This window comes from Nothoprocta perdicaria, unplaced genomic scaffold (assembly GCF_003342845.1).
Source record: "Nothoprocta perdicaria isolate Ctin4 unplaced genomic scaffold, notPer1 scaffold_2, whole genome shotgun sequence".
In the NCBI taxonomy this organism is placed as follows: Eukaryota; Metazoa; Chordata; class Aves; order Tinamiformes; family Tinamidae; genus Nothoprocta; species Nothoprocta perdicaria.
Genome location: NW_020455204.1, coordinates 5,433,914 through 5,506,002, shown reverse-complemented (window position 1 = coordinate 5,506,002; position 72,089 = coordinate 5,433,914). Strand labels below are relative to the sequence as shown.

General features: G+C 37.4%; 1 protein-coding gene across 3 annotated transcripts; it reads left to right on the top strand.

Annotated features, from left to right (window-relative positions):
• The first annotated feature begins 20,753 nt into the window (after nucleotides 1-20,753).
• SFSWAP (splicing factor SWAP) lies at nucleotides 20,754-62,504 on the top strand. Of its 3 annotated transcripts, XM_026037773.1 has the most exons (19): nucleotides 20,754-21,146; nucleotides 23,689-23,858; nucleotides 24,397-24,534; nucleotides 25,959-26,044; nucleotides 28,812-29,037; nucleotides 29,497-29,612; nucleotides 30,289-30,424; nucleotides 35,215-35,452; nucleotides 35,747-35,878; nucleotides 36,116-36,209; nucleotides 38,017-38,194; nucleotides 40,882-41,154; nucleotides 42,149-42,339; nucleotides 50,659-50,924; nucleotides 55,979-56,134; nucleotides 57,382-57,507; nucleotides 59,521-59,691; nucleotides 60,514-60,586; nucleotides 62,141-62,504. In XM_026037773.1, exons 1-19 carry the CDS (start codon nucleotides 20,884-20,886, stop codon nucleotides 62,204-62,206), a joined length of 3,099 nt encoding a protein of 1,032 aa, XP_025893558.1. In that variant the 5' UTR covers nucleotides 20,754-20,883; the 3' UTR covers nucleotides 62,207-62,504. The 3 variants fall into 3 exon arrangements, with proteins under 3 accessions (XP_025893558.1, XP_025893559.1, XP_025893560.1); XM_026037774.1 differs by lacking the exon at nucleotides 55,979-56,134; XM_026037775.1 differs by lacking the exon at nucleotides 20,754-21,146 and having other exon boundaries at nucleotides 21,153-23,811.
• The last annotated feature ends 9,585 nt before the right edge of the window (nucleotides 62,505-72,089 follow it).

Here is a 72,089-nt window from a genome sequence, read left to right as displayed (position 1 = left end):
GCCAAGAGATGAATGAAATTGTTCTGGAAGAGAATCATAAGAGGGTACATTAAACACAGCTATTACTGCTATTTTTAAGGGGTTCTGTAGTACTATAATAAAAATCTGCTACCTAAAATATTTGTACAACAGACGGATGAAAAGTTTTAGCTCATTATCTCACAGCAAAATGATGTTCTTCTTTTAATTTAAATTTCTGCATATAAAAGTGGRAATGTTACCACTCCCGCAAAATTAAAATAGGAACTGATATTGGACAAGGTCGGAACAGTATGGAAGCAGCATTGTGCTAGAAATGAATGGAGAGGAGGGGGTCTGCAGGCAATATTCCTAAAAAAGTCCGAGGAGCCTCAGAATAAAATAGGGGAGCAAGTTCATTCAGAAAGCTCTGCCCCATCAGTACTTTCTCACATTCTTCCCATTTACATTTATGCAAACTACTCCATCAGCAACAAACTTCAACCGCAAATTATTACTTTTCTGTCTTGGTTGAAAGGACTGAAAGTATAACATGAGCAGAGCTAGACTGTTCATTATTTTAGCCTGAAATCTAAAAAGACTTCATTCATATCACTAAGAAGATTCCAGCAAACTTCCATGGACATCAGGATATGCCCTTAGCACCCAACAGCTATTTTCAGATCAATTGCATTTATCTTTTACTGTTATTTTCCAAACGACATGTTTTTCAGAGTTGCATTATGTCTCAGTCCCTTACCTTACGCTCTCATTTCCTAATGCCCCTCTTTTGCTTCTTTTACTGTGCTGTTTTAACTGAGCAGAGTCATTCTTCCTGCTCTTGGTTCTTCCCATTCTTGCTTTTTTTTTTTTTTTTTTTTTTCTTTTTTTTCTCCCTCTCCTGATTGTAGGCTGATTCTCATAATGAGTGTCCCTCTCAGAATCACTTACTGCACTTCTGCTTTTCTTGAAAAATTGCTCTCAAAGCCAGGCAGATTAAGGAGTGATTTACCTTACTTCAGAAAGACATTGCTCCTAGTCTTCTGAAAAGGTATCTGTCTCCTATTCAGCAACAGCTGTTCACCAAAATGCATTTTCATAGGAAGACTGACTTAAGAACCAACTCCATTCTTATCAACACCTAGCAAAATCTTTACGCTAATTGCTGTGTAAAAGTTTTGCTCATGAYTTAAAACAGGGGAGACATTGCACCAAGCTTTTAAGAACATTTTTCCCCTTTTTATTCTTGATCACAGTACTTTCAAGTACACAGTACTTGATCACAGTACTTGATCACGTGTCTTTCCTTTGTATCTCTGTCCTTTCAGAGATGCMTCAGAACAAATGCTTTTACATTGACTGGTCGGAAATAAGGGAGCTGAACTTCATGCACCACAGCATCAAATTAACAGAGATGGGTCATGAATTATACAGATAGTTTGTCATTCATTTCCTTTAGATTGTACAGCTAATTAAAAGCTGTACTTTTCAYACAAATTTTGTAATTACTCTGACATATGCTAACCAAGCATTCCATCCCTGGCTGGTATGCTCCATTAGAGTGAAAGTTAATGGTGGTCTGCAATTCTGACATTAGTCTGAACCATAAAAACTAATAGCTGAAACTTTATGTTGTTGGTGATCCGCTTCTGTGACCTCTTGGCTATGTTTACTAAAGACACATATCCTCCTCCATGAAAAGGAATGAGTCTGTTTGAAAGGCTCATCCCATCCTAGGCCATTTCATAAAAAAAAAAAAAAAAACCCTCTGTCTAGAAAAAAAATGAAGAGAAATTGCTGAAAMAAAGCTACCCATCTGAGACTTTGAACAGTTCACCTCCCCTCATGTCTAAGCATCTCACAGTGTCATCGGGGAAATTAAAAGTATGTTCACTCCATTACAGACAGAGCATCCCAAAAAACATGCTGGATAACTTAATTCCCCAAGGTATTTATTTTGTATACATAAGAAGGAAGCACATTAGATACATGGGCAGGCTTCAAAAGATCACCAGGAAAAAAACACAGCCCAATGTGAATAGTAATCACCATTTTGGGTTCCTATATGGGCTCCTAACTAACAGCAGAACCTGTAAAACACCTGAGGAGCTTGGGAGGCAGCAGCAATCTGTTCATGATTCATTTGACCAGTACAAGACATGCAAGGCGACTGATGGCCTGACYTTTCTTCACTGAAATCAGATGGAGCCCGTCTCTTCATTTGAAATAATTCCCTAGAAAAGCAGAATTGATAGTCCATCTTTAACTAGGTATTTCTTATCAAGGAGCTGCACCTTTTACTCTTAACAAAGATTAGAGAAACAGAAGAGGTGCTACTTCAGTAATTGGAAYAGAAGCTCTTAAGGTGTCTTCGCATCCTCTATCACTCATTAATAAAAGCTTTAGTTAACAACTGGGTCTATCCGTTGTTCCAAGGGCAAAAGTGCAGTCATTTTCTGCTGTGTAGATAGCGATGAATTTTGGAAAGTTCTTATAAATAAACTTTTTTCAGTYTTTGCAGTATTCTGCTTCTTAGATTTTCCTTGGCTCCTTTCTTTCCTCCTTTATCTTTTCAAGATAAAAATCTTTGATAGATAGCAGAGAAGCACAAAGACTTTCAGGGCGTCTGTTCGATACCASGTACCAACCCAGAGACATCTCAGGAAAAAGAGTTTTACAGATTATACGGCCTACACTTTCACAGTACATGGCACTTGAGCACCACCGATTTAATAGTCGTAATTGAAAGTCTTATGTAAAGTACTTGATTTTCCTATGTTTCTGACCCTTTATTTCATCATTTAYCACATTTTGATGTGTTATTAAAATAACCATGGTTAGGAACGCCCCAACACCTCAGGGCTCACGATCATTCCAACTAGAATATAGAAACTTGTGCACAAAGCTAAGCAAAGAAGAAAGTAAAATAGATGAGGCTGGATTCAGTACGGTCCTCTAAAGAACTGCTCCCTGTGAGACATTCTTTGCAGAAGAAGAAAGCGGCTGCACCTAATCTTTCCTTGGAATATTTCTCTCTTCACAAGATTCATATCACCGACTCCTATTATCTATCAGGCATAACTTATATTATGGATCAAAGATGAGCTTTCTCCCATGAACACAGAAAACCACTGCAGGTTTTAGCCTTTTTCACCTTCTTTGCGTTGCTCAGAAGACAAAACCAAATAGGAGAGAGCAGTAAGAGGATAAAATTTCAAAATCTGTCTTTGTTCTACTGTATCTCAGGTTATTTTCTGAGCAGATACTTAAGGACTGAAAAGTTCTTACCGAGTTCTTAACCTTTTAGTAGTTAACAGTGATTCTACAATCACTGGCATAAGAGGCATATACCACAAAAACACTGACAAAACCACAAGAGAGTTGGCAAAAAGAGCCTAAATTTTAAGTGTGTTGCTCTCAGGAGTCAACAAGCCAACAGACACTTGAATTGCCATCTGAATGGGCATCCCAACACTGGCATGGTATATTGCCAAAGAAATGACCATGGTATCCATAAGAATGGTTTACCCAGAATGTTCTCTTTAATCCCTGTAGACAGCTTTGCATCACAATGGCTCTTCAGAGTAATTCCTGAATCCCAGGCCAGTGCACTCTTCACTGACATTAGCATCGCAGTGCCTTCTCCTCAGGGTCTCTTTGAGCATGCAGCTCCCAGTTTTAGTCCTGTAGATTATTTAAATGTGTGTTTTGATGCACTAGCAAAATAGTTGACCTTCATTGTAAGGCTGTTCAAGTAAAGGGTGAGATTTCTTGTGTTTTAAAGAACGTCATGTTGTAAAATTTCATTGACTTTTCCTTGCAATAACTGAGAAAAAACAGAGAGAGAGAGAGAGAGAGAGAGAGAGAGAGAGAGAGAGAGAGAGAGAGAGAGAGAGAGAGAGAGAGAATTCTTCCTCTGAACCACTAAGATTTTACATAACTTCAAAACACTTCAGTGTATTATGGACATATATCGACATGGATTTTCTCCTGTATAGACCACCCAAGCCTTAGCCACAAGTGAGATTATCTACAAGACTAAAAACCTATGTTCCCAACATATCCTCATCACGTCAGCAGCAAACCAAACAAGAACAAGAATCCYTTCCTGCATCAGGACAGTACATAATTTATCATCTCTCTCATGGCAAGCTAATCTTCAAAACTCAGTTTTAAAAAGTTGATGAGGCTTGTTAGCCCCAGGGAGATCTAAGCTCTCATGGAAGAGTAGACACATTTGGTAGCACTTCAGATATACTCTACAGTTCCTCAGTGTATGTTTTCAGAATGATGTGCCATTTGTCAAAGTCATTTAGGGGAATGTTACCAAAGACTGATTCCTTCACCGCATTTTGGAGAGGTTGTCTCGTGATTTGAGCAAACTGTTAACAGAAAAGAAGCCAGGTGGGATACTGAGTTATTCATTCTGAAATCTATGATCTGTGTAGCTGAAGAAAACAAAACAAAACAAAAACACTCATTATACAGAGCAGTTGTGTATCCATGACATGAAGTTTCTCCTATATTTTGAYGCTGTCAGTGTAGTGTAGAACAACTTCCAACTATGAAATGCAAATGAACTGCACACAGTTTCTGCTTCCAGGGCAGTAGTTAGAAAGAAGTAGTTAGAAGAAGATGGGTGGTGTTCTTGTGCTTTTGCAGAGCTTTTTCTGCAATTGCTCTTGTGAAATTTTGGACTTAGTAGTGTTTTATGGTCAGGTAGACAATTCACAGATGGCTTAAATGAGTTGAATTTCTTTATCCTATTGAACATTTGGATTTACAGGGGWTTGTTCAATTTACTTCATATGATAGGAGGAATTTAAAGCCAAAGATCTGAATGTGATGGAGATAAAACACAAACATATCCTTTCAAATTGGCAGTGAAAAGAGCTACTTCCTCAAACAGTGAAAATATTTGATCACAGAGCATGTGTTAACTCAGACAYAGGGAGAATTCATTATGTGGAAATGAAAATGAGAGCTGGAAATGCTAGCCAAAATCAGATTATTTCTGCTATCTTTCTTCAGCATTACATGTCCCTGTATTTCCTATTCAGAGAGGCAATTCTACAGGGAAGGAAAAAATTACCTGGTGCATAGATGCACCTGCAGAGAAACCACAAGGGTGTTATTAAAGTCAAAAAGTCAAGCAGTCAGGTGTTAGGAAATGTCAGAATTAATGTTATTTATACAACCTCATTCATATCATTTTATCCCAATACATTATGCCAGTGTCTTTAGTTATCTGACCATACACTGTTTTTCCACAGGACTCCAGCCTCATTAAGTATGTAGGACAGGCAGCACTCAGTTTGACAGATATGTAGTCTTTGCTCTGTGTTGCCTAATATTTGACCCTTTTTCCCCATCCCAGACGTAAATCCTCATTTGAAAACAGAATTCTGTTTTCCTTGTCAGCTTTCCAGGAGTACTTCTTACAGGATTTTCTGAAGTTAATCCTACAGTGCTGACAAGAAATAAGAGGTAGCACTATTCCCATTTCACAGATGGGGAATGCAGGCACAGACACAAATGTTATGCTAAATTTAGCAGAATGTGGGTCACCTATGATCCAACTTTTTCAGTATATGTATTATTCAGGCAGCACTTAACTATATGCAGAGACTAGTACATTACATTGAAGTTCCTGCAATTTACAAAAGTTTGGTTTGAATGGCTTCCCATTAAATCTTTCAACACTGCAAGTTTTTGATGGAAAGCTGTGCCTTACTTCCCAAGGGAAATGAAACACATACAATTGTGCCATCTATCTATTCATGTGCTGTTAATACTCCCCGCGTCTAGCTTCTGACCTGTTGGTTGGTTTCATACAAAATTGATAGAGGAAAAGGTCTCTAAGTGAACGTCTCTAAGCTTAATAAAAACTCTCTGCTAAGCAGGGAGAAAGGCACAAAGTATATTCTCTAATGAGAGAAAGCAAGTTGCACCTCTCCCTCATTCCTGTTCTGGCAGGGAATGAAAACTCCCTGCTCTGCACARCTTTGACCTGGCCGCTGTATGGAAGGCTGCTTCTCAGCCAAACAGGTCGAGGATGTGGAAGGAGCAGGGAATGCCACAGAAAGAACAGGGAATGCTGTTGGCTGGGTATGAGGTGTATCCACCTCTAAGGCTGTAATCTTCAGTTGGGCTACTGTGCATGGGCAAACGAGCAAAACTAAAGCAAACTTACCCTACCATGCAAATACATGGAGCTGGTATCCACACTGCCTGCTGAGAAGTTGTATTCCAGTCTGATGCTACAAAGCAACCAGGCTATTCCATTTTTATTAGTACAGCTATTCCCAAACCTCCTGCAGCCAGCCTTTACTTGAGGGATTGGCACTCACCAACATCTGAGCTCTCTTCTGCTCTTTCTTGCCAGATCCCCAATATTTATGACCACTTCTCATTCATCATTTTGAGGTCAAGACAGACTTAGCACAACATCCCACTTCTGCCTTAACTAGGGCAGTCAGCACCTCCCTCCTCACCTTCCAGCCCCTACATTGAGACCCTCCCTGCAGTAAAAGTATAATCACTGCCATTCATCCAACCTGTACCAAGATGATTTTCCTCTTCATTATTAAACTATATTGTAGGGGAAAGATGGGGTGACATTGGCTGCATGATGCAAATTATATGTTATGCTTTTACCTGGAGTCTGCCTGGGGAACATGCAACAGGCCTGCTGTGGAATTTACAAACCAGGCAATGAAAAAGGTATCATTTTCATCAGCTTACAGTTGTTTAAGGCATGTTGACTGCATTTATAAAGAGAATATAGTCGTGAGCACAGCAAGAACTGGCTTTTTAAAAAATTATTATTATAAAGGTATTTCTAGATAGGGGTGATGCATTTTTATGAAAATTAAGTCATACAAAAAATAAATGGTAATAGTACAGCAGTGAATTCACCATCTATGACCTTGCAGATCTCTAGCAAGCATAGAAAGCAAAGCTAAAGAGGGGCCAAGGAGATGCCAGCCATGGACACAAGGACATCGCGACTGCGGCTACTAGAAACTTGCCCTYGCTTCAATCCAGGAGGGCAGCTGAGGGTGTGCAGATTGGGAAAGCAGCAAGGAGGAACTAATTTGCTCTGTAAGAGACCTTACAAGCTTTATATACAAAAACATTGCTATTATTGCTAAAATCGTCAGCAAATTGCACTCCAGTCTCATCTACAGCCTGCCCACAGTATTTGCTGGTAGAACAATCTCCATGTAAGCAAATGTGTGCGTACAAATACTTAAAACTAGACATCCTGGTTTCTGCATTACAGAGCAAGGCCTTTGCTGATTAAAGCAGCATGCACCTGTGACGAAGAGGACAACTCTATTTTTCTCTTCCTCGCAGCTGTTAAAAATGATTTTTAAGAACCTGCTTCATAACCACAAATTACAAGCAGCATGGACCAGGAAACGATCGTTCTTCCTGCCCCCATGACACATGACTCTCCTCAGAGATGTCGCTATTTCTGCATATAAAAGAGTTCCTCCATTATGCACAACGAGAAACAGCTACTTCYGGTAATGCACAAGCAGCAATATTTATACCTCTAATGGCTAATAAATGCAAACAGATTTTGTTCAGAATATTCACAATGCCAGAGAAAACGACGTCTGTGCAAGCGCATGTGGCAGAACACAGTGTCATTGGGACTACATTTTCCACCAGTTTTGCACTAGAGCTCTGTTTCTTTGTTTTACAGCACTCCTTGCATACAAAATGTCTTCAGGCAAAGACAAAGATAACAAAATTCCAAAGAATTCTCTGGAAGAAGAACGTTGTTCTGGAAGCAACTGAGCTGCATAATGAATGGCCATGATAGTCTCTCACAATCCTTATTCACCAGCATGGCACAAAACAGAGATCCTGAGGATCCATAGTCACCAATTAACCTTTTGTAAAGTGAAACCACATCTGTGAGTCAAACAGATAAACTCAATGCATCTTAAAAAAAAAAAATGGCTATTTACGTGAACATTGGACTTCTCTCACCTCCACACAAACCAAATACTGGTTTGTGCACTAGTTTTCTAGAGTTATAGGGGAAGATCAGGTAGGTTGAGTAGGACAGATGAGCAAATAGCAAGGTGTTATTGTCTCTTCACTCTAGTCCCACAATATGATAAAACAGACCCAAATGGGAAAAGCTTCACTCAAAGTCATTAGAMAAACATCTGGAGTGCTGTAACGCAACTGAACCTCAACAGACTTTCCTTTTGGCCTCCATAGCCAGTCTAACAGAGCCTTGGCTAAGGATGTGACCCCTTCTACTGTAGGAAAATGGCAATAATTACTCTGAAAGTAAAGAGAACTTGCCTTTTAGGTTATATAAGCCTAATGTTATCACTGTCCTATATAAGTACTCAGCACTAGACAACATGCAATTGAATGAAAGCTGCAACACAGGGCACAGAAATGGCTGAAAAAATTAATACCAGCAAACAACGATATTGATTTATACATTCAGTATTCCAGGCAGACTTGGCCATTTTAAGTTATTACCCTCAGGAGTCAAAGTATTCAACTGCCATGCAAAAATAAAGGAGAAAAAGTCAAAGAATATAATTTGCAACATTTGCAGCTGAGAAAAGGAGATATTGAATGCACAATGTGTATTGAATGAGGAAAAATCAGGTTGAAAAAGGAATGGAGGAAAAAAAAAGCAGCATACTCAAAGGATTTCTAGCCTACTGTAGAAGGTATAATGCATTACATATATTATTTACACAATCCTTTTATTTTGTCTTTCTGATATTGTTCAAAATCCAAAAAATTTCATCTGTGCATGTGATTCTACAGACATCCAAAATACATGCATACATTCATAAATATATAAAACATCAAAAGAACGACTACTGGGTCAGAGAGGACTTCAAAGCATTAAGGGATACAACACCTATTTCTATGTAAAGWTAAGGTAACAATATTGCCAGTTATGGATAAAATAATAATTTGCATTACTATCCACTGTAAAGCAAATTGTTATTTTTACCAGCAAGTACATGGCTTGCATTAGACTTGGTGTCAAGATGAATATTAAATCAGAGCTGGTGAATAATTCATACATATTATATAACACAACTGCTCATTCTGGGATTTGTGTTTGAAGAATGACTACTCCTGGTTAGATTCTGGGCCAGAAAACACTCCAGCATGACCTGTATACAAAGAGATAATGATTTGCTGATGAAAGGATTGGTTTGCTGTATTTTTTTTTTTTAAGATATTAAAAATTTAGTGAGTTTTCATTATACAGACCTATCTACAAAAGACTAAATAAGCAAATAGACAAATTCAGCAAGCATGTTCCATCCACTAAGTTGATTGYAGAATGCAAAGCAAACTAAAGGCCAGCACCCATCAAATACAATGCAAAATRTAGTGTGATAGTGAGAACACTATGCTTGGTTCATTCCTAGCTCTGCCAATTGTTTGGCATATAACAGGAACAATCTATGAAGCCAAGGGTAGCAAGAATGGAAGATTACTTTAAAGAAATTTTTGCTTAAAAATTTATGTTTTTTTTTTCTGATGCCTTTTTTTGGGGGGGAGGGGGCGGGGGGGAGAGGGTTGGGTGGGAAGGGTTAATTTAGGACACTATATGTGTACCTGAAGAGCTCAGTTAAAGACTATGCATTAGTATCTAGAGGTTCCTTSCAGCAGAACAGTTTTACCAGCAAATCATGGGGAGCTGTAAAGTAAAAGCGTCTTAATGAAATATCATCTTTGTTCATGTTTGTGTTAGTCTGTGAAATTCTGTATGCCTATTCAATAATTCGCTCTGTAGCTAGTAATAGCCATGGKGTAAATCTGTTAAATCAAGTTATTRTAAGACACGGAAATTAATAGTTTTACAATTCAATTCTTGCCTATATTTTAAGATTTTGCTGCCAAGTTTTAGCGTACTTGTTTCCTGAATGCTGACAAGCAGAACAACTGTATTGATTCGCAGTATTCATTCTCCATATGAYATCACTGACAGCTTCATTACATGGATGCTAATTTTTTTTCCATGTGGTCACCCTTAACAAGATTAAATATACTTGGTATTTTCAAGCCATTTACTTGAAAGGAATTGTGGTTAGATTGTCATCACATCAAGGTTATTTAACCCAAGTAGAAAGGAAAACAGACAAGCAATTCTGAAAAAGAGGTCATCTGCTGAGGACGTGTACCACTCAATTTTTGTGACATGTTAAAGTGGCATTTTATTTTCAATCTTAAACTATTCAAATTATCCTGAGGTGTTTTGCATATTTAGGGAACATGTATTTAGGACAACTCATTTCCTCTTTGAAATCAGAATTCTGATCTCACTCGAGTCAATGGGAGCTTTGCCAGCTACTTTAATGAAATCAAAATTTGGTTCTTACTATATATAGCTGAGATGGCTTCATAATACTCTGAACAACAGCATAAATTATCCCAGACTTCTGCTTCTGCTGTAAATTGCTAATACAATCATCAGACTGAGGGTGTAAAGGAAGCCAGAAAGATTATAGTWGTGAAAGAGGGTTATGGTGACACTCTGCACCATATAAGCACATTTACACATATTACACATATAAGCACATTTACCCATATTATGATGTTAATCTRCATGAGTTTCCTGGTTAATCTATCTTCTCTAATTAAAGTTGTTCAACAAACCAGCTGAGGCACAGAATAATACATCACTGCAAATAAATATGGTGCTACAATCAGCACATTTTCAGGCAATTCATAAGTGTCACTGCATACCAAGTACACATGCCAAGAAACATTACACCTTTCTYCAAGCTTTTCTCCTTTTTCCTTTGGGTAATGCTTATGCTTAAGAGTTCAACGCGATCATTATTTGGCTGACTGGGAGATTGCAGAGAGGCTCAAATAATAGATTGTGCCAACTAGAAGGGAAAAAAAAAATCCATGGCTAGTTAGCAGTACAGGGTTCATTAATAACTACTTCCTAAAGGGGTCCCGCTAGCCTACAGCGAACCTCAGACACTTTATTTTTTTTATTTTTTTCTCCTCTCTCCTCCAAGGAAGTTGATGTGTGATTGATGCAGACTAGAACAAATTCGCTCTGTTAACGCAGTCTCCAACAACTCAAATGTCCAATGGCAGTTCCTTGTAACTAATCTCCTTCAGTTCATCCTCTGATAGGCATGAGACAAGTTGCAGGAGAAATAAGGAGGGAAACACAAGGGCAAGAAATAAGGAGGGAAAGTAAATTCTCTTTTACATATATTTGCAATGGAGGTGTCCCAAAACTGAATAATTTAAGTTGAACACAAGTAGGCTCTCAATAGACTTGCAGAGTTCACACCTGCTATTACAAGCAGCTTTAGTTTACTCAACAGACGACTCCCCTACTCTTCACAGATCAAGCAAAAAGATCTCTCTCACAGGCTTTTGCATTAAAAAAGGCATTAAAACCAAAATACAGAACTAAACTGAAAGCTTTTCATTTTTTTTCTGTAATTACCAAACACAGCAGCTGCATGGTGGAAGAATAATGACCTCCCCCCTCCCTGCTGCCCATTTGGAGAAAATCCAAGGCTTGTTTGGTGCATATTTTTGTGGGTTTTTCCTTCTTATGATATTACTACTTTCCTCTGTCAAGAGCTGGGTTTGTTTTATTGCTTTAGCTAAGGACACTATGGCAATACAATAAATAGAATATAAYTGGATATATCTGTCCTGCATTTATTACTGCTGGCATGCCTAAGAATAGGCCTCAGGTCCTGAACCTCAGCGCCCTTGTGCTCAGAGCAGTACAGCATCTAACTCGCCTTTGCCCTGAAGACCTTTCCGAGATGCTTTTCCTCAGGATTGCACCACACACTGCAGAGAGCAGAGAGCCCTCAAGGTGGAAAACGACCCTGTTAAAATATCCCTGACTCACCGAGCAAGAAAATATTGACCAGAATAACCAACAGCTTCAGGGCAAAACTGCAGTGAATAAGGCAAACTCCTGTCCACAACTAACAGTCAATGATGKGGCAAAGCAGTTATAAGTAGTTTGCCTCTCAACGAGTCGGCTGGAGAGCCCCCGGACTCTTTGCTTTGCAAACTTGTCTGCTTCTGTACTACTACCTGGCACTGTGTGATCAGCACCGTTTAAATGAGTTTGAGCTGAAGGAACTCCATCGTGCAACTACTAGAGAAGTAATTCAAATATTTTGCTAAACTATGAAGTCATTTAGGTCATGAAGACACATCTGAAATGTTTAAAGTCAAGATATGCATAAAAAAAAAGAAAATAAAAGCTAAGATGTTTAATATATGAATTATAAGTAAGCTTGAGGTTCAGGTAAAGGAAGGCAACCAAGTTCAGTCTCGTGCCAAGCTCATGAGTAGCCTTTCACTATACTAAAGCATCAGGCCAAAACAACCCCAAAACACTTTGAGGTATAAGTCAACTTGGACCCTGAGCCAAGATGTATTGCTCAGCCTCAGTTCTATTAATATATTCTGTGAGCTTGCTTCAGAAGACGAGGAACTTGATAGAACCTTAAACTTGTCAGCAACCAAAGTTTCTTTTCCTGCTCTGTGTGGGAGAAATTACTAATGTTTCTTGACATTTTGACCACAATTCAGTGCTATACACATGCCAAAATCTGAAAAGTCATCTAACTATTTCTAAGACAAAATCTTAATGCAGACTGTACTCTGAGCAACAACCAGGTACTCAACTCCATCTTCTGAATAAGAAAAAGAATGGAGATTTGCTTTCTTCCAGTTAGGCCATGCCCTGTCTCCATAGGACACACTGTTTTAATTACTAAAATTCAGTGAATAGAAGTCATCTAAGTTGACACCATTTTGTATTTTCAAGGTAGAGTCAAACTTCTCTTTACAAAACCATCCGTACATATTTATATGGGCTTATTGTACAGTATATACTGTACAGAATAATGGAAGAAATCTTTAAGTAAACAATATGCTTGGATTACTGGGAAATTAGGTCTATACAGCAGACTGCAACACAAAGTGCTTCACACCATACATTATTCCTACAGAAAGAGCACATGGCCACAGAGGCATCTGACAATGTAAAGCAACTGCTACCATCCATCACCTAAACTGATGGCAAAAGGTGCCAGTAAGTGCTGCCAACTGCTGCTCTAATAAACAGTATTCGTCTCAACAGAAAGCCAGTACCATGTGCTGATTTATAGTAAATGTGTCATTCTTTCTGCTATCAGACTTGAAGACAGTAACACGTASCTTAAAGTACTAGAACATATTTTTAATAAATACACAGTAATGGTATTGGCACGGCAGTTTACCTGCTATATGTGGGTTAAAAAAAAAGGCATTTAAATTGACCATGAAGACACCTAAAGATATTTTACTACATTCTATGTTGTTGATTTCCTAAGCACTGCTTTGAGAATGAGGGATCAATAAATTACCTATGAATAATGTTTATTGATACACTTGACACCTGTGGACGCATAGGTGTCAAATCCAAGTGCTAAAGAGGCTGTGCTTAGCAGAGCTGAGGGACACACAGACTTATAATCCATACAAACACATCACGTGAGAGCTGAAGTAACAAATAGTGACCATGGAAAATAAGGAAAATAAGGAAAATGAGGAAAAAGAATGCCAAAGTCCTCCAAGTAGTAGCTTTTTTTTTTTTTTTTTAAAGCTATTACTGGAACTTTGAGTTTCTTACAACCATGACCACTGTTTCTCTTTCCAAATAAACCAGTGTTAATTAGGGAGGAACAAGAGTCACTAACAGATTTCTTCCTCCCAGAGATTATTAGTTAAATCCTTCTTTTTCAATTCCCACTGCCAGAGATATTCTTAAACCGGAGAGCAGCAGTTTCTCCCTTTCCAAACAAAAACTAGAGAGAAAGAAACAAACTCCACCACACCAGCCTAGCAAACTGGACAAGGATGACAGCATCTTCGGAGTGGGCAGCATCTCATGACAATAAAGTTCTGGATTCACAGAAGGAAACACTGCCACAAGAATTAACAACTGCTAGAAGAAACAAGTCAAAGATGGCATTTAGAGTGTAGCTGGGGAGGTTAACAGCTCAAGTTTAAGTGCTTCCTTGCTAGAATCCATTTCAAAACCACACTGACATTTTGCARATACAGTAAGGGCAATAATTAAGTAGTGTAGCATGATTCAGAGACAGATCTTCTAAAGGTGGCGGGTTGTCTGGAGTCACTGACATAATGAGTGAAAAAGGAATAAGTGTTTGGACTGTACTGTAGTATTAAAAGATGTTCACATTCTGTCTCTGTTAAACCATGTAGCTTTTTGAGCATGGCAAATTTGATTTCCTTCAGACTTAATACTTAAGTGCTTAATACTTAAGTGCTAGGTCTGACAGCAGCTTTTCCTTAACTTTCCTTTCCTTAGCTTTTCCTTTTTCCTTAATCTTCTTCCAGTGTAGATTTGTGTCTGAGCTGATGATATAGATCTTATCTTTTGAGTTACAGGATTTCTCTAATCCTGACRCCCTGTTTACTTAAACTGATACAAATTTGTCTTTGAGACATCCACCCTGCTGTTAAAGTTCTCCCTCGCAGGCTTTCAAAACTTTTAGTCAGCCACGATATTCTAAAATATTTTATAGTCCTTTGACTTAATGTCTTTTTTCTTTCCAAAAAAAAAAAAAACTGTACATCTGGTAGCTCTATACTGTGCTTATTCTGCACCTCTCATACCAAGTCAGTGATTAAGGCTGTCTGATAATCATTTAGCTTCACAATTTCATTTTTATCAATTATACTTTTCTGATTATACCCTCCAGATACTGAACTTAAAAAAAAAAAATCCACACAAAGTGAAAATTGCAGAAACAAACTTATCCACAAAGTATCCTGGAAAACAAGATGTTTGCTGTGAATTATCAACCATAAGTGACAGCAGTTTCATTACTCCAGACTTCAGGAATCACCATGGGTGGCTGACTCTACTTATCCCTGCTATTACCTTTAGGATGAAAAGATAAAGTAATTTTAACAATAGTGTGTTATGAGAGTAATTAAAATTTTCATTTTCAGTTTGCATGTTACTCTTGACCATCCTAACGTAAATTCCCATCACCAAATACTGTTGTTTATGCCATAAATTAGATCTTCAAGACAATAATTCTATTTCCCAAGACATATCAAGGACCTGTACTGTTATTGTTTCATTTTCCTTTGAAACATGAACCAGCTGTCTGATTCAATATTTCTAACTCTCAAATTCTTAACCAGAAGCCACAACGGTATTGAATGGAAATTACTTTTACTGGAAGGAACTTCAGGAACGATGAGCCTGCTGAGCAGCATTTATTTCCTTTTTATAYAAACAACATTCACGTGTACTCTCCTTCAATATGACACCTACCTAATATCAACAAGCTCGCGCAGATCAGAGTAGAAACAATACAGTGTTAATTACTGAGTCCTTCTGCCTTAGGTCCACAATCATAGCCAACCGAATTAAGAATTTATTGCAAAATGACCATTAAAATACATATTGTTTGTGAAATTTTTTATTTGGTTCTCTGGATTATTTAAGAAGCAGAATAATAAAGTTAAAGACATGATTTGATGTCATCACTATGGTTTATTCCAACTCAAAAAGCAAATGAATAATGATTTAGGATTACAAACACTAGCAAGCCAAAGATTGACTAAAAGTCCAATCTTACAAGTGGATCAGCACAGGTACACAGAAATGCCTAAGCAGCTGTACTCATACAAAGACCATTTGGGCCGTATAAAGCCAGATACTAGACTGAGATCGTCCACTTTGAAGCTCTTCCTATATTATGATGCCTACAAAAATAAAATAAAAAATCTTAATGATTGGATTGCTCAATAGAATAAAATACTTCAGTCTGGTTCAATGAGCTCCCCTCCAACTCAGAATTTGCCCTTATGGAAGGACTAATGACTTATGGCAAGCAGATTCATTATGAAATATGGCAGCTTCACACAGCTTCAGGTTTCTTACTTGATCCCAGCCAAACTGTGAATGAGAAAGGAAAGACTGCTAAGGGACAATGACAAGTTGTACCAGAGGGAAAACATAGAAAGATAGTGACAAACTCTATATGTTTTTACACTGACGGATTTGAAGCCAAAGTGCATAGCACACACTGAAAGCACCAGCTGTTGAGTATGAAACATTTCACACTTGAGACATTTAGAAACCAAACATCAATTACTGAAGTAGAAATTTAAGAATGTTTTCTGACAGGGAAATGCAAGTCCTCAGGAAGAAAAATAAATATTTGATTACTCCAACTATCGATATCAATACAAGGCCCTCAGGCATCATGCTTGTTGACTTTGTGAATCATACCTACCTACAGACAGCGCTGCACAATAGGTAATTGCAAGATGCAGAGAGCCAAAAGCAACAGCAAGCAGCTCACTGACACATTACCATGCCACCTGGCACTGGGTTAACATATCTTTCGGGGACCCTTCTCACTGTTCTGACAAGCTATTACTCAGCCACACAACCAGACTGGTCAGTCGTCATCTGCTGTGATTTGTGAGCAGTCTACGCAAAAGCTACAATTAGCCTGGAGTTATATTCTGACTCAAAGGAATGCTTATTTCAAAAAGCAATTTTTAAGGTTTTAGACTTCAGACATCAAATTACGCAGCTCTAAATCCAACTCAAAAGCATGTTTGAAATAGCACATTTTTACAATAGCTGCTTATCAGGGACCTCAAACAAAAATAAAACTTTACTCTGAAACTCATATAACTATCATTTCATGGATCCCAGCAAGGACTTGGAAGGAAATTGCCTACAGATGCGTTAGGCAAACTGTTCAGTYATCAGTTCTTGCCCTGGTGCAGGTAGCCTCTAACAGCAATGCTGTCACAAGACAACCTCTCCTCTCGTATGCCCATGCAAAGGTGGGGAAACGCTGACTTCAGTTTGACGACTACACACATTATAGCTTGATCATATCTATATTTGCACATATAACCATATTTCTGCTCTCCATAGAAACTCGGCAAACGATTATCTTGCAGGCTCACATCCATTGATGTAGATTTAACGTTCTGCTTTCCATTACAGATCAATAAAACCCCCACTGTTGCAAGCAGCAGTCTGGCAAGCTGATGACTCACTGCGCAGATGGATTAAAAGAATTAACAAATTGCTATTTGTGAACATTCACAGGAATCAGAAAGTAACTGTGAGGGGRAAAAAAAAACCAACACACAAAGATAGTAAAGGATATTCTGATCAATTTGCAGACAGCATGCCAACAAAGCAGGACAAAATAGTAATTTYTCTTCTTCACTAATTCACCTGTCTCCTCCTTATGGATTTTAATCCATACAAATGAACCAATGAAACACATTTATTAATGTTCAAATACCAGCACTAAAAATAAGGAAAGATCAATAGTCAACATCTCCCCACCTGTATAAAAGGCTCAAGAGGTCTTCTGATGTCTGCTTTCTTTGCAGGTTTTCATCAAATTATACTGAATGACTAATGTTCGGGTATTTATGGACACAAATAAAATAAAAGCTTTTAAAATGTAGTTCATAGATCAAAATTCACTAAAGAAGCTAAGAGGCAATGCAAATGGCTGCTGCCACATCTTTATTCTTCTACAACTAAGTAGTAGCATACCAGGCCCAAATCTTCAGTAATTACTTCCACAACAGAATGCAGTATTGACTTTTTCCTAAAGCACACAGGGAACCCGGAATACTTCAGCATAATTTAAGAGAAAAGCCTCAGAAAAGCAATGGCTGCTGAAGACTAATATTTACTTCATTTGCACCGAGAAGAATTGCCAGAACTATGAAGTTTGCAACTAAGTCTGCCTCTAGCTTTGGTGTTCATTTTATCAAAGAGAATGAAAATCATTAATGATCTCTATTTCTTTGTTGWTATTAGTAATAAATATATCCTCACAATCCATTGAAGCAGATGAATCTCTTTTGGGTTCTTTAGGCATGCCACTAATACAAATAAATAACAGTTGTTTTAATGCAGTCCCATGAAGACAGACTTTGACCTTTCCTTTTGGTATTTATTTACTTTCAATGATGCAAAGCACAAAAAGATAAAGCAGAAAAAAAAAAAAAGCAAAGAAAACTATTTCCTCACGTACAAAGTGCAATTTTCTTCAAGTAGCACTGCAATTATTTCCAAGGCTTAATTAAGAATGCTATCACAGCACTAGACAAATGGTACTGCTCATTAACCATTGATTAACCTACATGTCAAATCAGAATTTGCTCATAAGAAAAAACTTTATTATCTGGACATACTAAACCTGTAGAGAGATGAGCTATAACCTTCTCTCCTTTGCAGAGATGATAAGAATCCTCCTAACCAGCAGGAGAGTAACTACCATTGACCACATTGTWACAGAGTTGGCTGCTTTGTTGTGCAAAGAATTTAATGCAAAATTCTTTTGAGGTAAGACAGATACACCACCAACTTGAAGATACCCCTTATATATTCAGTTTATAATTAACCAAACTGTTTGCATTCAGCTTTCCTACACTGATATTTTTAGGACAGTAACAGGAATTGCTTATGTTGTATACATTTTATCTGAAATGTCTCATAGAAAAGCATTTTGGGTAGTAAAACAGAAAGAGGAAAAAGTTGCTCATATAAGGGAATTCAGGAATAAATTCAACATTGACTTAGGATTCGTAAACTTTTCGTTACCCTTCTCAAGCACATTAATTAACTTTAATAATAGTCATGTAATCCTTCTCAAAGATAACACACATTAGAGCAAAAAATGAAAATGAAATAACTTTATTTTCTTATAAATAATGGGAAGAACCACCTAAAGGAAAAGATGAGAGGAGTGCTTTTTGATTACTGTACAAATTCATAATGCACCATCATGTACTTTCTTAAATACACTAACGCTCATATAGGATCTGGTCATGTTCCTGTTTAATTTCCTTAGGTAGCCAATAATTTGAAAGTCATGTTCAGTAGTTCTTCCAGGAACCTCTTAACTCCTTTCCTGATTACAAGCTAATTATATGCTAACACATAGCCTAGAAAATTCAATAATAAGATACTACCACAAGTCATTTCGTCCTCTTTTTCAGGGCTAGACATAAGCTTCTCCATTTCTTTAGGTTGTGTTCAAAACACCCCAACACAATTTATTATTTATTTTAAGACTCATAGTTAGCTTATCCCCTCCTGTTCTCAATAATTCAGCAGGAACACTATCAACACCTGGTGCTTTATTGTTTCTGGGTGTTCTGATGGCCTCTTGGTTCTTCTACAAACAGCTCAGCTGCCTGGAAAACTGCTGTTTATTTACTTTTATCCATCTCACCATTAATGAACTCATTAAAACACTCTCTCCAAAGAACTCATTAAAATACTCTCTCCATCTTTCTGTAATTACATTCCTTGTAACTAAGACTTCCATTTTTGTCCTTTATCTGACTCAGGCACAGTCCATATCCTTGTCTCGAATGCTGACACCTTAGCRAAATGTTCTGCGGTTATCTTATTACACTGCCACTTCAGTGGCATGGAGTCATTTCTCTGCCRTATTATTTGATATGTTCCTGCTCTATCTTTTGGCTGAATCATTTTCATTAACATTGGCTTACAGAAGTCACTATATCCTTGCTACCTATCAATGTTCAATTGCTCCCCACGTCAAACTGATTCTTTCTTTTCGCTTGAAGTACCTCCCACTGTTTTTTCCTGCTCCTTTCTTTACTCTGAACGTTTCCCAGGTGGTATCAAGCTGTTCCACAATAGTCATGCCTATTTTTAATCCCYCCTTGGCATGCACGTACACAACCTATAATTCTTAAGGTTATTGCTATTCTTGGGAGCTTTGCCCYTCTTTGAAACAGCTCGGTCAATGTTTTCACAGGTCAGGAACACACACCAGTCAGAAGCAACTACTCTTAGCACATTTGTTCACAGAGGACTGYGACACAAGCCAATTATTGAAAATTTCCACACATTCATGAAGTTTAAGATATTTGAGTTCWGGACATATATTTTTTCTCCATCTATTCTCTTGTAAGACTGTTCTCCTTCAGAGCAGGGGCCTCCTCACCCGTATCAGCCCCATAGGCTCTGTCTCACTATGCAGTATTAGTTGAACCATCCAAGCCATTCAGTTCCTGAAAAAGCCTTCCCCTCCACCTCAACCTTTTCCCTCACAGCTCKGGATCTCAGAGCCACTTCTCCCTTCTCTCACACAGCCTCGAGCAGCCACCTCCGGCCTCCTACTTCACTTTTCCCCAGTTAAGCCCCTCTGCTCCCTTGGGGCGCCACSAACTCCACCATTTCCTTGGCCCAGCTCTACGCGGGTCACTCCCTCCATTTCAGACGGGCGCCTCTTCCCCGAGAGCCTCCAGCGGCTGGGGGCTCCCGTAACCGCACTATTACTGCGCCATCAGCCCCTGAAGAGCCCCGCGCGCCGCGGACGGCCGCGGGAGCCCCGCGAGGCGCGACCCGGGCGCCTGGGCCAACGTTCGGCCGCGGCCAACGGCCGTGACGAGGCGCCACCCGCCCCGCTCGCCATTAGCCTCCCCACACCCCAGCCTGCCGTTCAGCTCCCGCACTTTCCTCACTACCCGTGCTTTCCTCTACCGTGCCCTCTTGCCAGAAAAGTACTCATCGCGCTCTCTGCTCTCCTCTCCCAGCATTCGGAAGTAGCAACGAGCCCCTTTTCTCCCCTTTTTCATTTTATTTTACTCTTGCTTTCCTAAGCGTTAAGCGAATCTACTAATCGCCGGAAACTATGGCGCCATTTACACTCTCTCAGCGGAAGCGGAAGCTTCGCCATTTTGTTTCGGGTGATGGCGACTGTGGTGCTGTGGAGCTGGGCAGCTCCGCGCGGGCCCGGCCTTTAGGGGGACTCGCCTCTCGGACACTCACTGTTACCGCGAGTTCCCTCCTCCTCGTGGCACCCCCTGGTGATGTACGGAGGGGCCGGGGGCTCTCGACGGACCGCAGAAGACGCAGGCCCGCCGCCCCTAATGTTGTTGTCAGGCGGGGGAGCGGTCCCGGGGCCCCCCGGAGCAGGTGCAGGAGGAGGAGGTGGAGGTGGGAGTAGCCGTGTGGAGCTGCTGGTGTTCGGCTATGCCTGCAAGCTGTTTCGAGATGATGAGAAGGCTCAGTACCAGGAGCAGGGGCGACACCTTATTCCTTGGATGGGAGACCCCAAGATCATGATCGATAGGTCGGTGCAACCCAACCCCCAGCCTCTGCTGCGAGATCTCCTGTTATAGCCTCTTTCTGTTCCCCCCCTAATGCTGTGGGCAAGTGAGGGGGGCTGTGTGAGCGGCGGAGGCCTCGCTCTGGCAGGCACGTGGGCTTGCTCTTCGCTGGCGCGCTGGAGGCTGCTCCTCCGGGTAGAGTTTTTCAGATGTTGCTTTCGTCACACTGCAAAGCTTTTCCCCCTGTCAAGGGGAACTTCGGGGTTCCCCTGCCTGTCRACTTCGGGAGTTTGGCCCGAACCCTCCTGATATTTGGTGTGTTCTGAGGTTTCCTGCTCCGCATGGATAGGGTAGGGTTTACTGGGTGGAGGTTGGGAAGGAGCCTCTGTTTTCAATGTAAACCCCACTATCATCTATTCCCATTTGGAAACTAGGGAAGCCTTGTTGTCAGGATATGCTTGTCAGACCTATATTGTTTGTGTCCTCAACATAAACGGAGTGCACTGYGGGAAGCAGAAAGGTATATATCCATGTAAGGGAAAATTGGGCCTATTTCTCTTATGTAATCTGACTGCAAGCTATTTGTGTGACCTCTCATGAGCAATTCTGGGGCAGAGAACTTTCTGTTTGTGCTGTGAGCGACTATGTTAGGTAGAATGGCCCTGTATTTAGGAGCTGCTTCCTCTTCCAATTTTATATCAAAAAAAAAWTTTTTTTTAATCTCTTTTGAGGAGTGTTGTTTTGTAGTAGATGCTGGTTTATGGCATGAGAGGTTTTGAGGGGCTTGTCTTTGTTCTCTGCTTGGTCTCTACAATAGCACTGGCAGTGCAGAGTAGGATTTAGAAGTAAATTGGTTCATAATAATTCCTGCCTGTTTTTGCGGAGAGGGAGGTTGAGCAGTCGGGTTGTGTGTTTCTGAGAGGAGCACTGAGAGCTCAGTTCAAGAGGAGTTGTGGGTGTCCCTGGAAACCTCAGTGGGAGAGATGGAAGGATTTTGCTTTGGAAGAAATCACATGACATACAGTAGAAATTTGTTCCCTCAATTTCATCAGTATGTTAGGGCTAAACATGATTTTCCRTGTTTGAGTTTTAACAGGAGTATTTGACTTGGAAAATAATAAGTGTTAGTCTTTTCATTTACCTTCCATAAAACTGGAGAAAATACCCTTGCAGTATATTGGATTTTTCCCTATTAATGATTTCTATGATTGAAGTTAATTGACACATTGAAATAAATAGGGAAAAAAAAGAAAAAAAAAGAAAAGAAAAAAGTAAYGGTGATTGTAGCTTAGATGTGTTTTATGTCTTATATGAAAATAGAAGTGTTACAGTGCTTGTCTTCTAACGGCAGTTCACTTCTATGACAGATTTCTTTAGTACGTAGAGGTATTTTTATGATTCTACTTAGCTGTCTACTTAGCTGGGACCCAAATTAGAGTAGCTACAGAAATTGCTGGGAACAAAAGCTAAGTATGTGCATGTATACACATATGATAACCACCTCCCCCCCCCCCCCAAATGCAAATATCCTACGTCTATAAGCTAGGGAATTTGCACTTACTAATTTTCTAAACTCCTTTGGAAGCTTAGGTTTTTTTCCATCTGCAGCAGCAGGAAGTCTTCATTTTCACCTGTTGAGGAAAAAAAACATTGCTGTGAGAAGACATGGGTTGAAGTTTACCTGTGGACAGAGCTTGATTAACCAGACCTACTTGTTTCATTAACTTTTTGCTATTAGAATATTTACTTTCTTTATTTTTGGTCTAGCAAGTTGGCACAGGTCAAGAGTTGTGTGTGGGAAGACACCTCAGCGGAGTCGAGCTTACTGTCACTTTACTTTCCAATCAGTTTCTTTTACTGGTGCATATACATTATCCCAATGCAATGCTTTTTCTGCCAAGAAAATTATTTCTGCTTAGTGGAAAGGAACTGTACRTCATTGATCTTTGCCGTTTTTACGGTGAACCTCCTTAAATTGCATGTTTATGTTACTGTTCCTATGTATGTGTGTCTCTCTATCACATAACCCAGAACTTATTTCCTCAGCCAAATGGCTAGGGGCCGAGCCTAGCCATGATTTTACCTCCAATGGACGCAAGTTTCTATGGTGAAGATATCTCCTGAGAGTTCGGGACTAGCAGAAAGAAGCGAGGAAATTTCGACCGTTTGGTTCTTACGGATAGGTATTTATGTATTCGGGTTTGTGTGAATGTAAGCTATTTGACTTTCCAGAAAAACATATTTTGCAAGTGACATTGATTGGTTGGTTGAACTACATACGGTAAGAGCTCTTAAGGAAATGGATCCCACTTAAACTATTAAAGGATACTTTTTGCCTTTAATTGTAGTAATTTATTATTTTCTTTGAGAGGAATTTAGACAATTAAACAAATTTTCAATAGTTGGTGACAAATGATTAGCAAAATTAAATGTAACTTCTAAAAGGAAATATGTTTTAACATATACGTGTTACTTTTTTTTTCATTTTTAATGGGTAAGTATTTAAGTAGTCACATAAACCCCAGTCCTAAGTTTCTTGCATTGACCAGCTCTTTCATCTTGCAGGTATGATGGACGTGGTCACCTGCATGACCTTTCTGAATATGACGCTGAATATTCCACGTGGAACAGAGATTATCAATTGTCTGAAGAGGAAGCTAGAATAGAGGCCCTCTGTGATGAAGAGAGGTATTTAGCCTTGCATACGGACTTGCTTGAGGAGGAGGCGAGGCAAGGTATTGCTCAAGGAAACTTCCTGAGTTAGCACATGTTTAAATAAATAATTAAGAAATTATATTTACTTCAGTTTATTTTATACTCACTTTTTCTGATGTTATCTTGACAGTACCCAGTGGATTCGAAAAACGGGAGTCTTTGCGTATGTGAGAGGACCTCAGGATAGTTTAAATATAGATCCACACAGAAATTGCCCAGATTCTGAGGGCAGACTGGGATTTCAGACCAAAAAAAAAGCCCCAGAATAAACACATTCTTCTTCTTTTCAGTGTCTTTTTATTTTTCTTTCTTTGTTTTTAACTGAAAGTGAGTGTTCTTGTGTACATAATTTCAATAGAATATTTTAACCCTCAAACTTCAATTCTTCAGGAAGAAATAGTCAGCAAATACAAATGCTGCCTCTTTCTTTTCAATTTATAATTAAAGTTAAAATGAACAGGTGAAAATTTATTTATTTCTAAAAACTTAAGTTGCTTTTTTTTTGATAAATTAGCTTTTAAGTATTTTTTTTAATTGAAAATTGCATTTTTGTTCAAGAGGAGGAATATAAAAGACTGAGTGAAGCTTTGGCAGAGGACGGTACATACAATGCAGTGGGATTCCGTTATGGCAGTGATTATTATGATCCTTCAGAACCCACTGAGGAGGAGGAGCATCAGCCTGCAAAACAAAGAGGTAAGAACTAAACATAGCAAGGGTTCACTTAGATGAGCAACACACACCTCTGTCATGGTAACTTCTAGTTGAAAAATCTATGTTTCATTAAAATGAAAGGAGGATTAAAAAATTAAAAGAAGGAAAAGATCATAACAAACACAAACCATAATTAGAATACAATGTTTTTGGTTTTTTTTTTAAAAAAACCTTAGATCTTGCCATCTTAGTTTTTAAAATTAATGTCTCTTTAACATAGAATACCTCTCTCCAGCATCTTATAAAATCCAGAGTTCCAGTTCACATTTTTCCTGTCTTTAATTGTAGTAAATAAGCATTTTTAACATGAAGTTTTAAGGAAGCTTTCACAGTGCTTCTGAACTGTTTTAGTAAACTTAAGATCATTTAATAAACAGTTGGGTTATCTAAGTGTGTATTGGTGTATTGCAGTGGTATGAGATGTATTTACTGAGTTATGTGATATAAAATGAAAAAGTAATATCTTTTTAGATTTTACAGATTTTATTTTTATTTTTTTTTATTATTTTTATTTTTATTTTTATTTTTTTTTTTTCAGTTTGTATAGGAGGTCATGTCAGAGCACTGTTATTGCTGCTTGTATTCAGCCAAAAGTTTCCCTTGTATTCTTTACTACCCATACTGAATTGGGTATTTTTTTTGGCTTACCTTTTGATTTGTTTTATTCGCATTTGTTAAGTAAAATGCATAAGCTAACAGTTTCAAAGTCTCTTTGCCTGCAGTCTTTGATATTGCTCGTGAAATGGATGTTCTGCGTATTATGTAGACCAGTAAATACCTAGGGATAAGCCTACTGGAAAATTGGGGATAATGGAGAGCATGTTTGTAACTCAGCTCCTGCGTTGAGATTAAAAAAAAGAATGTCCCCTTCATTTTAGTCCCTAAACAAGAATTTGTTGAACCTTAGAGTGTGTCAGTGTGGTAGGGGATGTTTGCAAAAGTTTGTATGAAAGCATGCTATAATCTTAGGGAATCCATCTGTGATCATTCAGGGAATAAACAGAAATTACACTTTGTAAGACTGCTGTCGTGAGCCCAAATTGTTTGTCTGGATTGCTTTATGTTACTTTCCTTTGCTAAGTTGTTGAGATATCTAGAATAATTCCAGTCCATTTTTTTACTAGTGTGTGTCTGTCATAACTTATTAAGAGGAGATATAGATCTTCTGTGAAGGTACTTAAAGAAACTTAATAAAATAAATCATAATATTTGATCAACAGATCAAATAGGTTTTAGCCTCTCTAATGGATTACTGTACAACTTTCATTAGAGTTGGTAAGATGATGGAAGTGCTTGGCTTGTTTGCGTAGGACAAAATGGTAGATTAATTGGCAATGACTTTTTTTTGTGACTGTGTACTTTACTGACTTTCATCCTACAGTGTTTTATTCTGTCATTTCTTGCAGAAACAGTTCAGACAGAAAACGCGGAAGAAAATGAGGAACCTTTTGTTGCACCCCCAGGACTGAATGTACCTTCTGATGTGGAATTGGTAAGTGTGTGTATTTAACTCAGCTTATTTTTATGACAGTTTCAAAAATATGTGGTGCTTTGCTTTCATTTTTCCACTAGCTTTACCTTTGTGGATTTTAAGTCATTCTGAAATAGTAGCTTAGTTCTTTTAGTAACTTATTCCAATTCAGACAACTGTATTGAATCTTGTTCCTCACATAGAAAACTCACATAAAAATATTAAAATGTTTAGGCTAGGTGCTTTTAGCATCACTTGTGATATTATATGAGGTATTTAGGAAAAATGCCATTGTTCTTCTTGCACATAATATATTAAGTAACCACTATGCATCAGCCAGCACACAAGGTGAAATATGTATGAAATGACAGATTGTATTTTAAGAAAATCTTAAAGATTTAACTCCAAGGTTGACCTTCCAAATGTAAGGGACCATTAAACCAAAAGATTGCTTTTGTTAGAGATTCTTTCTGTGTCTTTTTTTTTTATTTCAGTCTCAATGTGAAGGGGAGACAGAGTGATTGCATTTAAAGCTGTGTTTAAGACTAGCCTATTCRAGGAGAAAAGCGATAGTTTATTTTTAAACTATTATAAATAACAACATAGAAGTTCTTTCTCTTTGTGTGATGTTCCAAAACTTGGTACATCGTAAGCTGTAAACTTAGTGGCAGCTTGTGTGTTTTACCTGAAGGAATACTTCTATCTAACTCTTTTTAACTGTCTCCTTCTAAGGTGTTTCAGCAAAATGAGGTAACSTTGGGGTCAGGATACAGTTGTAAAAATGAGGAATTTCAATATGCTTCAAGTTTTATAAGAGATAGTGATGTGATAAATAATAACCTGTCTTGTATGACGTTGATGTGAAAGTGTTAATTTACATTGGGCCTACCTTCTCAAGTTGTCTCAATTTTCTCTGTGTTTTGCTTGGTTGTGGTGGGTTTTTTTTTTTTTTTTTTTTCATTCTGAGAAGACTGGAGGATCATTTTTTTCTTCCTAGAAGAAAATTCTGAGAGGCAAAATATGACTTAAGTTATTTTTCAGACCTGAAGGATGGAGGATATTTGCTTAATTTGTAGTGACTCACCTAGAAAAAAGTTTGAACTGCAAAAAATATTTTAATATTGGAACAGAATGTCTGACTACATTATAGCATTAATGCAACTGGAGTATTTCTCAGAACCATTTCTTCCCTATTGTGACAGCTACTGCTATGTGCAGAAATTTTAACAAAGAGATCTTATCRGTTAAAATGCTTCAATTTTTTTATTAAATATAACAGTGAGCTGGAATGTGCCTGCCAGAGCTGCCTCTCTATTTGACAGTCGTTTAATTTTTTCACTTTAGAAAGTTTTGTCAGTGGTGGTGYTGGTGATCTTGGAAGCCTACTAATATTCATAGTGTATGTTTGCCAGGCTTATGAAGTAGCACAGGGTACTACGACACCAGACGGTAATTTCAGACCAGTCATTTTTGATCTTCTTCGCTTGAGGKTTTGTTATTTTTCTTCTAGTTCCATCATGAATCTCTATGCCTTAAAGTGTTTTTTGATATTCCTGTGTAAAAATTACAGGAATAGGAAAATTCAACATAGGATGAAATTGTACAACTGGCTATTCAAAGCTGCCAAATTGAGAGCTATATTGACTCTAATTAAAAGCATCTTTGATAGTGTTCTAGAGAGAAAAATAAAATTTGAAACTACAAATTATTTTCCAGATTGAATGTGTTTTTCTAATAAAGAACTAATCAGTAGAAATAATTTGTAAAAATTGTGTTCTTTGATCGCTTATTTACCTGTTTTCTTAAATAAAGCATCAATGCCTGGTGTGCTTCTGACCTCTTAAAAAAGGTTTTCTAAGCTCTGCGGTGTACTTCTGCATCTAGAATAAAAGTGAAAGCTAAAATGAATCATTAACACTTAATTTTCCATACGTATACTATATGCATTTCTGCAGGATGAAACAGACCTATTCAAGTATGAAATTAAAGACAATGAATGGTCAAGTTTTCTTTTCACTTCTTGGCATTGAGGTTGCAGTGTTCCTCACATGGAATTTCAGAAGTGGAAATGCATTGATGCTGTTTAATTTATTCAAATTCTTTTTTCCTAATGAAGTGTTCAGTGTTGTAGTTGACTCTGAGAAAGAACAGCACGTAGGAACTGTAATTCTTATATCGGTCTTCAGAAGCAACATATCCCCTTAAGAAAATGCACAGATACAAGCTTTTCTACCTAGGGAACAATATTCACATATTTAGTGATAGCAGCACAAAGAATGGCTGTTAGGAAGAAACAATTACGTGATGAGTCTTCAGAACACCTTGAGTTATTCTAAAATAGAGCCACTTGAAATCAGCACTGCTGTGTGAAGAAACATGTCTGTGTCCTGTTTGGTAAAGGCAGAAGTGTTCTTATTGCTATGTAATATACTTAGTTTAAAACTCTTATTTTTTTTTTTTTTTTTTAATCTTTTTATGGCCCTGAACATGGATTTACTTGCCAATTGAGTTTGGTGTGCAATGGCAAAAATACTTGTGCTGATAAAAGGGAGAGGATAATGCAGAGAGGAGATGAATGACCAGCTGGGGAAGGATGAACTTTTTTTTTTTTTTTTTTTTTTTTTTTTCCAGTAATGATTGGCTTCCACCAGCTGAAAGTGATTATGAAACTATAGAGCTAAAGAAAGCTAGAAATGGGGCAGGGAACTGATGCTGTTTTTAATTCTCTCTAAGTTCTGGTGAACTTTATAGGCTGCTTATGAAAATATATGTTATTTTTCTCCCACAGCCACCAACAGCAAAAATGCACGCAATTATAGAACGAACTGCAAACTTTGTTTGCAAGCAGGGAGCACAATTTGAGATTATGCTGAAAGCCAAGCAAGCACGCAACTCCCAGTTTGACTTCTTGCGATTTGATCACTACCTCAATCCCTACTATAAATTCATTCAGAAAGCTATGAAAGAGGGACGATATGCTGCTCCTTCTGAAAATAAAACAGAGGATAAAAAAAGTAAGTAATTGCTTGTCAAATGGCTGGTTTTAGGATGTGAGCCACTGAAATGCTTGCTGATCTATTTTGATAGAAAAGCCACATCTTTTTCATATACTGGAATGGCGATACTGTCACCCTGCAATTGAGATTGATGCGGTGATTTAAAGTAAGAGGATAATTGGCTTAAACAGAAAAAGATTTGTGTTAGAAAAAAATCTTTTCAGGAGAATTTCAGATTCTTCAAAAGCTTCTGTGATCTTGGAGCTTTTAGAAACACGCTAGTTCAATGAAAAGTTGGTCTGTGTACTTCACTTCTACTGATGGCTAGTAATCTCTTGTCACTTTTTGTGAATAAGTAAATTTATGAAAATCATGTTTCTTTAAAGAAAAGGCATGCACATGATGTGCACATTTCCTCCTTCTCTATAAAAACCCATATAAAACTCAGATAAAAGTTGTGACATTGTTTTCATTTAGATTCAAAAGCCAAATCTGAGGAAGATGATGATGATGACGATGAYGATGATGGAAACTATCTGCATCCCAGTCTGTTTGCATCTAAAAAATGCAGTAGACTTGAGGAGCTTATGAAGGTACTCAAAATGACTTTCTACCTTATAATTTGTGCCCTGTAGTAAGACATTTTACAATATGTAAGATGTTTTGGTAACAAAGTAGAGGTTTTTTGTTTGTTGTTTTTGTTTGTTCATTTTTTTTCAGGCTCTTACCTGARAATATTTAATATCTTTCATATAATATTTGAGAAAGAATGTTTTCTTTCTAGATTTTAGTAGATAGAATCTTAATATTTCAGCAGAATTAGTAACACTCATTGTAAGTCTTGAGATTGACTGGATGTATTAAAGATATTTTTGTTGTCTGAGCTTGCTCAATAACAGAATAATGAGAGTAACAGATGGTTGTACCATTTGAGGTACTTCTGAAAGTCTTTCAGAGGCTTCTAAATAATATTTAGCCAAATTAAGTCCTGTATTTGATTACCTTTGATAAACTAACAAGAGTAACATACGCTTTTCCATGTTGTGAATTTATGTTCCCATCAAATGAGCTTTTTTAACCAATTTACAAGGAAAAAATCTAGTTGATGCTTCAGCAAGTTAAAGAGCTACAGAAGCAATAATTTTGGTAAAGATCAGTAATATCRTCTATTTATTAATTTAGATCAGCTTGCCTTCCAAAATTAGAATTATAGTAGTGTGTTTTAAGTATACAATTCAAATTCTCATCTCTTTTCATGATTTTTTGCAGCCTCTGAAGGTGGTGGACCCTGATCATCCACTGGCTGCACTGGTCCGCAAAGCACAATCAGATAATAACTCATCTACACCACAGTCAACAGATGGAGCAGCTGCACAGACATCACAAGTAGAATATTCTTCTGATTGTAAGTGCCTTGTGATTAGGCAGCTGTTTATCTGATTGAATTGCATGTGGATGCTAATGGGAAGAAAATGCATTAGCTTCATATTTGATCATTCATAACTGATAGTTATTTTCTTTTAACCTTCTGAATGTTAGAAGGTGGTTTTAGCCACCAAGTACCTGCCACAGTGTTAGCTGTTTAGAAAAAATAAAAACTGCAGTGGGCGAGAATGGTTAGAACAGAACTCTTGATGGTTTTGATCAGCTTCAATCAGTTGCTGTTAATGAGGCCTAGTAGAGCAGAACTGTGTGAGAAAGGTGGTGATCCTTCCAGATCAAGAGTCTTTTCCAGTCCTCCCAACTGAAATTTACAGCTTTATCCTGAGAAGCCAGGAGCCCAGATTCAAAAATCTATAGTAATTTTTTGCAGTTCATTGCCCTTTTCATAATCCTTTTCTGTAGTTGTGACATTTTTATCTAGGCTAGTAGCTTTTAAGTCAAATGGCATTTTAGAACTGTACATTAAACTAAATACTATATCACAGTTTTCGTTCTCTTTATCTGTTAGTAAGATGATTGTGAAAGAGTACTAATTGCTTTGAAAATGTTTTCTTGTGCATTTATGTCCTGTAACTGATTTGTTACGACTAGTGCTTATGTTCAGGTCTGTACAATTACAAAATCCTTTAAGGGGAAAAACTGCAGAGCAAAATTAAATGCAAGTTTAAAAACACCTCTTTTGGTACAACTCAAAGAAATATTTTGTTAAATGATAATCATGTGGTTTCTTTTATCTAACTCTATCATCTATGATTCATACTAAAAGATCAAATTTTAAATCTTTAATTTCTTAAATACAATGCTTAAAAACTTAAGTGTTAAATTATTTGGAATTCACCTAATCTGAACTATAATCCTTTTCATATCAAAGCATAAGCACAGGTTTAACTGTTTAAGAGAACCATTTTCTTCTTGATAGTAGAATTGTTATTTTTGTGAGGTCTCATTACTGCTATTTTCTGCGAGCAGTAATAAACAAGTGGGATAAACTAATTCAGTCATGCCTTCTGAAGCAGTGTACTGAGATTGTAAAATATCTTCAGTGTTGAATATAAAACTGTCCCATAAGGTAATTCACGAGAGTCCCATCAAAAAAGCTTGCTGTATTAAGCAAAAAAGCATATAATAAATCTGCTTTGAACAGTTTTGTGGACTGTGTGACACTACAGAAACTCTGCAGAGCTATAATTATGTATATTGAAAKATCCCTATTAGGTGATAAATCTAGGTTTTAATATGATATTCTGTTCTAATGTTGGCAGTAGTTCTAAAGTGGAAAAATATTTTAAGTCATTTGCTCAATTCATGTAATTTCTCATCATTTCACCTTTCTTTTATGTCCTGGTACAATGCTATTAATGGAAGCCAGTAGGTAATGAGCACACTCCRAAGTAGTTGATATACCACATTTTGAATAGTTTTAGTACTGTTGTTGCAAGCACTATTATTTTGGAGATGCAAGGTGATTACGATGCATTGTAAATTTGCTTTCTCACCTCAAATGACTGGTGTTTTCAAATGTCTCAAATGTTTTCAAATATATTTCTTAATGCCAGTAAATGATTTTTTAGACTGAAGTTCAAGAGAATCTTACTAAAATTGAAATAGGAGTTCTGTGTTGATAAGGAAAATCACTAGATATTTTGAGAAAAACTAAAACTAGAATTAGTATCTGTAGAGTAATGAGAAAACTGAAGTATATTACTTTCATGTCAGTCTTGGATATGAATGCATGTGATGCATTAATATAAATGAASTCAAAGTTTGCAAGTTACATTTGCATGTTGTCTTCTTGCCTTTATAACTCAATAGATTTTTATTTTACTTCCCTTACAGCCCTTTATTCTTTATTTAAAGTCAATACTGCCATACAGGATAGCTTATGAAACTCATTTTGAGAAGATAACTCATTATAATATGATGCACTGGTTAAGCAGTGTTGATTCTGTTAAAAAGATCCAGTTAGAGACATGCAAACTGCTTTTATTACTCTGTCCTAAAATCAACTTGGAAATAATTATTAATTTCCTTCTCTTTGAATCTGTTTAAGGTATTTGGCTGAAAAATGTTGCTTATGAATGTATGCAAAGAAAGTTAATGCTCAGCCTCAAGCGATTATGGAAGGAGAAAAACTCTTACCCATGTTTAAAAAGAAAATTTTTTGTAGTATTTCTGTAATGTAATCTTAGGGAATAAAGCTAGTGTAGTTAAATATAACTTGCACTTGCGTGTATTTTTTGCAACAAAGCTCACAATTTATCTAAACTAATGAAGTTTAAATAGGATGTTTTTTGTCCATTTTTAAGATGAACATAAAATAAGCGGGTTTTAGTGGCAGTTTTTACTAGCAGTGGCAGTTTTTACTAGCAGTATGTTGTTTATTAACCTTTTGACACAGCTTTTCTGTTACTACGGAATGGATTATCATAGGATCAGGAAGTGATTAGGTTGTCACTACTGGAAAGCCTTGGTAGAGTGAGATGTAAGAAGCAGCATTGRACTGGGTAAAATGAATGGCTAATCACGCAGTGCATCGGTGACTTGCTTGTGTATGTCCATAAGGGAAGACTAAAAAGGGGAGCAAATAAAATTAAAAAGCATCACAGTTAAATACATTGAAGTACAAAGTTATGGTACTAACTGCAATAGCACATTCCTGAAGCAAGCAGTTTAATCTTAAAGCCAGTTTATATATAATAATCAGATAAATTATTGCACTAACTGGAATTACAAAGGATGTTAATCTCCATCTTTGTTTGCCTGAAAACTGCTTGTTGCCCTGCGTTTGTCCTGACACTGTTGTCAGCTGCAGGTGATGAGATTTTACCAAGTAACCTGGGTCCATCATTTATGTTAGATGTGCTAATCTTGCCTGGGTTCTTCTCTTCAGGTGTGTTGGTATCAGGACTGCTGGTATCAGTCACACATACCCKGAGGCTTTTTCCTTGATAATAATTATCTGTAGAATGTGATGCTGAATTTAATATTTTGGGAATGCTTGAGTGTGTTAAAAGGGATGATGGTGGGAGCAATACACAAACTGAGAATTTTCTTTCATTATTTGTATATTAGTGTATATTAGCCTGCTTTAGACAAGAGTCCACAGATTTTGCTCAATTTCCCTGTAATGTGTTTTTCCCCAGGTCATAACCATATRTTTAATGATTAAATTATTGAGCTGGTTTAGTAGATGGAAACTAGAAATACCCAGTAATGGTGGCTTGTTTTCTGGTTCCTTAGCTCAAAGATTCTTAACCTAATAYAAAGTACTCACCTTTTGGGCATATGAATGATGATTCAGTATCATTTGGTGCATTTAAGATGTGAAATAGTGCATCTAATATATAAAACACATCCTACTTAGAAACTAAATGAAYTAATACAAAGCAAGGAATTAAATATATTTTAGTCATGTTGAGCTGAAAGTAGTTCTTTTTATCAGGGATTTGGTAATAAAAATCACGTGCCTGAGATTTTTCTTCTCCTTTTTAATGAGCTCTGAGTGGTCCCTGTCATTCACTCACAGGGTCACTCTTGACTCTGGGTCATCCTTAGGGGAAAAAAAAAGTGCCTTCTGAAATGTGCTGGGGCAAAAATTTAAAATGAATTTAATGACCCCAAATCTGAAATCGGAAGTTTGAACCATCAAGTGCAGAGGATGAATTCACTGCCAATAAAGTATATTTAAGACTATCTAATAAGATTATTTTTCTTTTCTGCTCATAACAAGTACTAGTGATGTATTCAGCTATTTATTTATTGAGAAGTTTGTATATAGTTCATGAATGCAATGAAATATTGGCCACTATGAACCTTGATTTTTCTTTTTTGTGTATGTGTTTGTGAAATATTCATATTTTTCTTATGAGTGTAGCATATGTAAATTACCTGTTTTCCAACTCRGGTCAGGCAACTACTGCAGCAGTAGTATAGTTTAACAGTTGTAACATAACAAATGGAAATCACTTCTAAGCTTTTAATTTCCACATTTGTAAATGCGAATGACTACACAGCTTCACAGTTAATAGACTRTATAGTTTAATTTCTATTTAACTGGGTGTATTGTTTGTGTAACTGGATATACAGTCAACACAACTCTGATCCCACAGCTTGTAAGGCAAATGTGTTTACCAGTTAAGATAATTACTTGAATGCTTAAAGCAGATTTTTACTAGCTTTTATAAAGCTGTTACTTTTATTTTGATGAGTGGTAGCAGCAAAGGCTATTAGTAAACCAGAACTTAAAGCTAAGTATGTATCTATTCTAATTTTCTCTTTTGAAAAACAATTTTGTCCTGATTGTGATACGACGGCTTTAATTAAACTGAGTCATCCTATTAACTACTGGTTTGATTTGTCAAAGTTAGTTTTGAATGTGTTTGCGTTTCTTTCTTAATGCATACACAATTTTAATTGAGCTAAAATGCCTGAGGTGAATTAGTTTGGGAAGAAGGATTTTTTAAGAGGTGACTGGTTTTTGTAGGCCTTCTCTGGTTCATTTCTTTATTCATACCTRTGTGGTTTCCAGCTGACCTTCATTAAGTACTGACTGTGTCCTTCAATATATGTTGTTCTTACTCATTCTAAGTGCATTAATTTGAATGCTTTCCCTTTTAACACAAAATTTATATTAATTTTAATGTGCTATGTGAATCTAGATCCTAGATGTTTTGTATTGATGCAATGATGTCTTTTGGGGGGATCCTAATCAAAAATTTGAAATTTTAATCTTATATTTTTCTTTTTTGATAGCAACCGTGGCAGCCATGTATTATAGTTACTACATGCTGCCTGACGGAACCTATTGCCTCGCACCTCCACCTCCAGGAATAGATGTTGCCACCTACTATAATGCATTGCCTGCAGGGGTGACTGTATCTGGCACTACAGGAGTAACAACAGTGCCACCCCCACCAGGTACTACACCTCCACCTCCCCCAGAAACAACCGAGAGCAGCAGCACGGTGACTTCTACCACAACTTCTACAAGGTACCACCTGAAACATTTATTAACAATTTTATTACCGCCTGTTCCTTAGTAATGTTCTTCAGTGCTTATATTGCTTCAATCACCAAAAAGACTGAAGTGGAATTGGTCTTTGATATGGTTATTGTTATTTGGCTACTGTAAAATTTTTGCTTGATGAAATATTAGTAGGTGCTTTAACTGCATAATAACCCAAAAAGCAAAACTCTATTTAATGTTTACTTCTTGAGAGCTTGAAAGATATTTATGATTTTGTTTGTTTTTCTTGTAAAAACGATGTACTTCTGATGTTTTCAGCACAATTGCTCCAGTGGTTGCCATTATACCTCCACCACCAGATATCCAGCCTGTTATCGACAAGCTAGCTGAGTATGTTGCTAGGAATGGAATAAAATTTGAAACCAGTGTTCGTGCAAAGAATGATCTTAGGTAAGAGAAGGCATTATTTTACTTTTCATTTTAATAGTTGGTAATAGATAATGGTAAAAAATTCAGGGACCTGCCTAATAATAGAAAGAGAAAACAATCAATGAAAGTATGATAGGCATAAGCTGTGTTACATCCAGACATTCAATAACATTCCCTCTGCAGGAGGTGGTTARGTAGTAGATGATTGTACGTATTGTGTTTATGTGCATTTTCACAAACTCAATTTTCTTTTAACAGATTTGAGTTTCTGCAGCCATGGCACCAATATAATGCTTATTATGAATTTAAAAAACAGTTCTTCCTTCAAAAGGAGAGCAGTGACCACTCTCAGGTACACAAATGTTTGCATATAAAAATACTAAAAATATATTGTAAATGGGAAAAGGTTTTTTTTTTCTGTCATGTTACTGTGAGAATTTTAAAATGGACATTTTAAAAAATGGAATTGCTGCTTTAAATTTTGTTTTGTATTTGTTTGGGTATTGTAACTGTGTGTTTACAAATGGCAACTAGAATCTCTTTTGACGTTCTTAAAAAGGAAATATATAACCTGAAGAGATCTAGAGCTTTCTAGGATTAGGGTTCTCTTCTTGGAAATGCCAAGTACAGTTTCTTGGCAGTCCCTTCTTCTCATATTTTTTTTTTTATAAAACAGTAGCTAAACTACCTTTCTGATATGCGTCTGAGGGAGATTTTGTTGTGGAAGAGACCATGGCTGACTAAAGCAATACTGAAGCCTCTGAATCTCACTTCAGTTCCTACATCCTTTGCTTCTTTTAGTCCAAGTTATTGGATGATGATATGATTTAACATGCAGAATTGTCCTTTCCTGTCATATTAGAATTTCTTATTTGTAAATTGGGAGGTTGAATTCATAATAGTTACATAATTAATAAGCACTTGTTAGCATTTATTTTCTGGAGGAAAAAAAGTGCAGAAATGAAAATGTAATAGTGTGTTCAATGAATGTAGCTGAGAAGCAGGCAGGAACTGAGTTAAGTCCCTAGAGGTCTGGTGTAGCCATGCGTATTTTCCTACTGCATGCTTTTTTTGTAGATAATACTAATTTTAATAATGGCTTCAATTTTTTTTTTTTTTTTTTTTTTTTACTTTAATAATGTGACTATAGACAGCTACTGCAATAGATTGTTCTCCATTTGGCCATTAAAATTAATAGGAAATTGGACTTTGGGCTTCAGTAAATTTAGCCCAAGCCCTAGATTCCTTTGTGTATTTTTTTTTCTCTCTCTTTGAAGTCTTTCAGAAATTATTACTGTTGGTTAGGGGAAAGCCGCAGGGAGCAGTGAAAGGATCTCTTCAACACCAACGTTCAGTACTTAACAAAAGTCAGTTGGAAGCAGCCAATTTATTGAGAGGGTCTCATTTAAATGTTACAGTATTTTATATGATACTCCTTTTAATATGATATGATGTTCCTTTTAAATATTTTTAGTATTCTACAACATATATCTTTATTCTTATAGTGCAAGTTTAGATCTCACATGGAATGATACAGTTGTGTAGTAGTAGAAGCAGTAATTCTTGATGCTTCCAGTAACCCGTTTGAAACTCCAAAAACATCTGTATTCTGTCAATTAGTGCCACAAAAGCCATCAATGGGCTCATTGTTTCTCCAGTAGAAGACAACGAATCAAGCATTTCAACCTGCGGTCATTCCAGTAATAACCTGAATTTGTGAAGAAAGTATAATGCAATTGTGGATTAGCAAAAATGTCATGAACTTTTGTTTTGGCACTATGAATTATGTTTAATGGATCTTGCTGTGAACCCAGAAGATCAAGACCTGGAAGAATAGACCTTAATTTTAAAAATATATCGAAGGCTGAAATTATCATTTTTTAAATCCGCTGTTAGCAAAAGCAGACCAGCTGAAGAATAATTTCTTTCCTTTAGAGTCACAGCACATTCTCTTTGCCATTCCCTATTTGTGTTACCTCTGGGTTTATATAAAATAATCCAGTACTTAAAAGAAGCAAACTTTAACTTKTAACTGCATGGGATAGATTGCTGATACACAATTAGCTGGTGGTAATGTGTTTTTTGTAGCTCTGCAAATACTGCAGCAATTCTGACCTGAATTCCTCGGTTGGTAACCTTGCACTTTTCTATTTGAAAAGGGAGTATCTTCATCTGAAGATGTTCCAGCAGATACTGCCGGTGATGCACCAAGTGAAACTCAGTTTGCAGAGGAACAAACACCTGAGGATGCATCTGAATCAAGTGCTAAGGGAGTGCCAGGAGCTAAAAAGGATGTTCCTCCTTCAAAAGCCATCAGTGATGGTAAACTGGTGAAAGGTACGTTGGCATAATTTGTTGGACTCTAAAATATCTGTGGGAATGAACTTTAAAAAAATGTAGGAAAAGGAATTTGCAGCATGTGGAGAAAATATTTTACATAGAAGCATCAAAAAAGGACCAAAATAATTTGATTGCATTCATGTTTCTTATTTTTGTATCGGCTCCTATCAAGTGCTGGCTGTCTGACAGATTAATTGCTGTATTTCAGTTTTGCACAAAGCTGAGGGCTGTCATCATTGATCTTAATAGGGTTTTATTTGTCATTAAGCCATTTAAAAGCTGACTATTAAAAGTTGCCTATAAGAAAGAAGGTATTTTTTCTGTATAAAAGCTGTAATCTTACTGAGTCTATACATGAGGAGGAAGTAGACTAGGCATATTTCTTAATTTCTCCATCTTCCCATTTTGGAAGCTGGGCTAGAAAAAAAAGAAATCCTTCTCTCTAAGTAGAATGTTTTTCTTCTAACAGTCTTAGCAGCAACCCAGGTTGTGCTTTCTTTAATTAAAAAAATGCAACTCATATCCTATAGATTATGTAATGTAACCAAAGACTTGTTTCATGTCAACCCTATGTCTTTAAGCTTATATTTCAATTTCATCTCTAATGTGGTACAAATTGCGTTTTCTTGTAGACAAAATACAGGAGTTGGCTGTAGACCCAACTTAACATCTGTGCAAGATTTCTTTTTTTCCTTCCTCTAAAAACTTAAAAACCTCATTTGTGATTTGTTTGACCACATGAGAAAGTTGGGAAGCCACTGTTGTTGTTTGTTACCTTGTAATTCTTCAGTTCTTCCTTATTTTTAAGCCTATTTTCTAACCCCAGGATTAGAACATGCAAAGCTTATTTTTCAGAAACCTTGGTATGTAAATCAATTTTACTTAGATTTCCCTAATTGAAATCCTAGAGGATGCATATGCAAAAGGCATTCTGAGAAGGAAAAAAAAGATGCAGCAAACCATATGCCAGTAGATTACTATTGCTTGAGATGTGTGAGCAGTTCAATCCTTTTGTTCTTTAAAGTTGTCTTTAAATAAATAGCTAACAGATTAATTCTGTATTTTCCGGTAACTGCTTTCAAACTATTTCATGGGAATTTCTTTGAGGGGAGAAAGGATTAGTTCAGATTTAATCATAGCTAATACATTACTACATTTATTATTTTTGGAAGATCCGCTAGTAAAAACAAGCTCGAAATGATCTGCTGCCTTGAAATTTCCTTTTTACTGTGGCATTTTGTTCTCTCTATACAGGCAGTTTTCTTCCTTTGAATGTGCTGGGCTGAGTGTGCGGTGTCTTTTTTTGTTTGGGAGGAGAACAGCGGCTGCTTGAAAGGAATAGGTGACCACCAATCTTACCACAGCAAGATCAGCTAAGAATAGGGAAAACTGCTTAGCTTTTGCATTTAGTGCTCCTATAATGAAATGCTGTTAATTCCCCAAAGTAATTAATTTTCATATAGATGGAAATAAGTCTTTAAGCACTGCTGCGTGAACCTGACAAATGCTGTCATTTTACAAACCATCAGATTTAGTGTAAAGGAAATATAGGCAAGTGCATCCAACAGGGTTTCTCAGAAAGCAACCTTGGCTGTGTGCTCAGTGATGAGAAACTGGGAAAATAGTTTCAAGAAGAAAGAAGTAACCATGGGGAGTAAATACTGAAGTATATTTTAGGATTCTCTTTTTCCTTTTGGCCTGACATACTTTATCTCTGTGATAATAGAAAATGTTAAGGCATCATTCAATACGAGGATATGTGTATTAAGATTTATTGTAGAGGTAATGCAGAGCAATGGCAATATGATGAAAATGTGTGATACAATTAAGTATGCAAAAGTATTGTCAACTATTTTCTGCTTCATATGTATTTATGAAATATTTTATCCTAAACTGCAGCTTTTCTGGTTTCATACTTTAATCCAAAGAATTTGGGCAGTGGGGGAAATCTTAACTAATTATGAGTAAATGGAGAAACATTTTAACAAATGTATAGTTGTTTCTAAAAAAGAACTTTTATCTAAAACATAGTGTTTTAAAATTTGTGGCCAGCATTCCATTTTCCTTCTCCCATCTAGTAATTTGGTATAACTAGGGACTTACGTATCCTCCTTGGTTGCACAATGAAATTTAGAAATTTTACAGTAGTAGTTTTCTGATTATTTTAATCATACTGCTTTAAAAAAAAGAAAGTGACAGAGTARGTGCAGGTATTTACATATCCACAAGTTAAATTACTTCAGCTTTCTTAGATGAGTTCAGAAATTCAAATATGGTAGATATGGGTCCTAAACTTGAAGGAGTAGACCGCTCATTTATTTGGGAAAGAATATTAATTCTTTATATTTAACTTCAGGAAAGTGTAATTCCTGGGATGATTCAGAGTACCTTTCTTTCCTGCTCCTACTGAAGTATTAGAAGAGATTGTAAAGAGTATTTCCTGTCAAGAAAAAGCAAGGGGGGGGGAGGGGGAACTATTTTAGTCCTGTCCTTTTCCCTTGAGTAATTTGTGTTATGTTAAGGTGACTCAAATTTTCCTTTTTTTTTTTTTTTTTTCTTTCTTCACGCCTTATCTTTTCACGGAGTAGTCTTCATGAGTAATGGATAAAATAAAAAGAAAAAAAGAGTCAACCTGCTTTCTGCTGTTGCCTAATGATGTGTAAAATCTTACCCTTCATTCACAGCATCATTTGCTCCAATAAGCTTTGCAATCAAGGCCAAAGAAAATGACCTTCTTCCCTTGGAGAAAAACCGCGTTAAATTAGATGATGACAGTGATGAGGAGGAGGAAGAGGGCAAGGAAGGCCAAGAGAATGCTGCTGCTGCTACTACTACTACTACTACTATTACTACTAGTTCTACTACTACAAACCATACTCCAGCTGTTCCCACTCCTTGTACTGTTACTGAAGAGAAAAAACCTCAACTTACACAGGAGGAGTTGGAAGCTAAACAAGGTATCCGGTGTTACATTGAAAGCAAAATGAAACATTGAGTCCTTCAGGCAAAGAGCAGAATTGTTGCATGAAGAAGTATTGAATCTTCACCTTGTTGTTTTAACAGGAATCCCCTACAGGCTGCCCACCCCCAGCAGCCTTTCTTCCTTATTTTTAACAATGCAGTTTTCATTGCTTGCTCAGCTAAAGTCAACCTGGATTTGAGTGCTTTCCCATAATGTATGGTCTTTGTTTTCTTGTTTTGATTACAGCCTCTGAGTAGACACTCGATTTCTAGTTTCCAGATGGCATTAACACAGTCCAGAAAAAAGCATGCCCATTTCTTTTCTTCCTTCACAGAATAATGAAACGCTTTGAGCTATTTTTTCAGCTATGTAGCCTGCCTGTATGGACTAATATCAACTTTTCTATTTTTATGTTYTGTTCTTGTTACAATACAGTGCTTTTAAGTCTTCGTATGTATTTTTTTTCACTGTGCTTATGTGTGTAAGGGCAGAAGGGTATGTTGAATGAAGTTTTCTTTAAAAGTTATCAAATCTCTCCTTTTGCCCCCAAGACAGCTTCCTTTTTAAAATAATGTAGTCTATATTAATTCTTGARGTTGACTTCCAGAGCTGTGTGTAAATTACTGTAGGATCAGATTGACAGCTGTGAGGATAAAAGATTTTGTGTGGTGCCTAAAACAGTGGGATGCTTTCTGATGCTCTCAGTACAATTCAGAGATATTAGGCTAATAAAACCTAACAACAGAAATGCAGTAGCTATAGCTAAGACTTTCATGTAAGTTCCTTTAAACTTAAAAAAATTTATTTACCATTTAATGCTTATCATCAAACGAATGCTATATCTGTAAATTAARATGCTTGAAATTTTGTAACTTCAAGCTATTATGTCCTTGTTCTGTCTTTAGATGTAATGGAAGAATTTGTGGGCATTTAGGGGCAAGGGTGTTTTTAAGGAAACTGAGRTTGTGAGCTTTATGTTTGTGTCTCAGCAAAACAGAAGCTAGAGGATAGACTTGCTGCWGCAGCAAGAGAGAAGCTTGCCCAAGCCTCCAAAGAATCAAAAGAAAAGCAGTTGCAAGCCGAGCGCAAAAGGAAAGCTGCATTGTTCTTGCAGACCCTGAAAAATCCTCTGGCAGAAGCAGAAGTTGAGAAGATTGAAGAGAATTCCTTCAGTGTTGAGGTAAGCAAGAAATAGGTTTGTCTTGACCATAAAGCTAACAGTAAACTTATCTACAGAATGTGAATCTRAGAATATTTTTATGAAGTTGACTGAAGAGAGGGAAGATTTCRCAAATGGAGAGAAACTTGAATTTAGAACTCTGTTCATCTTTTTCAGTTATCTTGGGTATTTCTAACAGTTAAGGATTTGGCAGAGAAATACGGTGCATAATACAGTGGTCTGCTATGGAACACAAAACAAGTAAAACAGTTTTATGTTTAGTTCAAGACAGATAGTGGAACTGCTCATAATGTTTGACTGTTTGGACTGCTTTTTCCAAAAGAAATGAAGAGTTAGGTTCCCGTCATTGTATACTGGATTATTAACACTTACCACAAAGAAGGAAAAGGATTTATTATGCTGAAGTAACTTGTAATCAGTTAGCTAGATAGCTATTGCCAGTCAGTCTGTTGATCAGTGGTTATAATTACAAGATCTCTTTGGCTAGAGCCTCTTGAAATCTTCATTGTAAGACTAGAAAAATGTGAGTAGGTAACCTTAAAGAGGGATCTTAGGGTTAGTCCTGGTAAAAGTTTTAAGAGTTCAGCTGGGATAGAAATAGTGAGCAGTCACAAAAGCCAGTGGGGTGGTAATGTGCGAGTTAAGCATCTCTTCAGAATATTCTTGCTATAATGAAGTGATGAATGACATCTATGCAAGAAATTAATCTCAAAAGTACAAGCTACATAAAAATTCAGACCACAAGTTTGTGTTCTACAGCAGTGCAAACACAGCTACAGTCAAGTTCTGAGCTTCCTCTGTGACAGAGAAAGAAGTGTTCAACTATGCACTTAATCACTGTTAGAACACACTCCAGAAGTAGTGAAATGCTTCTCCAGTCCTCTTACTCCAGTGAATGGTTTATTTCAACAGTATGCTTGTGATTTTTATTGATATTTTCAAGACCACTATAAACAGATTGAGAGATGATGTTCCTGGAGTTAGTCATTTCCAGCTTGTTGAAATCTGGAAGAGGTAGAAATCATACAAATGCTGAATTCTGTTTCTCCCATTTTTAATTGGTGAAGACATTTATTTGCTAGGAATGCTCTTTGCAATTTGTTGAAGTACAAACCTGGAAAACTTATATTGATCAAAGCCATGGGTTTGCTCTTTTTGTACAGAGATAGCTGTCGGCAGTAGCTAAAGAACAATGCATTTCACACACACAAGTTTTTTATTTCAACAGAATAACTACAATCCTTAAAGCTTAAATGAGGGATTTGCATTTATTATGTATGCCTCTAAAATCCTTCTAGTATTGATCCATTCATACATCATAGCTCAGTACTGAAGCTTTTCAGAAGGTTTTGGCAACAGAGCTGCATTCTCTGTCCAAGAGTCGCTTTCAATTTTATGTTGTCTTATTTTCCATTAAGTTTCTCGTTACTTCACTTTTTCCCTGTCCATGGAGGAGAATAACTTAATTTAATGGTGTGGGTTTGTTTGTTTGTTTTGCATTTTGCTGTTTTTGACTTTTTTTTTTTAACCTCCCTTTTTCTTCTAGGTAGTCTCTCTCTTTCTGCAGTATAGTGCATGACCTAGATTATGAAATGATAGTTTAACTTCCAGGAGCATCACTTCTTTTCTTCAGCCTAAGCATCTTTTTATCATAAATATATGCCCATCCGGAATAATTTTATATATGCTTGCTGAAAAGTTAGTGATGGGAGTTTTCTGAATTTTCAGCACCTGCACTAGCACCTCCAACAAGTCTAGACAATCTGTATTCTTAGTGGAAGAAAAACTCTGTCAAAATCAATTTTCAACAAAGTCACCTTAGACTTGCGTCTTCACTGCAGTAGCTGTAAACAGCAGGTGGGCAAAGCAGGGATTTGGCGTGGATACTGTAAGGTTTACTGAAACCTAGGCATATTCACAGGGCCTGAAATTCATAAACCATTGGGTTTTGATGCTGGATCCCACACAAGCCATGTGAAATTTTCTGCTTGTGTTTGTATGTGCTGCAGACAGGTCCACCTGTGCGTGCTGCAAACAGGTATCTTTGGGAAGCAGAATCAGTTTGCTAGTTCTAGGAATACATAACTCCCAGAAAAGCCAGCACATTGTTTTCTGTTCCACTGATCAAACTAACTTTCCTCTTTAACCTCTGGCTGGAGATCAGAAATACTGATGATTGAAATAACTTTTGACTAACAGTTGTCACTTTTTCAATGAGTTTAATGAGAGTTTTGAAGCAGCCACATTCACCACTTCTTACTGGTGGAAACACTGTCTTGATAAATGATTTTATTTAGCATTTCAAATATATATTCAAATGTCACTGATGTGACCTTTCTTTTTGAAATAAGACTGACATTTATGTTGTAAATATGGGAATACTAGTACTGTGTGAATGCATAGCYTAAAAGGCCATGGTATCTTGGGAAACAAAATATTTCTCCTACTATGCTCTCTCATTTCTATTACCACTTTTGCTCTCTCTATATACATGTATATATTTGTTTTGATTTTAGTTTAGTTCAAAATATGAATGTGTTTTAAACTGATGTCTTTGTTTAGTGAGTAACCAGTTTTGATTTGCCTTATTTTAAAGTTCTGCTGTCTACATACGTTTTGATATGTAGCCGGTCTACCGTAAAACTCTTCTTCTGCTTATGGTTTGTCTCTTCATAAGAGACTATTTGGTTCATGATTTTTTCATAAAAAAGGTAAATGAAAGAATATGTGGTTTTGTTAACCTCTGTTGTGTGTACAGTCGGGTTCACCTAACCCCATTTGTACATAAATGCAGATTGTGGGCTCAGATTTTTGTATGGTTGCTTTAGTTGTTGATTCTGCTCATGTTTTTATAACAGATCTTGAAAACTTATTGTACCAGGTCTGTTTATTCTGAAGTTAGGTGGCTCGATAAATCTGATATATTAAAAAGTATTTATCTATTTTTATTACCCAGACTAGAGGTCTGTATGCAATCAGTTTGACAACGAGTTGGTATCAGAATGCTGGAAGCAAGAACTACATCCACTGATGAAAAACTAGTTAGGCAGTTTTGCCAGTGGAATTAATTAGGGATATTCCACAAAATGAAGAAAAAAAATAATAATTATTTTTAAACGTCCACCAAAAATGTCATCTAGGGTATTTGGTTCCTGAGTCCAGGAAACAAAGATTGATACATAATGGTCATAAAGGACACGTTGTGCAATGCTTTTTGTTGTTTCAAATCTGTCTCAGAAATTGGAATAGTAACTGAAATGTATAATAAAGCATGAAAAGGAGTTGAAAATTTCAAYGGGAGGTGTGTAATTCCCGTGAGATTGCTTTTGCCTAATAACTGTAAAAACTAGTAATGCTATTTATGTGTGTATACACAGCCTGCGTTTTGCTGAAGGCTTATCGCACTCTGTAGAAATGCATTAGTAGAGCAAGGCTTTTCTGACCTCTGTCAGTTTTTCATGATACCAAATGTTTCTTTAAAAAAATGCTGTTACTATGTATTTCACCTTTGAAAAAAATTTATTCTATTAACTGTATGTGAAGGACAGTTGATACTATAGACTATATTGCTTTTATTCTTTTCACTTTTGTGTTGATCATAAAAATAGGCAAATCTGCTTTCTCTATAGCAGTTTTTTTGAAACAGTTTTCTGGGTTTTTTTTCCTTTTTTTTTTCCCCCTTAAAAAGTAAGTTCTTTTTCTTAAAGTAAAATCGAGCTTGAGCAACAAAGCAGCACAGCTTTTCAGGAGGGGTTTTTYACAATACTGGCATTCATTACAACAGCAGTTACACATCAGACCAGTGTTTGAAAAATGTTTTGAGTTTAGTTGTAGTGACCAAGGGCTCAGCCTCCCAAAGGGAAATCAGCKTCCAGTAACGTTGTAATCAACTTTAAGTAACGTTGTAATCAGCCTTAAGTAACGTTGTGTCTAATCAAGTCCCTGCCCTTTTTGAGGACTTGGAGATAACAGTGTAGCATTTTCTGTGTGGTGTTTCCATACGTAATTCACATAGGCACTTCTATAGCAAGCTAACCAACACATCTTGTAGTTGTAGTGAGTCCTTCATCATCAAGCACTTGGGTCACTGGCTTATGACAGGGAACGACAACTAGATTTAAGGATGCGAAGGGTAAATATTCAGGATTGGGGTACTGATTTGGAGTACTGAATTGAAGAGCTTTTTTATAAACAAGCAATTTTCTTCTAAACTATTTCATAATCTGAAATTCAAACTGGATTCCAAAAGACTTTGAACCAAAACTTTTAAGTAGGGGAGATTTCATGTTAAGATAGGACTGTGGGGCAAGGTTTGGTTGGTTGCTTTTGTTTCTCTCACACTTTTTCTCTTACATGGTTTACAATGTAAGAAACAATCTTACATTGTTTGTCTGACTCTACACTTGTAYAAGATACATACAAGCTATACTGACCACCTTTTTCTGGGTTTAAAATGATGTTTGACTACTCAAATGCTAGCTAAAAGCTGTGAGGCTTCCCCGCTCGGTTAATGTGAACAAAATTGTTCTTAAATGTATCTGGGAACAAGAGGTAGAAGGAACAGGATATGGGGCCAGTGCTTCTCCAGCCCTTTGCAGCCAAGCCTCGTGGGAGGACAATTGCAAGGTTGGGTGTCTTCCTTGTGAACAACTGTGTCAATTTTTAATGAACAGCATTTGGTAACTGTAGCAGATTATAGATATCTTGTGGGATGGAAATCCTAACCTGCTAAATCATCACTCAATACAAAAAGGTTTAGTAAATGTGTGTAGTTGAAGTCCAGTCACTGTTGTCCCTGCCAAAGGAAGGCCTATGGAGGCCTATTCAAAGAGAGTGGTATTAAGTGACCATTAAATTTAAGTGATGTAGTGTCTCCTAGAATCTACTGGTACAGGAAATACCTGGCAAGGTAGGAGAAGGGGCTAACACTAGTGGYTGGCAAGAGAAGGCTTCACATATTCCCTGGAGTCCAGTTTGACTTCAAAGCAGTTGATGTAATGACAACTGGTTTGCATTTGTAGTACGGAATATTTTTGTATGAGCCATAATTTGCCTAATAATGTATTATCTGGATTTGTAATACAGGCTATTCTGCTAATCTCTCATATAGTATGAGTTCTTTGATCTGCATGTAAAACACGGTTAGTTTTACTCGAACTCTAACTATAGTTTTACTCGAACTATATAACTCTTACCATCCAATTTCTTACCAAGGAGAAAATTTGCAATTGCAGTGCYTTCCAAATTGAAAATTGGAAGTAGTTTTGTTTTAATGACATGTCCTAAATGTCATCTACCTTTTTGCCTTTCAATATAAAGATTCTATAGCACAAGGCAATGCTTCTTTTGCCTCTTTCATCCTTTCACTTCTGAAGATCTGTTTTTGTTCTTTGTCAAATGATTTGTCCTTATATTTGTCCTGTGTATAACAATATTCTTTTTTTTTCTGCGAAGGATAGTGTGTTTACAAGTGAAATAGAAATTTCATAGTGCAAGTTTAAAAATAAGACGCTATTCAAGTTTTGCCAAGCATAAGAGGGTTATCAACTAGTACAGATCACGTGCATCTTTGATACTCGCTGCTCTAGTTGACCCTGTTTTCTGTAGCAATGGAACATTGTGCATCTACAAAAACGATAAATGTGTGCAAGTTGTATAAATATATAAAAGACCAATGTATGTCTTTTTTTTTTTTTTTTTCCCCTCCTGCATTCTCACCTTTGTTTCTGGTTCCCTCTATCTTACTTTGCCTGGTTCAGCTTTCCCTAGTGAAAACACAGGCCGATAACAGCTTCCTTTTGTTGTCACACTCTAAGACAGCACATTCTTTTAAAGGCTTTTGTTCAGCAGCATTAATTACACGCCTAGAAACTTTTCTGTGTGGCCTTGCAACCTGGTGGCTTTAAGTTCTTCCACGTAGTTCTGCAGCCCGCGTGGGTCGGGTTTCAGCCCCTTTTGCTGGCGATGTTTTTGTCCGGGAAGTGGAGCTGGTGCAGAGGGATTCACCACTTTCCTGCACTGCTGATCTTGCCGCTGTGACCTGACAGCTGGAATCTCGGCTCCCCGTCTCCCTGGTGCGCTGTGCGGATTCGGTTCAGTAGGTGATTTCTTTATCTGTGTTAGCTGTCACCTCGTGCTCCGGGACCTGCGTGCTCACCGAGGGGACAAGTCCCTTCTGCACGGCTTCCGCTGCAGCTCCGCCAGCGTGACTCAGCAGCACCCTGCAGCGGTTCTGCCTGAGCAGGAGGGAGCCACGACTGCACTTAAGGCAGATGAGCAAAACGGCTCCGTTCGTCTTCGTGTGAACCTCCCAAAAGTCATGGAGAGCCCAGGCGTTCCACCTTTCCCTATCCACAGGAATGCTGAACGTTTGGGGCTGTCCACTGATTGCTGAAAGCATCCCAATGTTTGTGCAGAAAGTACCATCATCTTCAGTTTATTAACTTCCTTTCTGGCACTGGTGTCATCGCTTGTATTTCATGCAGCTAAATGAACTTGGGCGCTGAGAACTATTGTTTCTTACTTGTGCCTCTTGTTTTCCCTCTTAACTCTACTTTGCCTACAGCTGTTTCCTTTCAAGCTAGGAGAGCCTGCTACTTCAAGGCAAACCAATGTGTTACATATTCAGTGATGTTCAAAGGGAAGACTAAGGTACTGTATAAAGAGATGAATAACACTGYCAAGGAACAGAAGTAGGCTGCAGTGGTCTCTTAGGATACCTTGGAGTTTGGAGATGAAGTGTCTGGAATGATATGTGGATTGTGAAGTTAGCGGAATTGGAAATGGGCTTCTAGTAAAGCAGTTATCTTGAAATAGGAGGGGCCTTTACGTTTAGCTCTGGTGATTGTGCTGTGAAATGTTTGAAATTCTTGAAGCAAACGAGTTTAGTATAGCTTCGTTGCTAGTTCTATAAATATTGTAATAGCCATTATCAGTTAAAGCTCGGAAAGAATCGTGGCTGTTTAATACTAGAAGGAAAACCCATTTCCAGTTATTCAGATGTGGCCAACTCTATKGCCCTGACACATTCACAGTAGGGGAAGAATAGAGAGAAAAGATCACCAATTTCTAATTTGTTTTTTTCACATTTTAATGGATTAGTTTCTGTTCTGTTCACTTTAAGCATCCTTCTATTAAATGGGGAAAGTGTCAGACCAGGCAGAGGGGAAATTCTGACAGAAGGAAACTGATCTCTCCAGTTGCCTTGAAATGGCAGCTCGGGGAGTGACAGAATTTGAAATGAGGAGCATATCTATAGTGGCTGAGTTGAGTTGTTCTAAACAAGGCGTTCAGTAAAATTCTCTCAAGTGCAAACTGATAATATGAGAATTTATTGGAGTATCGCTTTGCTTAATTAACTGTAGTCAGTTATTTACTGGATGAATTGAGCAACAGCTTAATTTGTCTTTAATAATACTTAGTGATCTTTCCATCTCTTAGCATGCAAAATACTTAATGATCTTTCCATGTCTTTACATGCAAAATATTTTACTGAGCTTACAAGTACTTTGTATCAACTTTATTATATTTCATAGTTGTATGTGTGTTTCTGTCTGTCATTGTAATTGAAGTAGCACCATCAGGGCTTTAGAACTTAGTTGAATGTCAGTAGTTCCCAATTTTATTTTCAACTTTATCCCTTTTTAAATAGAAATGATACATAGAAGAACAGTTGTCTGGTAGTGCCCACTTTTTAGAATGCATTTCTTTATCAAAATGAGGGGAGAAAAAAAAAATTTCAGAATTGTGTTCTAATTAAGCTGACAGTTTCTGCCATGTGTATGTTAACTTGCATGTGTAGCACTGAGGGACTGTGTAGGCCTCCTAAATGCATCCAGATACATACTTTAAGATGTCAGCCTTTATAATATTAGTATACAATATTAGTGTATAATAATATATATTATTATTATATATGTATAATATTAAGGCAGCACTGTAAGGATTTATGGAAAGTTATTGATTTATCAAATATTTTCTTAAGATTGACATATTTCGCATGTACTTTAATGAGTCAGAAATGTAGAATGAGTGTTTAAATATTATTTTCCACAGTGTTTCACTTGTTACACAGCGTTTCTACCAAAGCAATGCATAGTATAGCTGGAAAGACTACTGAGCAAGATATCTAAGTTTCTCTGCCAGAAGAAGTGTGCACTTACGTAGCATGCACAGGAGTAGAAGTTTAGCCCTCCAATTAGTGTAAAGAGCTAGAGATCTTTGTGTTATTTGTACATGTAAGACTTTCTCAGGTTGAAAATCATTATGCATCTTTCAAAATTGAATATTGTTTTGTTTTTTATTTACCTTTATTTGCAGAGCGTCAGTAGTTTACCRTGTCCCGTCACTGCAGTAAGAACTTTACCGACTTTAGACGTTAAACAAGCAGAAAGGCCTTCCAGCAGAAGCAAAGATCCTCCTAGGGATGAAGAAAAGGAGAAGAAAAGAAAGAAACATAAGAAAAGATCTCGGACAAGATCTCGATCACCTTCTAAATATCATTCATCATCTAAGTCCAGATCTAGATCACATTCAAAAGCAAAGCATTCACTTCCCACTGCCTATAGAACTGTAAGACATTCAAGGTGGGTTTGGAAGTCAAATGTGTTCTTTGGAGTTCTGTATGGGCTGCTGCTTAACACATTTCTGCACTTCTTTTTGTTCTGTAAGCTTCCTCATAACCATTACAAAGGATATTGTCACCTTTAGAATGGTGAATAAATAATGATCAGATGTAAAAATCTTTTAAAATGTCTTTAACAAAGCTATCGTCAGTTTCTAATTAACAATACAAAATTTGCATCAGGAAATATTCTTTGAGTCTTGTCRGTAACATACATCATGGTATTCTATGTGGGAAGTGTGATTATAATAGGAAGAGAGTTGCTAAGAAGTCTGTGGCTGCTGCTGGAATAAAGTAACCTGATAATAACTCTATATTTAATCATTAAGGATATTAATTATATTAATTCTCTGATTATAAGATTATATAATATATATTCAGTTGTTAATACTGTGAATAACATCTAAGATTTATGTTTCAGTACATTTAATATTTATTGTCAGCAAAGCTTTCAATATTTYGAAGCCCAAGCACAGCTGGCACTTGCTGTGGTCAGTAGGAAGGGCATGTTCTTTGAGTAGGGTTTTCTGTATCAGACTATGTATCAGACTACCTGAGCGGTGTTCAGGCACCTTGTGATTCAAATGCTTTGTGCATTTACATGCTACTGCCTTTATCTAATGCATTTAAAATTGCATATTCCTTTCATTTAATATTTGTGGCCCAATCTATGACCCTAAATGCTTTTTCCTGAGAAAAGCAGGCTCTCRGGTATGTTTCAAATTTTTTGTACCCCTTTCAGCAATGTGCCAAAACTTCTGGTCTCTCATTTGCTCTGATCATTTTTTATTTGTTTGTTTAGCAAAGCATCTAAAACTGATACTACTAAGTGTTAATGATGTTGAACTTGTTCTTTTAAATTACATTTTTAGGTGAACTAACATCTTTGCTGCAGATATTTTTGCTATTCAGAGATGCAAGAAGTTAAACAAAAACTTGGTGCAGAGGGCTAACGATCAGTCTGACATGCTGCTTGTTTGACAGTGTTTGACCTTGATGACCTTTATCATCCATATATTTTAGGACACATTCCAAATTACTGTGTGTCATTCCTTTTTTGTGCATTCCAGTGTGAAAAGGGGATGATGCTGCATGAAGCTTTCTATGGTTAACAAATGAATACAAGTCTTTTAGAGCTGAGGAGATTTTAGAAAAGTCTCTCAGATGAATTACTCATCAGTTTGCTGTCTCACCATGTCTTCACTCAAAGCTACCATGGCAGTCCATCTAAGCTATGTTATATGTATTTGCCCACTGTTTTAGTGGTTAAATCAAGGACGAATATCACGGTAATGATGGCAGAATTAAATTGTCCTCCTTGGTACCTTCAAAAAGGTAAAGAATCAGTTGAGAAGATCCTTTCTAGTGCTGGGGTATGCAGCAAAATCTGATAGCAACAAAGCTGCATCTGACGTGAGCTTGTGTGTGGTGCTGAGAACTTGCAAGTCCTGTTTGGGGTGTACTAGGATGTGTCTTCACTGACTTCAGCATGATCAGGAGATGCCTGGGCCTTTATAGAAGTTTGAATTCATTCAACTGGTCTACATTTGGTTCTGCTGATGCCATGTTGAATGTGTCTACAAGCACAAATCAAGTAACAKATGTGCATTAACCTTAGCATAATGAATGAACACCTGATGAAATCTGGTTGGATATTTTCTTGATATCAGCTGTTGAATCCTACACCCCGATTGAACAGTCCAAAAGACGATGCTGGCTAGGTGAAGCTTGCAATTGTATGACAAAATTTCAGAATGTTTTGCACAAGATCTTAAAACTTCACCCAACTTAGAGCTGGATGGAAGCTTTTCTACCAGGTTAAGCTCAGGTTTCTTGAGGGTCTATTCAGTTCAGTCCAGAAACCTGTTTGTTCTGAGACTTAGCAGCAGTATCATTAATGCTCCCTGGCTGCCAATTCCCTTCGAATTTTTTTGCAAACCATGTAAAGCACTTGCAACAGCCACTACAACAGGTAGGAGACCTGTTAGAAATCTGAATGACTTTCCATCTACAGCATTTCAAAAAATGATGGCTATACCTAAACCTTCTACCCACTGTCCTCTTGTAGCTCAACATTTATTAATGTTCTTTCCCTGAATCTTCTACTTAATATAGTGACAGTGTTGGTTTACCTTAATAGAACTATGTTACACTTAACTTTTCTCATTATTATTATTTGAGAGTAAACAGCAAGCYGATGGAAAAATAAATAGAACTTGAAATAAATTTTATAACTTGAAAGAAAGAAAAAAAAAAAGTAAAAGACAAGCAGGTCTTAGGCCTTAGGCTGGATCAGTCAAATATTGTCAGGTGGAAGACAAGTTCCACAGTTGCAAAGAAGGTGGTTTTACCACTGTCTAAACAGGAGCAGTATCTGTAAGAYGGGAAGCAAATTTGTGGTTGCTCTGTATGGCAATAATGAGGCCTTAACTAGAGTGAATCCTTAAGAATTATGTATACGAGTTAGGGGAGCTTAGAGCATATTTGTAAACATTATTTGAGCTGACAAAAAGATGAAAGAATTGGAACTGTGGCTGTCTGGGAAGAATGAAGGAAGGTGACATGAATCTTCATGTATGCCAGGAAAGGGGGAAGACTCTGCTTCATTTGAATGTCTCTGATGTTATGTGGTGTAGCTGGTATTCTCTTATCTACAAAATGTGTGTTCTAACCTCCAAATCTCAGTATAGATCAATTATTGATGTTTTTACTTATCTTCTTGAGTGAACTGAAAAAACAAAAGCTATAATTTTCTCTTTCTTCAGTATTTATTGCTATGGAACCCGTTAATGAAGTAACTTGGAATAACAAGATCTTTTCCTTAATAAGCAGATTTTCGTTTTCTACTAGATTTGAAATATCTGCACAATTAAAGTACTGTATTTCAGATTTTAAACTGTTTCAACTATTACACTTAACAGTGACTAGCAGAAGAGGAGCTATGCATATTTCATAACTTCTAATTAGAGAAGCTGCAGTTGCGTGTTAATAAATAATAAACTCTAAAGTGTATTAATGACCAGTCATCACGTCCTGTATTCAGGAAGCGTTCCTAACGTTCCTGAAACGTTAGATGTTGTGGGGTCTCCATATGGGCATGTGTTGAACTTCTGTTTAACGCACTCTTGATAGTCAGTAGTTAATTGTGAAAGTCGTTAAAGATGATAGATGCGAGAAGCAAAGTTAAATGTAGAACTTGCCTGTGCTGTCTTTAGGCATTTGGGGGTGTTTTTTGTAACAGTTTCTTTAGCTTATATATTTATTTTCAAAATAGATTTTGTGCTTGAAATCCTATAAGTGAATATTGYAATATACCCCTGTATATTGTTTTATGTTAGTAGTTTATCATTTGCTTTTAAATTGCTAAAGATTTACAGGCTCTGTTTCATTTAAAAATCTTTATTTTTGTGCATTTTAAAAATATATTTTCTAATGTATCTTCAGCAGTATTGAAGTTAAAAATACTGTTCTGATAGCATCAAATTGATTCAAGTTTTTTTTTTTTTTTTGATATTCCTTTTTTTAGATAGTGCAACGAAACCTACTATATAGAAACAAATTAAAATATCCTTGGGTAAGGAGCCCAGATGCATCAGTTTTATTGGGGCATATAGTCTGCCAAGAGCAGCTCCCCTATGTAAAAGCATGTTACTTTTTGTACCAAACTTAATYTCATTAAATGCTTGATATACTGTGGGTTTAATTCTGGACCATTATGACAGATCTAATCTAAACAAAAATCCTGGATAGCAGTAAGGCATGTCCAGCAGCACCATGAGGTGTTACAGCATGGCTTGCTGCGCAAGTGTTAGTCCCAAAGAGATAACTAGCAATTACAAGATAGTAATTAATGCCAAGCATGAGGCAAACCTGCTAAATGTGTCTTGAAAAACAAAGAGCCTTTGGTACCTTTTCAATCACTTGTAGTTAGTGCCTCATTGGTGCCTTTTTTCTAATTAAGTTTTAGCACCGTGACAGATTTGTATCTGCTCAGAGTGCTTTTTACAGCCGTGTAGACTGTCAGTCGCGGGTGTTGTAGCCAAGGAGTTGAGATTTCACAGTGGGTGGACAGTAAGTGTCAATAATGACCATGTTAATGTCGGTCTTCATTTCTTTGGTCAAATAGAAAGCACGTGCTGTGCGTTAATGCGGTACCGTACGCATGTGGTTGTGCGCAAGGGGAGAGGAGGGGATGCAGAGGAGCTCAGTATGTGTTATGTGATTTAGCGACTTGGTCAGATGGTATTTGGATGTTCAGTTTTAAAATAGAATAGAAGACCTATTCTATTTTCTATTATTAAATTCAGTTTGATCTTTCTTTATACTCTCAGTGAAGCAGTGCTAAGTCTTATAGATTCTTTATTTAGTTAATGAGTCACAAATGCAGTGCTTTATTAGTCGGATACTTCTTAAGCGAGGTTGGATAAAACTTAAGCATATGTGTGTGTCTGCCTCAGTTTCTGAAGTTTAAGATCCTTCAAAGTATCTGTAGCTTATAAAAGCAGGTATCTTTATTTTCTCCTTTCAAATCTGTTTCCTTACTGCTGAGGCAGTGTCTATCCATGTGGTTTCTATTCTTATGCCACAATGAGACATGCCAAGTTTTGCAGCATACTGAGCTTCTGGAACCCTACTAAGTACGAGTGATATTAACTTTATTTAAAGGAATAGAGTGTCTTATGAAATAGCAATTAGCCTCATTAACGATTGATGTATCACAGTAAAACTGCTAAGCTGTTTTTAATTGTATATGGTTAATGGCCAAATTTCTTAACATTAGTAATTGGAAGAATGTTGTAGAACCAAACGAAAATAATAATATCATCTCCACTTCATAAAAATGAAGCTAATGCATTTTTCTTTCTGATTGTTTGGACTTTTTTAGGCTGGTCCATATAGGCATGTTTCCCTAAGGTTCAGCTTTTGGTTAAGGGCCTGAGCCTTTACAGGATTCTAGTTAATTCCCAAACTAGCACATTTTATTCTGAATGTGAAGTGTGTGCCTCCGTATCACAGACTCACAGCATCCACAGGGACACTGAGCATGGAACCGAGTCTGAGCAGCTCATCAATGGCAGCAGCAACAGAGCGAGAAAATTATCAGTCAGCTTCGACAACGAAAAGATTTCACTGCTGGAGCTCTTTTGAGGGAAATCCTGGTAAAATGTCAAGGTGTCTGACTGACCCCCAACTTTATGAATCTGTTTTGTTTTGGATTTTTTTTTGTTCTTTTTTTCTTCTTTTTTTTTATCCTTCTGAAAGGCCTGGTAAAGATCAGATTTCTAAGTGAAAAAGGTGATAACTTGCAAAACTTACATGCTGTTGTGATTTATTTTATTTTCTGTAGGTCTGTCTAATTGTAGGTATAAGAGAAATGGTGCAAGTATATGTGTGTATGCYTCTTTCTAAACATGTATTTATATATATGGTGTGAGTCTGCAGTGATTCACAAATGCTTCTTTTAGTCAACGCAAATTAGGTATTTTCAAGAAGGTGAATGCTTGATGTATGTATAGTGAAGTAATACCTGTAATAAATTGGAAGGGCTTTGAAGTAAATTTCTAAAGCAAAATKATCAGAATTACATATTTCAGTGGGATCAAAATTACTGCTATCAAGAATTYGGGAGGGAYTAGGGGTTCATTTTTTCTTTTGTTTTCTTTCAAGTAGGATCTCTATCTTATGCTCTTCTCCCTCTCCTTCCCTCTGACCTTCAGGATTTTTCCCATTGCATTGATTTGGTTACTAAAATTTACTCGTGTTTTACTTGTGCATCTACTTAATTTCAAATCACAGAGGAAAAAGCATAAAGTGTTTAAACTAATGTCTGATCTTAACTGGGCATCCATTCCTTCTTTCTCTCTGTCTCTATCCCTAGAAAAAGTATTTCAAATCAGGCTGTGCTGGTCGTGGGTTGGTAGTCACTTGTACAGGTGAAAATCTTGACTACATTACAATAATTCTGCAGCATCAGGGACAAAACGTCCCGGACTTGTCAGTGTTAGAGATGCACTGGAAACAAAAATTTCTCTTGGATGCTGCAATTCTGAAAATGTGCCGCTGAGCAGAGTAACAGCGAATACTGTTGCTACAAAAAGTGACGGTCTGCACTAAAGCAAAACCTTGTGCCTGTTGATGCACAAGTTGCCATTAGCACACAGTTTCAAAGAGAACTGCTTCTTCCCTGTTGGAAGTGAAAAGCAAGGGATAGCTACATCCTAAATATATCAGATGAGTTAGAAATTCTTATGCAACTGACAAGTCTTGGGGACTAAATCCCACACTGATATCAAATAGGCATTTCACTGGTGTTATATTTGGGTTTGGTGACAGCAGAATTCCACTGAAATAGAAGTAATGAAATAAATAGCATAAGTAACAAAAAWTAAACTTTTTAATGTATTCTTTTTCCTGTTTAGGTCAAGGTCAAGGTCACCTAGGAGAAGAGCTCACACACCAGAAAGGCGGAGAGAGGAAAGGAGTGTCCCAACAGCTTATCGCATTAGTAATAGTCCTGGAAATAGTAGGAAACGCACGCGTTCCAGGTGAGTGTACCCAGTCCTGGATAATGTCATATTCCAGCCTGGGAAAGGGCTTGAAACACGTACTGCTGTTTCGCTGTTTCCTTGCTATTGCAGCAAACTTCTGCAGAAGTAAAATATCTGCAAGCTTGTGCCYGAAAGCCTTATCCTTCCACCTATATCCCTGCACAATAGCAATGTGAAAGAGAATCATTCATACCCTACATGTGCACATCCAGYGTGCATGTAGCTGAACACATGGGGGTTATTAAAGGAGGCATACAGAATTCTTCACATTGCATAAAGATTCTTCAATGTGCTTCTCCATATCTCATGTGGAATAAGAAGCAAAGAGCTCGTTTTCATGATTTTTAAGAATACTTTTTTGTTTTTTAAAGCTAACTTGAAATCTCTGTCAGCCTCTAATTGATATGTGGGGCCTAAATGAGAGCTTCAGTGTATTTTGAAGAGCTTTTGTGTTCATCAACTTGAGAATAGAAGCTTCTGTAGAATTCATCTTGCAAATCTGTTTAAGCAGAAAATATTCAGAACCTYAAAATATTTTTCCTTCTATAAAGGCAAGAATTTTTCATATGCTGGCATTATTTTTTCAGTTCAGAGTGTTGTCTGTTGCTTGACCATTCAGCAATTTAAGTCGTGAATTACTTTTTATGATCTATTGTGAAGCAAAGTCAATTCTTCTTTAAACAATGTTGTTTATATAGATAGACATTTGAAGCTTCCGCTAGACATCCAACAGAAAACAGAACAATGCACAATAAAATACAGCAGTAAATGCAAAAAAGGTCGATGGAAGAAATAGTACTGGAGTTAAACATAGATGAGGATATATTGCATCTCTGATCGCAAAAAGCCAACTGTTTTAGTACTCTTAGCAATGACTTATTAATTTTTCAAGTGAAATCTGGATGCTGTGATGGACCGTTTTTCACAATCTTCAGTTGCCGAGTGCATTTTGTACAGTGCTGTAATAGAAGMAAGCTTTGGGTTCAGGCTCTGTTATAAGCTAATTTACTTGGGCTTTCTCTGAGTGAGTAGTGTGTATTTTGCCTGAGAACTGGAAGCAAGTATGAATTTTGTGTGACAGCAATCAGCTGAGTGTTTATTAACTGTGGTTACACAAGGAAATAGGAGACCTTGAAAATCTAGTACTTTCAAAGGACTGGAAAGTACCCAAGAATTAATAAATAGTTATGCATTTATATCTAATTAATCTCCAACGCAAGTTACTGGTAATARTAACCCACCTCTTCCCTGTGAGGGTGGCTGCGCACTGGAATGGGTTGCCCAGAGAGGTTGTGGAGTGTCTATCCTTGGAGATCCTCAACAGCCAAGCAGACACTGTTCTGAGCAACCAGCTCTGGGTGACCTTGCTGGAGCAGGGGGTTGGCTCAGATGATCCCCAGAGGTCCCTTCCCAGCCCCCAACTATTCTGTGATTTTGCAGTTTTAAATCTTGAATGTTAATTTCTGTATAAAAATTAGGCTTTCATATGATAAATTCTGAGCATTGGAGTTGTGCAATATTTATATGTAAATTCACTATGTTGTAACATAGTTTAATATTGCACATATGTTCCATAGTTTGTTCATTTGTGGGCTAGAAATGTTGTAAAGGACATATGCTCATAATGCATCAACTCTCTGGTATAATTCAGGAAGGAGCTTCTCTCTTTCAAAGGTATTTTGCAAGCCTCCAATGTCTTTTCTCTGTCTTCCCTTGAACTACAAATACTGGAAAGTAATTTCTGTGTATCTATAAAGCAGTATTCAGGTAAGGAACTCAGGAACCTCAACTCAGCACAATTAGGTTGCCAAACCTAATATGACTTAAGAAAGGCTACTGAGAGAGTATTTTATGTGAACATGGAAATGTAGTTTGTGGTAAGATYCTAATACTTGCTCAGTGCATGAGAAATATGTGGAAGAGGGTTACATTTAGAGATGTCAAGAGCTTCCACCCAGCTAGTTTAATTCTACTGTATATCTCCATCAATAAATTATTTCCTTCTCACAGAAGTCCCCATGAAAAGAAGAAGAAGAGGCGCTCTAGATCACGTACCAAATCCAAAGCTAGGTCTCCTTCACCACCTGCATCACCAGGCAAACCATCCACCCACAAAAATTCTGTACATTCAACTAGTGTCTCTCCTGTGGAGAGTAGGGAATCCAGCCAGGAACGCTCCAGGTAATCCATTTTCTTACTCTAATGTGGCAGTGCTGACGTCTCTTGGCCATGCGTGTATCTTTTGTCCTARCTTGTATGGTGAGAATGTTATCTATATGTAAATATATATGTGTGTGTATGTGTGTTTGGTTTATTTAGTTTTTTTCTTTTGCTTTAAAAGTAGAAGACRCTGGTAGACAGACACTGTGTGCATCAGAGTCTAATGAAGACGTTGTATATGTTGCCTGCTGAAGTTTTTATGCAATCTAGTGAAATTTTAGGATTACATTTCAAAAATGGGGAGACTTCTAACATTACTTATGCTATACCTACTATTTTAATGGAAAAAAATGTAGAAATTTTGTCAATGTTTCCATTATCTCAGAGGTGAAACATGATTATTTAATATGGAAGACACAAGACTGTGGTTCTATTTCAAGTAAACATCCTGACATACTCCTAAAATAAAACTTGCACCGGAAGTTCTACTACTTAATTCTGAGTTAGCAATTGATAACTGTCACTAAATGTGATAACTATTTGAAGTACAATTTAAGGCAATGTCTTAAAATTATAATGTGTTTGAGGGATTGGGGATTAATTATTTCCACCAAATACATTGTGCCTGTGGAAAATCCCTAGCCTACTATTCAGATTTCTCTGTGATATCAGTTACATGAGTAATTCTTCTAGCTGTGACTAATAGTGGCTTCCAGTAGAATGAGGAGACTGTTGACTAATATATGTGTCTTGTACCATAAAGCCCCAAATTACGATGCTCAGTGGAATGAATCTTGAAACCATATACTGTGCATTTCTAATTTGGATTTTATCTCTTTTTAGGGGAGTTTCTCAGGAAAAAGATGGCCAGATCTCTTCAGCGATTGTTTCTTCAGTGCAGAGTAAAATCACTCAGGTACAAACAAATAAATCCAGAACATCTTGCCYAATTAAGTATTTCCATCATGTTATATTCTGCATTTAACATCTTGTAGAATTGTGAGCTTTGCATAAGATGTAGAGATGTGCTCATTGCCATTCTTAATCTGTTTGCTTATCAGAAAAATAAATGTTACTTCTCTAGCTGTTGTCTTTTCAAGTGTCATCAAACCTCTAAAGGTCAAACAGTTTAATGCACTGCTAAGAAAGTTCACCTTATGCAAGAACAATCTATCAGTTGCCAACAGCAGGTATTATTGAGAGCCTTTCTTACCAGGTAGTATTTCTAACTTCTTTCATGGAAGAAAGAATGAAGGAGAATCACCTTTGCAGAGGTTAGGTTTGTAAGGGCTGGCAACAGAGGAAAAATATGTTGTCTTGTAAACTAAAGCACGTATGCTTTGCCTTGAGCAGTAACTTCAAGTCGGTGATTCTACCTTTGTTGCTGTTTACATATGTGAGGTTTTGCTGCTATGATTTTGTTGATATATTCTGCGTATGCTGTGAATCACTGCATGACTACCTGTGATGAATAGTACCAAGTACCTGGCTCAGTGTGGTGTGCAGTGGACTGCATGCATTCGGCTTCCCTAAAAAAGATTACTGGTGCATTTGTATTGAATGTTCTTTCTGGCATAGCATCTGCAAGCTGGTAGTGGTCTGCTTGCTGAAAATGCAGATGTAAGAGAAGGARAGATTACTAGTGCCACTGAACTGCAAGTCAGTTTAAAATGTCCCCGACCAGCAGCTTCCAAAACGTGTTATAATATAGTTCATGTTGTACTTCTCACAAAGAGTAACTAAGAGCAAATGGGCTTTTGCTCTTTTGGAATCTGCAACATATGTCCCAATGTAGTCTAGTTTAACATCTTGTTGAAGCAGCAAAAAAATCCAATTTACCTAATTAGTAGCAAGATTGTTTTGCTGCCAGTTTGCTAGCTTACTTTGGCCAACTTCAGTATGTTTTCTCATTTGAATTCTCCCATCTATAACATGGGAATGATGATGCTGAATTCTCATGTGAAGTGTTTTGAGAGCTCCAGGTGAAATATGTTCAGTCAGAACCGGATATTTTAATTAATCTACATTGCATTTATGAAATGTTTTTAAGTAATTTGTAACTCACTACTGAGAGATATTGAGAGATATTTTTGTGGGTTTTTTTGCAGCCCAATTATCTAATGCCATTTACATGAAATTCATTTGCTGTTTTAATGCTGTTGCTACTAGATGCTCAGGCATATTTGAGAGTTGCTATTTTGTTTCACAGAGGTCTTGTGTTTCAGTTAGACCAATGTATGTGGAAATCCCACCACACTGTAAATTTTTGTTTCAGCTTTAAAATTACCTTTACATTTTAAGGTTTGACCACAGGATTTGTAAATTTTTTTTTGAGATTTGACAATCATGAGACTGAGTATCCTATGTGCCTAGAGCATAAGGTAGAGGTTTCRTGCAGGGTTTTGTTATCACAAGCTTCAGCTCTTTAAAGCCCATGCAAGTCTAATCTTTTTCCTCTTATTTTCTGCAGGATCTTATGGCCAAAGTGAGAGCAATGCTTGCAGCTTCCAAAAACATACAAACCAGTGCCTCCTGAGAGCCGTTGAACTGACCATTGAGAAATTGTGGGGAAAAAAAATACATAAAAACTGCCTCATCTCAAATGTACAGCTGAGCTTGGTTCACAACTCCCTTGTCTAATATTATCAGAACTTAAGGAGCTAAAACCTACCTTCCTGTACAGAACTGTCTCCTTGGAATTTCATTGAATTTTTTTCAGACAGAATCTCTTTGGAAAGTTTTTGGTTTTTTGTAAATTGATTTTTTTGACTAATTCTTCAGTAACATTTTATGATCAGCAGTCTATATGTGTATATTTGTAAATATCATGTTTCTGTGATAAGGTATTACACAACAATAAAGAAGGAAACGCCTTTCATTAGCTACAGAGTTCTTGGGGAGTCTTTAATTTCTGTTAAAATTTCTGTATGTTCTTAATACCTTGTCCCTTTAAAGAACCTTGTAGGTACCTGAGGGAGCAGCTTGAGCAGAGAAACACTTTTCATCTTCCTCGTGGACACAGTGATGTAAAGATGCAGGTTTGGGCATGTTAGTTGTGAACAGTTTTCTGCACAGGGCTGTAATTTTCTGTCCATTATTTAGCATGGTCTGTGAGCCTCCCTTTGAGGTGCTGACCCTATGAATTCAGTATCAAGTAGTCAGTAGCTTCTTTTCCATGTCTGTGTTTTCTTCAGTGTATTTTCTGATCATTCAGCAGACATACTTAAATTTAACATTCTTCTAAATAAGTATTTTCTTCGGAGACAGATAGTAACCAGCTTATATGAATTTCTGACAAATACCAGTTAATAGTTTTCAGAAGGCCTGTGAACTCAGTATATTTCAGGCTTATTTATTATACATTTTGGCTATTACAGTGAGATTTTAATTATTTTTTATGAAAATTATCTGAAAGGTAGCTTGAAAGCAAGTATATAAAAAAGCAATCACTGCAAATAAGATTAAAATTAAAGAATCCTCCACTGTTCTTGCAAGTAGAGCAGAATTTGTGATCTTTACTTACTGTTATGTAAATCTTTTAAAACTAGTGGTTGTGAATCTRACTTAGAGGGGTTAAGACTACTAAAAGGAAGGAAATATTGAAAGATGTTTAGGGTAATGGATATTACAGTCAGCAAAAGGAGGCCATTCTGCACGATAAGTATGTTTAGATGATAGATGATTTAGATTARTGATGCCCGTGGAGCTCTGCCTTTCTATCTTTTTTCCCATCGATTTTTAATGAGGTCTGATGCTTTAGAAACGATCAAGTTGAATTAGTAAACTTTTTTATAAAGAACAATCTCACTAAATACCATTGCTACACAAAAGGTAGATGTATATGCTTCCCCAGGCTTGCTTGAACTGTGTGGTTTTATTATAATGTGTATATTCAAAGATGAGTGTCTTTGGCAGTTTTCTAGTTTCACAAAGAATGGAGTTKTAATGACCTTGGGAAATCTCCATGACCTGTAAACAGATTGTGAAGACAGTGCCTCACTTTCTGATGTCAAGTTTTGCAGAGATCAGGTGGAGAAATACAGATTAGAGAACTGCATGCAGTGAAAATTATTCACAGGCTAACTGGTACATCAGCTTCATAGAACTGCACAGCTTAATAACCCCAGTGCAAAATATTTTGGTTCAAATGAAATGCAGCAGCCCCCTCCACCACCGTTGATAAGATGCAAATATTGGGTAACATGGTAACGTACTGCAGTCAAGGTCACTTGCTGATATTTTTCACCCAGAGTGACAGAACTCTACTTAAACTGTGTTTCTTTTTCCTTTTTGGCCAGTAAAAATAGTCAAAACTGGCAATCCCTAAAATAATGTCCTGTGCAGTGTATGGTGCAGAGAAATTTTACTGGCCCCATAAACTGTGTTGAGAAAGAGTCACCTAATCAGTAATATATATCCATATTATCCACCGTTTACCTAAAGCTTTTACTTGTAAAGATTTGTTGTATTAGCATTAAAAACCTTTTTGACCTGTGCAAAGGAAATAGCATTTTCTATCTCACAGTGATGAAAATGCTAGTAAAAAAGAGAGATAAACAAGGATGTAAAGTAGGTTTTGTAGACAACTGTTGTAAATTGTTGTGCAGTGTTGAATTTATGGAAGTTCTATCTTTTTCCTCATAAATGGAGCCAGAAGTCTCACCGTGGTTAAATATTTGGCAGCTGCATTCCGGTTCTTCATCATGTAATGCAAGAAAAAGCCCAGCTCTGCTGCGATAGCCGGGGCAGCTGGTTGTGCTGCTGCTTTACAGACTTACTCGCTTTAAGAAGGTTGTTGCTTTAATGACTCCTTAAAATACTTTCTTCCCTTTTCCCCTTCGTGGTATGAAGTGAGATGGAGTGTTTAGCTGCAGGAAAATTTAGATTAAATTGCACTTTTATACAGTCTTTATTGTTTACCAAGGCTTGTTTGTATTTTAGCACTCTCTTATGGGTGGTTCTATTCTCCACGATTTAAAAATTACTGGTGTTTTTGCTCTTGGTTTTTTTTTTCCTTCTTCTTCCTCTCCTCTTTCCCACCAGAATGGGCATTTTCACTGTATTTGATGCAAGACTTTGGGCCACTCTACCAGTATAATCCCTCTGTATGTATTCCCATTTAGAAATCAATTCTCCGTRTTTTTTTCCAAGCCTTCACAGACGTTGGCTGTGCTGTGACTGCTGTAAATACAGCATGGACCTTTAGCCGTAGCAAGCAGTATGATTTCTGGTATCTGATGTATCAGGAGAACATACAGCTGAATATCCGGAAGGGCTTAAGGAGCTTTAAAGTGGAAAATTTTCCAATTTCTCTTTCCCAGTATGGAAATGTCAACAGAGTAACTTACACTTCATCAACTTGGGGACATCTAAGCCCGGCCTCCATCCTTGGGGACCCCAAGTCCAGCTAGGCAGTCCTGGACAACCTGTTCTAAGTGCCTGTACTTGAACAGGGGGGYTGAAAGTCTCTTCCAGTCCCAACTATTCAATACTTCTGGGTTTCCTAATTCTCAAAGACTGGCTATCTTAATCAAGATGGAAATAACTTTTTTTCCACCTACTCTGTAAATTCCAGGTGATGTTCTGTATATCTTTGGAATAGCTTCACAGAGACATATTAAGTCCCAAAGTGAGAGCCCTCTGTCTTACCACAATAGGCAATAGAATTTCTCTGAAAGACACTGCAAAAATCTAGTATACTGAAATAACCTTTATTCAGTTTCTTCCTTTTCATAAAAGATGCATCTAAAAATATGATGCTGTGCTGTATAATTTGGGAGAGTTCTAGCTGGATACTGGCAGTTCCTTACAACATGGTCCAATTAAAATGTCCTCTGTACTTACACATCCCATTGCCAAAAATTTCTTGTGGTTTAAATTTTTATGCATCATGCAAATGTTTCTGATCAGTTACATCTTGTAATTGTGCTTCTTGGGTGGATTTTAKCTTGTCTGATACTTTTTAATCCCAAAATGGTAGAAATCAACAGTCTCAAGCTGTCACCGCACACAAAGACATCATTAGCCACACATCTATTAATCCTGTGGAAAGAGCATGTTAAATTCCTGCTGTTCATAATCTCCCACTGGAACCAAGAATGGCTAATGACTTTAATGGTATCACACATGGCAAAAATTAAATACATCTTTTATCCTTTTCTAAAGCCTTCTATTTTAGTGCATTGTAGATAAGGCGACAAAGCGAAAGAGAAGTGATATTTTTTACATGGAGTTTCGGAGAATGCTGTAAAAATGAGTGAGGTATACTGGAAAATCTGATAGCRTTTGCCTGATGTTTCTTAACTGGCAAAGCGATACTCAGTCCTGACAACCTAATAATTTTGATGACACCGTGATAGCCTTTTGAGCATGGAAAAACTGTTGTTCTCATACAGCAGCAATGAAAATMCGCTGGGTTTTAAGGTCACTGCAACTTTGTCAATGAGCCAAGCCGCAAATCTTTACAGCAGCAAATTTGTATTTACTTCCCAGGAAAATGACTGCTTTGAGCAGGTCCGACTTCACCCCAGCTCAGAAAGTCTTCATCTCATGCCGATGCAAGTGGTTTTCTCTTCAAGCAGAAGGAAACGGCTGTGATCCAGTTAGCGAGCCCAGCGGATCAGTGACCCTAATGCAGCACCTCCTGGTGAATCTTTTCTGTTTCCAAGCATGAGTACCTCAGCCTTGTTCTAACTCTGGCCTTTGCAGTCCATTCAGAAAACAGTTTTTCTGGGTCTCTCCTGCTCTGAACTGCAGAAGGTTCAAAACCAAAGTTTTGCAGTTTTTTGTTAGTAATGAGTTTTACACTTCCATTAAAGCTCCGGCCGAGTAGGGTCTAGCTGCACTTTGAAGTCACTGCAGAGTCCCTGGTTTCATCCAGGCATTGTCAGCAGCACAAAAGCAGCTTTTCAACAGTCTTCCAAATGAACTGTTACCTTAAACAGCTTTCTATTACATGTTCCAATACACTTACTTTTTTTTCCATCTGTATCACATAGATTGAGTGCAACTGAAATCTTATTCTCTGTTATAAACAGCTTTCTTTTTTCTCTTTGCCTAACCAGAAATTAGCAGTGGGGAGGGAAGAGGTTTGCAGAACCTCCCCTAAAACACGTGGACTTGCAGAATGGGCCGATTGTAAAAAACCTTCCAGATCCTCCTGGTTTTCCCTGCACATTCTTGGGCTGTGAGTGATGTGTCAGTAAATAAAAGTGTAGCCTGTCATTTACGCTTGCTTCTCCCTGCCTTCTTAGGTAGGGGTATTTCAGAGTTTGGTGCATAGCTGAAATCCATGGAAAACTTGCTGCAGATGCTGCGGGAGAGGCAAGTRTTAAACCTCACAATGCACCAGAACCCAATTCAAATGTGTGGCTAGAACCATGGAGATCTGAAAACCCTTTTTTTTTTACTGCAGAAAATGAAACACTGTCACTGTGATGTAAAAATGTTCCTTTCAAAAAAGGCAGCAGACTGTAAGTGGAGAGGAAGTCAGCCCTATAACCACAAATGAAATTAAATGATCTTCTCTTTCATTCTGCCAACTGTTGATGTCATGAAATAACAAGGTAAAATGCTTAAGCGTCACTTGTATTGAAACACTGAATCACCAAATCTAACTTTTTTTTTTTAATTGGGCTGTCTGGTGAATGAGCTGTTGCAGTGTCTAAAAGTCCCCGTGAAAAGTCAAAAGGGAGAACAGGAATGGAACAGCTCATTTATTGACATAGTGCTGCAGTGCCCTTTGCATTCTGCCTATCAACAGAAATCATAATGGACTAATTCCTTGCTGTAAAATGGTCTGGTTATTTGTATGGCTGAAAGTAATGGAAACCTGTATAAAATGGAGATAGGCTGGTGCTTTCACAAAGAATAATCATTTCGTTCTCTTGTTGTAATGCTGCAAGCTATTTTGCCAAAATGTTCACCCTGACCAAGGCAAGAGGGAAAGCTTTCTGCTACCAAACACAGAGGAATTTTGCCTTTTTATTTAATATTTTAAATGATATTGCTTCAAGTATAATACTTAAAAATAAGTATTAAATATTAAAAATTACTTTAAAATGTAGAATATTTAAAGTGTGGGGAGAAAGAGGATCTTTTAAAATTCTCCCTTTAACTTTCATYGACCCTTACTCAATAGAGTTTAAAAAGACAAAAACATCCTCTCATAACCAAATTATAACCTGACCCCAACAGCATACAACTTTGCACTGGTGCCAAATACTGTTTTTGGAGAAGATAAGAAAAAGAGGAAGAAAAAAAAGGAAATGTGTTCAAGAGGCTGCATAATAGCTTCAGTTTTGATTTATATTTTGATTTATATTCATTATAGGTTTTACCTATGCACAGTTTCTCAAAGCATTGTGAGTGATACTGGCTGCTGGCTTTAGTTGTCAAGATTTGTGCAAACATGTTGCCATTTGACTAATTAAAGTCTGGCTAAGTGCACRAAGTTGGGCCTCGAGTGCATCCACTAATTGCACCGACCTTTCTACCTGTTACTTCACTGGGGGAACAATATTATCCAAAGGCTTTTATAATTAACAACTCTTTAGGAATTTTGTTTGTCTTTGTTAACCGTTCTCTTGGATTGCACACACCTACAGTGGGAGGCTGAACCTCACCCACCATAACAGGGTGTTAACAAGCCAAGCAGGACATGAAGAACTAGAAACTTCAACCATCTCAAATTTAAGGCAGATTAGTGTGGTGAGAGCACCAGGTTTAAGGGAGATGACTTCAGTCTTCCGGGCCCAGCATCTCAGGAGATGATGGAGGTAATGTGGTACTTGGATCAGAGGTCTATAACCCTTAGCTTAAAACCAATGCTTACGTTTARGAGTTTAGACCACAGCTTGTGACCTCTTGGCCACGGAGGTAGCACGAATGAAAGCTTAAACTGAGGAGGGAGCAATGAACAGGATGCTGTCGTATTCCTTGGTTGAAGGTTGCTGCTCTAGGCTATGAACCTTGTGCTCTTCAATGAGACTAAAATGCTTAGGTGGCAAAATTATAATGCCAATAGGCTTGGTATTATTTTTAAATATATTCTTGACAACTAAAACCTTAATTGTAAATGTACATACTATGGCATACTTGATTTCTTTGGTCTGCGTCTTAAAAAATTTCATGCAACTAAAGTACTAATTTGTTCTTGCGCTTAAGAAAACAAAGCGTTAGTGATGGTTTGTGGAGGAACTTTCCTTGCCTGGTTTCTTCTTCTGTGTGGGATTTTAAACCCTCCTCGTAGCAAGGAGATTGAAGACTTCTCTGATAGATTCCTTCAGAACATCTTGGAGATAGTTAGGAAGTTAACTAGGTACTTAAAGGATGATGGTTGGTGATGGGAACCTAAAAGATTAATACGTAGCTAAAAATGACATCTCGAAGCTTGAAACAAGAATGAACTTCCTTGGGCTGTAAATATTCTCTGTGTAATACAAATAAAGCTGAATCTTAGTAATAATATTTTTTCTTGAGCAACAATCAGTCTGTGCTGGGATATTTTTATAGAGCTAGCTATTGATCTTTGGAAGAGCTGCTGTGTATGTAATTATTTCAGGGTAACATTGAGAAAAGGCAAGATCATCTTGGCACAAGTTTTAGGATTTTTTTATCACTTAAAAATACATTTGCTGAGGAAATATCTCCTTCCAAAGAGGTGAAGATAGTTCCCAGCAGCCAAGGCTGCTTTTTTCATTCTTCAGGTGTCTGAAGCTTTGCATCTGGCACAGTTCATTCATCCTCTTCAGTCTATATCTCTTAAACCAGCAAGCAATTTGATAATCACTGTGCTGGGYTTTTAACATACATTTTTCTTTCCACTGTGGTCGAATGGCTTATTACTACATAAAACAGAAGCTTTTCTCCTGCTTTCTCCAGAGAGGCGGGATGGGAGCTGCAGTAAATGGACTGTGTGATGGCCYGTCCTGTATGAGAACTGCTTAGCACGGATGGAGCTATGTGCGATCTGGCTCTCCACTTAGTCACTATTGCTGGCATCCGTATGGAGCCTCCTCTCCTCRTCCAAGCTGCGAGAGCATCCAGCAAGTCAGCACAAGCCATAACGGTCTGGTTGCAAGAGGACTGCAGGCTGATAAGTCGTGAGAAGACCATGAGCATCCAGAAAGCCAATTTTGGGAAGGATTACCCCAAAACCTGGGAGGTTGGTACACAGATGTGATGCTCTGCTGGAGATGGGCGCGAGGAGCCTTGGGCTGCCGATGAAACAGTCTCACCACCATGGGCAGGATGGGCTATGTTCARTCGGAGAGACCTGGGAACTGCATTTTGCTTGCAGGGAAAGGCTGCGCTGCAAGCAAGGGGCGCTTAGCACAGAGGATTAATGGAAGCTCTCCCCTCCTCTGGGGATGCAGAGCGTGGATGGATACGCACAGGGAAATATTACAGGTGTTCACAATTGTCTCCATAACATATCATTGTTACAACCTTCAAAAAWGCGCTGCCTCCCTCTTCTTATTCTCTGAAAATTATTTTATGACAAAGCCCCATTCTTGCTAAAACCCCCGATGCATAATTTATGCTCGGAGAGAACCTGTGTATATTTTTCTCCTGCAGCTCTTCCTCGGGTGCTCTGGGGAGATCCATTTATCAGGCCCAAGGCAAAGCTTTGCTTTGCCCTCCCCTCCTTGACAAAAAGCTGTCACTAGGTGCCAGTGTCAGGAGCAGCGCTGTGGTCTGAATTTGTAAAAGCCCTTATTGTACCGCAGCACTCCTGTCAGCTTTCAGATGAGTGACAAACTGCTGCTGCTTTCCTCTGTGCATGTGTGTAATATTAATAACCGATTTGTTGACCCTTGCATTTCCTCTCAATGCATCCCGGCAGAATTGAAGCACTGCGCGTGATTTTTCCATTAGAAGTTGCAAATGGGAGACTTAATGGAGAAATCCACCCACTCCTTTGACTAGACTGTGCAAATATTTCCATAGCTGCCAGTGAATTCTCATATGGTAATGAATTAAGAGCAGCACTCCGGGATGGGAGCCCATTCCTGGAATCTTAGGTAGACAGGAGTTCCCATGAGGACCGTGCACAGGGCTGTGTGATGAGGGCCCTAATGATGGACTTCTGCCTGTGACAGGTCAGGCTGGGCACGGGTCTAAGTCATCTCGCCACCCTCCTCTGCAGAGCCCTCTCTTAGCCACTAAGTCTGGTCCTTTCTGTGCCCCATTCCCAGATAACTGATGCTCAAGTAGAGTTAGGACTAGGATGAGTGTGATCACCTGGAATGGCTACAACGTTATGGGCTCCCTGGAGGAGYGTTTTTGATCGTGGTTGAAGGGAAGGAGCCTCCTTACTTCAAATCACTGCAGAGACCCTCAGGGACCCTTGTCTTTTGTGGAAAGCTCTTTTCTCTGCTAAATGCATATCGGCTGTTTTTTTTTTTTTTTTTTGATGGTTATGATTAAAAAAAAATCTAATACACACTGCTAAAGACAACTTTGCTGGCATCCATGCAACTCTTGCTGTCAATATAGTTTAAAAAAATGGCTGCATATGGGTTATTTCAAAAGCCAACACTGTTGGGCTTGATTTGCACTTGCTGGGTGCCATTCGGTTGCATCCATCAGCACTTCAGCTACGCAGCAGTCACCAGTTAGAACCACCTGCTGCACATGATGGTCTTGCTGCTGCCAGCAGGGAACCAGGTGGGATTTAGGGAATCTGAATTCAGTTCTGACTCCCAATAAATCTCCCTAAGTGGCTTACAGCAAGGCAATCTCTTTGTTATGGTTCTTATTTACAGATACCAATGTGCACGCCTTCCTTCTTCCACCCTTGGCCATGTCCATCCAGTCTGTAAGCAGCTGGGGCAGGGATGCTTTTTGAGTGCATCTGCCCCAAGTGGGCATGATGGAGCTCTCTGTGTTCCTATAACCATCACAGAAATCATGTTTAAAGCTTAATTGTGTTTCCAGAAGGCTAATCTCTATGATGTGAGATGAGTTTTCTCTTTCTTTTTGCATGCAGAAAGATATGTTTATCAATTCTTCATTATTTAAATCCTTTCAATTAGGAGGAATTATCAAATGGGCAGGAGTCAGAGTGCATCCTTTTCATTGCTGGCTCTCAAGCAATACATCATATTTCCGCTGTAAAATCCAATATAATTAGCTAAATGTACCTAAGGCCTAATTTACACAAGCTTGCTGAATAATTGTCGCTTTCTCTTAAAATTAGTTGGATTGGAACATTCCATGGCCCTCCATTGCTGCTGCCCTATGGAATTGGTGAAGATTCAGCRATTTAGATGCTTGCTGAAGAGAAGGATTTTTGAGACAGGTAAAACATGACCTTTATGCTGCTAGGAAATGTCTGCTTTTCTGAACACACTGACAAATTCTGTGTAGGGGGGAAGGAATTTTCAGATAGAATATTGGATACTTTTGATCATATA